The following is a 72089-nucleotide window of genomic DNA, read 5'->3' as shown; positions in this document are numbered from 1 at the left end:
ATTTACCCCATCATGACGCTCCAACCCAATCTTATGAGCAAACTAGTTTAGGCAACCCAGGCTCATTCTGATTACATACACACATATACATATCTGGAGAGAGCAAAATACAGGAGGTATGTTTTTTGCAGTTTGTGTTTCCGCGAATCTGCCAGAGTCCGCTGTGTAAGCTTTTTCAGATTTCAAATTTCTCTAGCGAGTGCCATTCGCACCTTTTGTTCTCACGTAAATTCACCAGAGGCTGCTGTTGACTAACCGACTAACTGACCAACAGACCGACCCCCCCCAACCCCCCTTCTTCCCAAAACCCAACCAATAGTGTTTTAAAAAGCACCAATTGACCCTCCCACCCACCTTCCTTCCCTAAATCCAACTGACAGTGTTTTGAAAAGCAATCCAGAAAGAGATAGTCCCCTGATTTTTACCATGTTTTCAGATTTAACCACATTTCTACCCTGTTATTTTATTGTTTAGTTTTTAGTTTTTTTTGCCTTTTGTTTTTGTCTTACCTGCTTTCTGGAACCGTTCTTCAGCTGACTTGAACCCTGTTGTCATAGTCAACTCTGCTCTGCATCTCCTGTAAGCCGACGTACTGGTCGAGCTACCGTACAAACTGTTAAAAAGGTACGGCATTATACTGCCCCAAAGCGTTTGTTTTAAAGACAAAAATCAGCCATACCTAGCTCTGGGTACATAATTTGCGATCTCCAGAAACATATTCAAAGTAAGCCTATGTTGATGTTCGAAAAGTGGCTTTGTACATATTCATACAATTTCATTCATATGAAACCATACGGTTTTAAAAAAGGAGGTGTTCCCCCATACCTCTCATTGGAGATAAGCAAATTGTACTAAAATTTATACTGTAAATGAGATAATACAAATGAATGCGAATTTGCCACAAAATCAAAATGTTCAGAATTTTCAAAAAAAAAAAATAAAAAAAATAAATGCTGGGTTCCACACAATTAATTTGTGTTGGAAACACATGAAGGTATTAAGTTAAATTCTTAGTTATTTAAGTTTAGGTGAATTAAATAAAACAATTTAGTTGCCCAAAAAAACCCTGAGGAATTGTGTTGCTTCAGCTTATTTTATATAGGTAGTTTGAACAAACAGTAAACTTCATTTTCTTTTTTGAATATTAGTTGCTCGTTTTGAAATTCACAAAGTGTAAATGCCAAAATACATTAAAAAGATTTTTCTTTATTGCCAATACTTAAAAGGAGTGTAAAGTTTCTATTAGCACACTTCTTTAGCCAGCTGTGTTCACTGTTCAAAAAGAAATGCAAAATGTGGTTCTGCACAATTTCTTCATGCTGTTCCAACACAAATCGATTAAGTTAACCTAATTGTTTTCACAAATTTAAGTGGAGTAAACAAAGTAATTAAGTTGTTCCTAGAAAACACAAGAACTATGTTGATTCTGCTCATCTCAAATAAATAATTTTAAAAAGCCGCAAATGAATTTTTCAATGCTATCTCATGGCAATTCATAACTTTTTATATTAGTGGATAATTTGTATGAATTCATACAATTTAGTACAATTTGCTTGTCCCCCAATGACGGTTGGGTTTAGGGGTGGGGTTGGGTGCCACATCTCCTGATTAAAATCCTATATTTTCATATGGCTGAATTCATAAAATTAGCCACTAAACTGATAAAAACATAAAATAGTTAGATTTCTTTGCAAGATCAGGCTGAAATTTTTAGACATTACTCAATGTTTTTTTTCATCTAATACTATATATTCTGAGTGAATCATTGAAATATTTAAACAAATTGGTTAGAAATCCTTGATTCATTGCATGCCGTCTAAGTAGATACTTATTTTGAATAAGTAATTTGCCAGATTTCTCCGAGTAAATACATATGAGGATATTAAATATTCATGATGTTTTGGCTTCAAATCACAGATACATAAACATTTGAAGGCATCCTATTATGCTCTTTTACTTTTTGAATATTAGTCAGCGTATGTTTGTGCATAAAAAAAGATCTAAAAGGTTACAAATCTCAAAGTCCGCTACAAAGGATCATTCATTTTCAATTAATCTCTTTTCAAGAACTACAACAAAATGTTCATTAGGAATACAAGCTTTGTTTTGTAACATTGCCACTTTAATATGTCTTACTTTATCTGTGAGTGCAAAGATTCTTCTGGATCCTCTTGACCAATGTTCTCAACTCAAATTTGATATGAGCCTCAAATATGTGCAAGATCAAGTATTTTGTTGACAGTTTAATAGTGATTGTATTAGTTGATCTAAAATGGCTGATGACCACAAAGATTATATCACTGAAAACATTGGTAAGATTTGATCTAGTAACTTGAAAAGTAATGCACTCGTCTTTTTTGGCTCAGCGCCAGCCTCCTCAGAAACAGACGGAACTGTATTGGGATAGCTAACCAGTCACAACACATTTTGTTTTTTGGAAGACAAGCCTTCATCAAACCTGGAAAAGGCTGTGAAGAAAGGTATCAAAATAATATCAATTATGCGAAAGAAATTGTTCTTCAAATGAAAATATATCGTCTTACCTTTGATTGTTATTTCCTCATGACAGAAGGTTGCTAGTGCTCAGCTTTTTGTTAATAAAAATTAAATATACAACACATAAAAATAATAATAATTTGGACATTAAAAATAAAGATGATGTACAGGGCTGTCTAAGGTAAAACGCGACATCTGTTGACCATTTGCAACCATTAAAAAGTATATTCTATAGTATAAGTATTATATGAATGTCATTGAAAGTAAGCTGAATCATTACACTGGCATTTACAACAGCTCTTCTGTGACCTTATGGGATATTGAATTATTCTTTATACTTATTTCAAAATCTTCACTTGACAGATCATCAGAATATTCAGGATCATTTTGAAAACGTAACTCTATATACATTTCTAGAGACTGCCAAATACGTTCAAGGAGCTACGTTTTTTTGCAGTTTTTGTTTTCGCGAATCCACCAGAGGCTGCTGTGTACACTTTTTTAGATCTCAAATTTCACTTGTGAGTGCCATTCGTGCGTGCTGTTCTTATGTAAATCCACCAGAGGCTGCTGTCAACTGACAGTTTCACTGACTGAATGACTGACTGACCGATGGACTGACCCACTCTCCTCCCTCCCTAAACCCAACCAACAAATTTAAAAATCAATCCAGAAAAATAAAAGCCCTCGCCTGAATTTTACCATGTTCTCACCTTGTTATTTACTTGTTTATTTTATTTTTTGGCTATTGTTTTTGTCTAACTTGCTTTCTGGAACTGTTCTTCACCACACTCGAACCCCATCATTGTGGTCATATCATCCCTGTGTCCAGTGTTGGGCAGTAGCATCGCTACAAGTAGTGACGCTACTAGCTTAACTACATTTTTCAGTAGTGTGGTGGTAGCGTTGTTGCTACTTTCTAAATCAAATAGCTTTTCAGTAGCAAAGCTATTATATTAGTCAAGTAGTGCAGTAGCATCCACACAAACTACATTTACCGATCGTGGATTAATAAGTGACGGCACCGACATTCACTGTGAGGTGAGCTGTGAAGTCGATGTCTAGCCGATGAAAGTAAACCCATATGATGGCGAGAAGGACAATTTTTCTTCTACCTGTTTTATGGTGTTTAAGTTTTTGGTGCATTACTACCACCTCTGGTTGGCGACGTTGCCAACCGAAACTTGCTTGATGGAAAGATGACTGAGAGAGAGGAGTTATTTCTTAAGCAGGATTCCTCGTGATCATACCTCGAGAAGTACATGATAAGATGCAATAACAATTATATAATTAATTGGAATTAATAATTAATAGCAATTTCTGATGCTGTGCTCAAAAAATACTTTAGAATATATATATATATATATATATATATATATATATATATATATATATATATATATATATATATATATATATATATATATATATCCTATAAATTACCATAGTATTTCAAATGTGTAACACCTGATTTTATAGAATATTTTGTTTTAGCTGTTATACACTATATTGGTGTTTCTGTTTAATACAGCATGTTATTTACAGTAAATAACTAAACTGAACTATTATGCTTCATATGTCTCATTGACAGTTTTATTGATCACTAAGATATGATTGACTTGGATTTAAGTTGGTTCGATTTAAAAATAAAAATTGTAACAATAGCTTAGCTGTAGTTTTTAGCGTAGCTTGCTACATTTCCCAGGGGGTAGCTTTTAGTATAGTTAAGCTACATTTTAAGTAGAGTAGCTAATAGCTTAGCTCACTACATTTTTCAAGTAGCTTGCCCAACACTGCCTGTGTCTCAAGTCTACCATCGTCCATGGTGAGCTAACTGGACAAACTAGCAACAGCGGGAAAGCCAACCATACGGAGGTAAGCAGCCAGCTGGTAATGTCACGTTAGCAGGATTGAAACAGGAACAAAACGGGTGTAGGATCCAAGTGCAGATTTAATATTGTATGTGCAGTGAAAAAGACCAAAACACGTAAACAAGAAACTCAAACAGATAAAACTCGAATTAGACTCGGCAACTGACAGGATACTAAACTGGATACAGGAACACATACCAACAAGAACGAACGACAAACTAACAAACAAGGGAGAAATGGCTGAATATAAAGACCAAGAAATCAACAGGGAAAACAGAGACAGCTGTGATGCAATTCAGTGTAAGTGAATTCCGGTGTGTGCACGAGGTATGTATGGATTTGTAGTTCTTTCACCACTGTAGTTAGCAGGGAGTTGCAGGCGAACTATAGTAGCATCTAAATGGACATAAACAGTTATGACAGGTAAGCGCAAGGGAATGGTGTCATATTGCCCTGTAGCATTCGTTTTAAAAACGAAATGCAGACATTTGTACTTCTGGCTACAAAATTTGGGATCTCCAGAAAGGTATATAAGGCTACGTTTTCAGAATGAACCTGTAGTGTCATCAGAGTAGTTTTACTTGCTGTTTTAAGAATCTTTTTTTACATACTGTTCTTATATGCACACTTGAATGCAGCCACTGTGAATCTGCAAATCGTAATTTCATCTTACTGAAAGTTGTTATATTATATTGTTCAATATGTACAATATTTTCAAATGCCTTGTTTAAAACACTGATTCATTCAGAAGAAAAAAATCAGTCTGCTTTGTTTTTTCATATTTTTACTGGCATAATTAATGAAATATTGTTTATAAAATGCCAATTACACAGTGTTAATCTTTCTTGCTTACTAAATTACACAAAGCAATATGCACCCCTGTGCAATTCTGGTTTCATTCTAAAACAATACACATATGTTACATTTGTGTGACATTTTGAGACCTAAATATGCAATTAAAAACCAAGCAAGCACATCTTCCTTTATATAATTACTTGATACATAATGTGACACATAATATGTCCATGGACATTTTTAATCAATAACAATGGTTTCATTTACATCCGTACATAGGCAAAAGCACATGTGAAAATGTTCCCTGCCATTTCCCCCCTCTATTATTTCAGGTTAAATTGTAAAATACATTTTCATAAATAATTCCATGCAGTCTCTCGATTAACACAAGCTCACAGAAGCACCGTGCATAATAATTACAACAGAATAAAAACAAGCTATTATAACAGTTGGAGTGTATAACAATCTCACACCGCAGGATACCATCACCTTTCCTGTAGTGTTTCATGTCAACAACCCATACACATATTTTCCAAGTTTTCTACCATGTCCTTTAACACTTCCGACCTCCAGTGTTAAGCACAAAGGTATTCATATTCACTGTGAGTTCTTCAGCAAAAGCGTTATGAAAAAAACACACATGGCTTGCTGTAGCTTTGCTCGTTGAGCTCTTTGAGGTCCAGTAAATGAGGCTATTAAAGATTCAAAGCAGTTTGTGATACAATGAAGCCGCTGGAGCTTTGAAGGATAAAAGCAGTGACGTCCTCCTCGCTGACACAGACTTCACTGCACTGATATTTGCTCAGAGAGACAATTCTAGGTGTGGGAAGTCTGAAATGCTCCTGTGAGGCCGTCTGTCTGCTCTCAATGTCATTACGAAAAGTCATTTATATATAATACTTTCAAAGGACGGCAAATGAGATTGCAAAATTGGATATTTTTGAAAATAACTTGAAGGTAGTTTTTCCCCCAGTGGATTTGAAGGGAGTAATTGATTTCTGAGGTTTGAAAATCAATTTTTGATCTCAAGTTTTAAAAATTAACAAGGGTTAACAATGTAATAATCTGTTTTCTGGTTGTTTGTTTTGTTTTGTTTTTTTGAGCACTAATAGAAGCTGGTTTCCAACACAGAACCAACAAAAAAGTCAAAACATTTAAATTCAGAATTATTGGATATAAACTCAGAATTCTCCGTTTATTTCACAATGTCAAGTTTTTATCTCACATTCTATAAAAATGTGAGATGTAGACAGCATTTAGAGTGGGCGATAAGTCTAAATTACAGAAACAGCCAGGATTGCAATAAATCTCGTAATTCACAACTGTGAGAAATTAAGTAATGAAGTACTAAGATCCACAGATCCAAATTCTGTGGACAAATGTTAGAATTTCAATTTACTAGTAACGGGTTGGACCTCTTTTACCTTCAGAATTGGCTTAATCCTTTGTGGAATAGATTCAAAAAAGATTTGTCACCTGGACACCCATGATGCGAATCAGAGCAGGGTGGATCCATGCAGGAAGGATGGCAAATTCTGACCCTACCATCTGATTGTCGCAGCAGAAATCGAGAGTCATCAGACCAGGCAATGATTTTTTTCAATCTTCTATTGTCCAATTTTGGTGATCCTATGCAAATTGTAGCCTCAGTTTCCTGTTCTTGGCTGACAGGAGTCCCACCGGATGTGGTCTTCTGCTGCTGTAGCCCATCTGCCTCAAGGTTCAATGTGTTGTGCGTTCAGAGATGCTTTTCTGCATACCTCAGTTATAACGAGTGGCTATTGGAGTTACTGCTGCTTTTCTGTTAGCTCGAACCAGTCTGGCCATTCTCCTCTGACCTTAACAAGACTGTGCCCACAGAACTGCCGCTCACTGGATATTTTCTCTTTTTTGGACCATTCTCTGTAATCCCTAGAGATAATTGTATGTGAAAAGCTCAGTAGATCAGCAGTTTCTGAAATACTCAGACTAGGCCGTCTTGCACCAACAACCATGCCAAGTTCAAAGTCACTTAGTCACTTTCTTCCCCAATCTGATGCTCGGTTTGAACTGCAGCAGATTGTCTTGACCAGGTCTACATGCCTAAATGCATTGAGTTGCTGCCATGTGATTGGCTGATTAGAAATTTGCGTTAACGAGCAGTTGGATGGGTGTACTTAATAAAGTGGTCTGTAAGTGTATGAAGTCAGAATTACAAGTGAAAAATATTATAGAACTGCAAAAATGTCAAACATAATCTTTTTTTTACTGATTGCAAAATTTGTAAAATTAAAAACTTGATGACATGAAATGTTTTTTAATGAATAAATATAAAACTAACAGTACTCATCATTCATGAGTACACCTCTCACAAATCTTTTAAATGAACCTTTTTAATAGGATCTTTTTGTGCTTATAGATTAGTCAGTACTAAAGCCAAATCTGGAGCTAATCTAAAAAAAAACTTATTTTAATGATCCAAAAATTTGTACACCCAAATTTATATGTCAGAGGGAAATATTAAATGAATTATAAAGAGGACAAATCAACAGAAACAAAATATATATATATGTAAACTTTTGTAGAAATTTTGTTGTTTGTAATTTTTTTTGCAATATTTCGCTTGAATTTAAACGCGTTCTATTTCTAAAGATGTTTGGTGACAAAAATATTATATGAATAAATTCATCTGTTTAAAAGTGCAGTAGGTGATTGTAGGTGTGCTGATTGAAAGTCTCTTCACAGTCCAATAGTAATGATTCAAGTAAATGATCTAAATGTATTTATATGTGTTTTTATATTTTAAGTAAGGCATAAAACAAAAAAAATATTCATCCAATTAAACAGAGTCGGACCGACAACTCTCATAATTCCGATAAGTAGGCCAAACCGTTGTCAGCAAATGCAGATTTGAACAACTGCGCAGCCGTTTGTACGCATCTCCATCGACCGATGTTTGTGCCGCGCATTAACGAGAGGGCGCACGCGTGCGATCAATGAAAACCTGCTTAATCAAAACTTTTTAAAAACCTGAATCAATAATGGAATTACCTTTGCACGCTGGAGAAAGGATGAAACAGTGGCTGAAGGATTTCTCTTAGACAGGTAATGTTTTGTTTTAAAACTATTTTAGCTTCACGCAAAGCTGATATAACGTTAGATGTTGTTACAAACAGGTTATATCTTCACAGAAATTTTGTTCAGCCACTAAAATCTTCCGATAAAAGAATGATAACACTATTTTCAGTTTCATAAGGGACCTTTTACAGCATCTATAATGTAGATTTTAATAAGTTTAACAACAAAACACAAGTAAATAGTGCTATTCCGCCTAGTCTATTCCTATATTATTTACCATGCAACTCTAAAATCACTCTGAAATAGCATGTCAGTTTGGCTTGCTCGCCGCCGGACAAGCACTAGTCTCTTTTAACACATGAGAGGGTTATTTTGCTGTGCTCGTATTTGGGGAGGCGTGGCTTTAGACGCCAGAGGAGGGGCTGTGATTCTGAGATTTATGCTAAGCTGTTAGCATTGTGAAAGATCACCTACTGCACCTTTAATAAATCTGTTTAGTTTAAATGCACCAAAATATACAGCATTACCTATTCACTGAGAAATGGATGAAAATAAATATTTTTAAATGGTGTGTACTCAGTTATTATATAATGTATATGATATATTGATAATTCCAAGTTTAATATCTCTTAATATGTGAGTAAAAAAAAATGATTTTTTATACACCTGAACTTTTTTCTTGTGAGATATAAAATCTAATACTAAACTCAAAGGCAGTCCAAATACACAGTTGAAAAAAAGCTTTTTAAAACAAATTTAATTTACCATATTTCCCCTCCATAAGTCACAGCATGAGTTGTTTTCCTGCATGTTAAAGTCCTCTTTTTGACTGTAATTTAAGCTGACATCAGGAGCTTCTTACACAACCCTGCTCTCAATCACAATTATTAATGACCAGCATAGAGTCAGCGAGCTGTCAACATCTGTGCTGCCTGGCAATCTGCATACAGCAATCCATTAAAACAAAAAACCCTCCAAAATCTCTACCCCTTGAGTATTTCCAACACGATTAAACAATACTGAATAATTCAAAGAAAAACAGCTGTGAGCACTGTTTCAAATCTGAAACATGTTTAAGGAAAAAGACACACTAAAAAGCCAAACCAGCTGCAATTTCACCAAGTTGTTTTAAAATACCAGCAGCATTAGAATCAGAAGAGCACGGGCTGTTTTGATAGATGTAAACCCAACATGCGCTCTCACCTTTCATTTTCACCTTCACGTGTCACTTAATTCACAGCCTCCTTTCACACGGTTACACAAACAAGACAGGTATACAGATGAAATCACAAATATATTCAACCCCCAGACCTGCAAGACACTCACCGCTGTGAACAAGCTTTTCTAAAATAAGTTCAACCAAAGCATCAGTAAATGATTATAGAATAATTATTAAAACACACTCGGATGATTTTAGGGATATAAATCAGATTAAATATATATAAAGCTAAACAACAGATCAAGTAGTGTATTTTGTGTCTCTTAGACTTTCTTTCTTTTTATTTTTTTTTAAAATCTTTAATGAATCAGTTTTAACGCAAATTACATCAAGTAATTTTGAAAAAGTATGCAACAGGTTTATTCTGAAAACGTAACCCTATATTCATTTCTGGAAATCGCAAATTATTTAGCCAGAGCTACGTATGGCTGCATTTCGCCATTGAAACGAATGCTACAAGGCATTATGGCGCCATTCCTTTTTGCGCTTAACAGCTGACCACTTACCCCCTTATAGACAGCTTTCCTGCAGTTACCAGTTTGTCCAGTGGCTCGCAGCGTAGACGCAGAGATGCAGAGAGGAGTTGACCGCGAAAATGGGGTTCGAGTCTGTTGAGGAACGGTACAGAAAGCAGATAAAACAAAAACAAAAGCAAAAAAAAATTAAATAAGTAAATAACAGGGTGAGAATGTGGTAAAATCTGAAATTGTGGTGAAAATTTGAGGACCTTTCTTTTTCTGGACTGCTTATCAAAACACTGTCGGTTGGGTTTAAGAAAAGGGTTGGGTGAGGTTATCTGACAGTCAGTCAATCAGTCAGTCAGTCAACAGCGGCCTCTAGTGGATTTAAGTGACAGCAAATGGCACTCGCGAGAGAAATTTGAGATCTCAAAAAGCATACACAGCGGCCTCTGGTAAATTCATGAAAACAAAAACTGCAAAAAAAAAAAACAGCTCCTGGGATGTAGTTTGGTGCTCTTCAATAATGTATATAGGGCTACGTTTTTAGATTGAGCCTGGGTTGCAGCTGTGTATGTGTATTTACGGACATTTTGTCTTAAAAATACTTACTTAGAGACTATACATTTGTTTGATCTCCTTCTCTTAGATCATACATTCAGCTTCAATTACTATTAAATAATCTTTCATGCTTTTTGTGTTTACTAAGTTATATAAACATTAGCATTAAACACCTATTTTCTATATTAATTTTAATTGCATTCAAAAGGCATTTTGTCTGTCCAGATAAGGTCAATTCTGTTACAACAAACACAGGCACATTGTGAATACGTAGCCCCATATATATTTCTGGAGAGAGCAAATTATGTAGCCAGAGTAGCCAGTACATATGGCTGCATTTCATCTTTACAACGAACGCTACAGAGTGGTTTTCTTTTTGCGCTCCCAGCTGATCGCTTACCTCTGTATGGACGGCTTTTCCACCAGTTGCCAGTGTGTACATTGGCAGACTTGAGACATAAAAAGGTGTCGACTGTGACAACAGGGTTCGAGTTCGGCGAAAAACAGTTTCAGAAAGCAGGAAAAACAAAAAACAAAAATAAATAAAATATTAAATATTATTTAAGTAAATAACAGAGTGAGAATGGTAAGACCTGAAAATGTGGTAAAAATCAGGCAGTCGTGAGGGCTATTATTTTTTTCTAGATTACATTTCAGTGTACAACGCTAGGTATTTTTTCTACTGGCCTGGTTGGGCAAGTGGCTTAGACTTTTACTTTTACTTTTTTAGACTTTTTTACCCTGAGATTTTTTCTGGCCAATCGGACAAAAAAATAAGTTAGCCATTTAGTTATTCAGCACAAGTTTTCTTTAAATACAACTGACAATTTAAAAACAATTTAATTTAAATACAATACTGATTAGATTATTAAAAGTGAATTGTTTAATGTGTGGTTTAGTTGAAAACTACAACAATTTTATGTTTTTTGTTTGTTTAAAACCCAGCAAAATGCCTAATTTTAGAAACCGGCTCATTACATCAGTCTATAATACTGTCAATATTTTTATTTTTCACTTATTTGTAAACCTAGATTTAAAAATGCATTTCACTTCTTGTTCTTTCTTGATCCATCAACATAATAATCATATTAACCTACGTTTTGGTCAATTTTCATAACAGGTAAACAGCACTCTGTTATATTTTAGCATGCTTTCACTTTCATACAAGACATGAAATGAACTTTTGCTGGAAGAAATGACATCCTGCCCTACTCATATAGCCGTATATTGGCCATTACACAACCATATTAGACTGATATAGCCTGTTTCGTTGGATCGTTTTGTTTTACTACAATCGATCCGCTCGATCGAGTCAAGACCACCTCATTCTGGCGATTTCAGACTGATTGATTTGGCGCGGACTCGAGCACTATTGCGGGATTCACATATGCCACACGAACTGCATTTACTCAAGCAAACGTCTGGGCATGAAAGTACGCAATTGATAAACATTTATTCATTCATTCATTATCTTGTCGGCTTAGTCCCTTTATTATTCCGGGGTCGCCACAGCGGAATAAACCGCCAACTTATCCAGCAAGTTTTTACACAGCAGATGCCCTTCCAGCCGCAACCCATCTCTGGGAAACAATTGACAAACAGTAGCAGCCAAATTAAACTTTTGTGACAAGGCAGCACTGGCCCCCGGACCAGTAACCATTCTGTATACTGTCCCTAGCATCTTGCACGCTGGCCCTGCGCCAGCAGGCAGTCCTTATTGCTGAGCCCTGCTTTTGAAAACTTTGTTGGTTGGGTTTAAAGCTGGTGGTAGAAGGGATCGTTTAGTCGGTCAGTCAGTCGACAACAACCTCTGGTGGATTTATGCGAGAACAGCAGGCATGAATGACACTCGTGAGAGAAGTTTGAGATCTGAAAAAGCGTACACAGCGACCTCTGGTGAATTCGCAAAAACAAAAACTGCAAAAAACATACCTCCTGGGATGTATTTCATGCTGTCCAGAAATGTATGACGGGATACATATCCATAATGAGCCTGGGTTGGTTGCAACAGTTATTACAAGACATAATAATCTGCAAAGCACTTATAAAGAAAGCATGTGACTGGTTTCAAATGATGTCCTTTGTTCTGAAAATAAAGTCTGGAAGACACTGATTCATGCAATTTATTCATCTCAAAGGAAACACCAATAGATTAATCATTTGTCAACTGATATTTCAGCAACTTTCGAATTCACTTTTTTTAAAAGCAAAATCTTCACCTCTGTTATTGTCACAACTCTGTTAGGGGTTTAAGATATTTAATAAGCTACTAAACTGATACTTTTACGTGGTAAGATACTTTTAATAAGCTACTAAACTGTTACAGATGCAAAGCAAACACTAAACATTTTCCTTATTGCAGTCAGTGGCTACAGCAATCTGTCTGGTTACCAACATCTTTCAAACACTGTATCTTCAATTGTTTTGAACAGAAAGAAGCAACTTGTACATGATTGAATAATCTCATTAAAATAAAAAATATATACTTTGAAGACTTTGAGAACACTTTTTTAAAAGTGCATTATACATCAATAATATCAAATGACAAGTTTTACTTTGGGCGACACAGTGGCTCGGTGGTTAGCACTGTTGTCTCACAACAGGAAGGTCGCTGGTTTAAGTCCCGGCTGGGCCAATTGGCATTTCTGTGTGGAGTTTGCATGTTTTCCCCATGTTCATGTAGGTTTCCTCTGGGTGCCCCGGTTTCCCCCACAGTACAAAGCATGCGCTATAAGTGAATTGAATAAACTAAATTGGCCGTAGTGAATAAGTGCAAATGAGTGTGTATGGGTGTTTGCCAGTACTGGGTTGCAGCTGAAAGGGCATCTGCTGTGTAAAACAGATGCTGGAGTAGTTTGCAGTTCATTCTGCTGTGGCGACCCCTGATAAATAAGGGACTAAGCCTAAATAATGAATGAATGAAAGTTTTAATTTGAGTATATTTCATATGATCGTTTTTCCATCAATGTACACAATTGTAAGAAATACATTTTATACCCCAAAATCAAAATGAGGTCATCAACTGTTCTTTAATAGACAGAGAAGAGCAGCTGGCTATTGAGTACAAGTCTGAATACAGATGAATAAATGATGACAAAAATCTTTTCATTGAACTGTCTCTTTTAACCTGCCAGACTTTATGTTGTGTGCTCTTCTCTGTCCCACTGTGAGTATAATGCTAGTAAGGGTTTGCTTCATAATTTGACCAATAAACACACATTTCGAATAAGATATTGAATTTAAAAAGTGCTGCCCACGCATCAACTCCTGCTTGTTTTCTCTTACAAAAAATAAATAAGTAAAACAAATAAAAAAGAGATCCGCCTGAGCCTGGTGATGTTAGATTGCTGGTCTAAAATAGTTCATTATTTGAATGTTTTATTTCCCACCGAGCCAAACAATTTTCTCTGTCTTGCTCTGCTCACCGACTGCTGGATGTAATAAGATGTTGGCATCTCATGTTGGCATGAGCTCCTCATTTCCTTATTTTACAGTATGCAAACAATGGCATATCGGGTTATACAGCAGTGCTCTCAGTATTAACAATGCCATGCCAACCAGACGAGTGAGAATGTAAAACTCATGCGTCTCACCATTAGGATCATTATGGATGTCAACATCATTTAAATTCAAGCAGGTACACTTACATGTACTGTCCTCGGCTCTAAAACACTAGAGGAGCGCTGGCCTTCCCCAGGGGACTGATGCCAGGCACAGCATGCATAAGTAATGCCCTGCTTTCTGAATCCCCACACAGAACAATTACTCTCTCCAGGAGAGACTTCTGTGTCATTAAAATTGAAATGTGTTTATTTGAAATACATTCAAATTCGTCTTCCCTCTTGCCACTTAAACTGTCAGGTATAATTTTCTGTGTACCGCAGAGCAAACCAGATGGAAAAATATCACCCTTCTTCAAGCTTAAATAGCCACCAAACCTACAATAATTAATATTTACAGTATTCATTAAAAATGTGCTTTTATTCATGTTTTGCATTTGGAATTCACTTTTGTTTTATTTTATTAACTTTTTAAATATGTAATCATTTGGTAACAATTTGGGTGTTCATAAGCCTGTCGTGATATCATTATAATCATGACATAAATATGAATGAGATTTTATAACAACTGCCATTAAGTAATGTCATTTTAAATGCAATGATGACAGTTTTTTGATGTCTTAACATGATGTTATGACAACTTGACATAATCAAATATATCCTAACCTGTCTTTGTTTGCCATTACAACTGGACTTTACGACAACATAGCTTGTCATTAATCTGTCATAAACACGACATTACAATCGAATGATGAATATTTTTCGCATGTCAGTGCAACAAACTTTTTTAACGGTTTTGTCATTAAAAATTCTCAATAAATGTGTACAATAATTTTATAACAGTGTCATTAGTATTTAATGACAATGTAATGACCAATGAAATTTGTACCACTGTAGCTGAGATTAAAAAATATATAAAATACTAATAATTTTAAATATAAAATTCATGAGACAATCGTAACGGCTTCATGGCAATCATGTTCATGACTTTAATGACAATGTCATGACTGTCACAGTCAGTGGAATGGGAAGGACAAGGACTCAAGTGCAGGAACTTAAATGGGTTTATAATAATAAAACTAAAACAAAAAGGGAACAAAAATACCCTGAGGGGGTGGGGGGTGGGGGGGTTAACTAAAACAAACTTGACTGGGCTGGCACAGAAGAGTAGGGCTGGACTGGGCTGGACAGGACTGGACTGGACACTGGAAAGAAAGACGTTGAACTGGCACAGGACAGCAGACAAGAGGGAGTTATAAGCAGAAAGCATTAACAAACAGGTGAACTGAAAAAACTAATAATGGGTTAACTAATAATGGGACTAGATAATAGACCGGACTTATTAACTTATTAACCGCGTGTTCATATGAAACACAACACTAAAACATGCGGCACATGTAAACATGAACCACATGCTAAATACACACCAACAGTCACGCCAACAAGTCTTGACGTAAAACACAAGCTCACGATAAATAAAAACATTTACCATGAACTCACACATGCAATGTGCATGTTCCAATCCCAGCGCCAACCGAACCGAAACTAGACTGAGAGGCTGAGGAAAGTACAGCATGCAGCAGACAAAACAAGACACCAAGACGAGAGCACGGCCAAGACGACACTCGTACAAAGACGAAGGAATGACATGAAATGTCGAGAAAACTCGAGCTAAGCACCACATACTAGACAAGACAGGACTAGTCACCAAAACAAGAATTAACAAGACCGAAGTGGCAGAATCCTGACATTGAAACAATACCTTTGCATTAAAATGACATAACCGAGCTAATGACACCTAATGACAGTTGCTTTAAGCATGCAAGAAGTCTCATTCATTTACATGATTGTCATGATTATAAAGGTACACACTTAAATACACTCCTTTAAGCAAATTATTTCCCTTCCACTACAGTGGAAATAAAATACAACCCTCTTTTGAATGTACCAGAAGTATAAAATTAGATAAAGGTGTCATCAGATCCTGTTTTACTGTATTAGATAACTGTATTTATAAAAAAAAAAAAAAAAAAATCATGCGGGGGTCAGAACTCAAATTGCACATATGATAGATATTATCTTTTTACTCAATGCAATTTTCTGACATGATTTTGCACTAAAAATGTTCAATAAAAATATAATTGAAAAAAAAAGTCACCCTCAACAACACATATTAAACTCAAGCGTCAAAATAATTTCCCCTGCCTTCATATACATTAACAATCTACCAAAATGTTATACTGCACCTAAAAGTACAACATACCAAATCAGACTCACTCAAACACAAACACAACTGTCAAGCTAAATGGCCAATACATCACTAATCCACTATATCAATGCAGGCAAAGAAAATCTAAGCAAACAGAGAAGTACAGTAACAGTAGCATTAATCATTTAATTAGTGTGCAACCAAACAACCTGGTGTATTAAGCATACAAATATCAACTAATAAAACAAACAAGACGGCAATAGAACTTTGGAAACTTGAGCAGTTAATTTAGTTTGGAAAATGAATGTTGACAATACTGCCTTTCAATTAACCACTTCTTTAATTGAAGAGGTAGAAGTGTCAAAATTAGTCAAATAAAGCTGATGGTGTTCCACTCTTGGGCAACCCAATTTTTCTCTGTCTCTTTCTCTCTCTCTCTCTCTCTCTCTCTCTCTCTGTACCTTGTATTCCTTATGTTTTGGGGACCAAATTTTGTAGTAATGCCAGTATGTTAAAAGCATGATATATTTTGTTCCCCATGAGCAAAACAGCACATGAATTACACAAAAGAAAGTATTTTGAAAATGTAAAAATGCTGGTTGTTTAATGTGAGGGTTGGGTTTAGGGCTAGAATTGGTGTTTGGGGGATAATATATAGTTTTGTACAATATAAAAATTATTAAGTTTATACAAAGTCCCCATGAAGATGTCTGTACAAGTGTGTGTGTGTGTGTGTGTGTGTGTGTGTGTGTGTGTGTGTGTGTGTGTGTGTGTGTGTGTGTGTGTAATAATAGTATGTAATAATAATAATAGTATGTGTTCTGCAGAGTGAAAAGGTGAGGAAAAAAATCAGCATTCTTCTTCATGGTTAAATACACACACAACCGCAATAATGAATATTCATTCATTACCAATGCATTTTTCTGAGTTTTACGTTTGGAAAGCGCCAAATTAAATCGGTGAATAGTCTTAATGAGCCTCATGATAAATCATTGAAAACAGTCAGCGGCGACCCTGGTGTGAATTAATAACGGACTGGAACCTGCCGTGAGCCTCTACATGTGTTGGTGTAAACAAACTAATACATAATTTCGCTGCTTTTAGAGTCATAATTCCATGCCCTGCTTCTTCAAACCCCCCCAAAATTTAATAAACTCTTAATATGATAATGACCTACAACTCAGGAGCACACAGGCTCCAGCATAGTCTGCTTTCCCATCTGTCTTTCTCACACATCCAGATAAACACACTCCCGCACTCACTCACACACTCACACTCCTCTGTTCTATTTCCATATCAAACAGGGCTTGTTTTGCTCCAAACTTCCATGTTTACTTGCCTCCACATGCAGGTGGTATGTCAAGTCAGTCAGACGAAAATGAAGAGACGAGCTGTTGTGTTACAGTTTGTGTGTCTGTCTGTGAGTGTGTTGGTGGGGCTTTATCCTAATATTTGTCTAAATCAGACATCCAGGAGAAGTTTTGCAAAGCAAAAACAACATCAGAGTTTAACCTGGTTACAATTAAGGGAACAACAGACTGTTTGTATTATGGTGCATGGTTTAATCAAAATTGAAAGTGAAAAAAGCAAACATAGCTGTGAATGTTTTCTTTTCCATTGAACCATTGAACATTATACAAAAAAAAAAAAAAAAAGTCCATTCAGGACCTCCAAGACAAAAATGTCCCCATGGTAGGTAGCAAAATGGGGGAGAAATTGCCTGTTGAAATCTCAGGGCTACAAATTGTTAACAGACTTTTTAAAAATGCAAAGAATTGCAATATTTTGCCACATTTATTTCAGGTTTGCCCTGTGGAGCAAATAATTGCTTTTTTCCTGTTTTCTGCATTTGAGCACTGCAGGCCAAATGAGCTAAATGAGGTTGTTATAATTATGTGGGTGTGTTAGTATGGATATTAGAGTTTGTTTTGTATATATTCAGAACATGTAAGTGTGTGATTGGTAGTGGTAGTTTTTTTAATACTGCAGAAATAATAATAATAATAATAATAATAATAAATCAATATTAATGTTATTTTGACTTTTCCAAGACTGTAATATTTTATATATATTTATACAACAGTTATGTCTGGTTGCTGAATCTGATTACCGTGTGATATTCTGCAAATAGCAGTGGTCCAGCCTCTTAAGCCTTCACCCTTTTGAATTACTTCACCCACATACAGCGAAAGCGGAGGACGCTCTACAGTTTGACAATTAGTGCTGCTGTTGGACAACATAATGTACTTTTTAATTTTTTTAGTCGAGAATGTAGTTGTTTATAATGCAACTATGCAGTTTATTTATAAGGATAGTTCCTATTTTAAATGTTCATAATTATGCCATCGAACTGTTGTATAAACACAATATCACACTCATAGCATTGCTATGTGGCTGTATATAGTCACTAATGAGGGGTACTAAGGTACGCCTTCACCAGTGTGGATACACAGCCACATCGCACTGCTACTTGTGTGATATTGCTCATATATCAGCTTTTTATACCAAAATATATATATATATATTTTATTATTATTATCATTATATAATCAAACTGGGTTAAAGTCTTTAAAATGAATGAATAGTTGGCCAGTGAAAGTGGGAAAAGACATTAAAATATGATAAAATCTTAATTTAGATGGACATTGTGTCCTTTATGGACAATATTTACTGTGCCGGTAACTTTTTTTTTAAACTGACACAGAGTGTTTAACTAGAGTTCCCCTTCGGTTGGGGAACTTCAGTGCCATAGAGTGGATGAAATCCACGAATGGGAGGATTCGGTTCAGAAGCCGCTTGTCTGAAAGAGTATTGAACGGGCCAATGAATGCAATGAATTGGCAGCGTAAGCTTGCACAGGTGTACTTCATTGCCAATTATCCCAGCATATAAGCACACCTGGAGCGAGCAGACGTCATCCTTTTCGCTTCAGAGACTTTCTGATCGAGTCGATGAGGGTTCCTCCTGCTGTGACCAGCGATTCTGAGCGAACGAGAGCATTCTCCCGGTCCAGAGTGTGTACACGCAGCGGCAGACGGTCGAGCTGGGTTTCTCCCTTGCCTGGCGTTCTTTGGGTCCGGTCCTCCAGAGCGGTGCGTATAAAGTTGCAAACTTCACAGAAAGAGCAACACAGTCGTGCAGCACGTCCTTTTCAGGACGGCGCTACGACTGTGCGTTTCTGGATGCGGTGGTTTCCTGTCCTCGCATGATGGGCACGGGCACTGTGTTGCATGTCTGGGGGGTCCAGCATGTTAATGCGCTGCTCGCGGGCAGTTCATGTCGTCATTGCGATGCCATGACTGTTGCGCAGTAAAGATCGTGGGCAGCCTTTGCAAATGGGCGAACCACCCCAGTTGTCCCCTGCTCTGCAGCGGGCACTCGGACAGATCTGAGGGTTTCAGCGAGAGATAATCCGTCGCCCACGGGCCCGCGGACCTCCCGCTCCTCTAAGCGCTCCATCCAAGCTTCGGGCAGGGGAAGCGATCCGTCTAACAGATGGTAGCCCTTACGCCCGATGACACCGGAGACCAGACGTCCACCGCGGCATCGGAGGGTGGGCTTTCATTGTCCGATGATGATCCAGACCCGCTCGCCCCCTTCGGGCTGGTGAGCGCTGTCACTATGAATCCTGAAACGGACATGTTAGCCGTGCTTTCCCGGGCTGCTTCGGCCGTGGGTTGGAGATGGTTTATCCCCCAGCTCCGCGGCCGGACCGACTAGAGGGGCGTTCCCTTCTTCCCGGAGGTGCACAGTAGGCTCACGCGGTCTTGAAAAGCACTTTTTTTCTGCTCGTGCTGCGTGTCCCTCCACCCTCACCACTCTTGACGGTGGAACAGCCAGGGGGTATGTGGCGATTCCTCAGGTTGAGTGCGCGATGGCGGTCAATCCGCGCGGCGCCTCTTTTTGGCGGGGTCCGCCTCGTCTCCTATCCAAAGCCTGTAAGTTATCTACCTCCCTCGGAGCTAGAGCTTACATAGCTGCGGGCCAGGTTGCTTCCGCCTTGCATGCGATAGCCACCTACCAGCGCTACCTAGCGCAGGCGCTGGCCGAGTTGCACGAGGGTGGGTCCAACCCAGGCTTACGAGCTTCGCACCGCCGCCGACTTAGCTCTTCGGACTACTGAGTCCGCTGCGTGTGCGTTGGGGAGGACGATGTCCACATTAGTGATCCAGGAGCGCCACCCCTGGCTGATATGCGCGAAGTCGACAAAGTCCGCTTTCTTGACTTTCCCCATATCCCAAGCCATGTTCGGCGACACCCTCTGTGAATTCACCCAGGAATTCAAGGCGGTGAGAGAGCAGTTGATGGGTGATGTCTTATCGGCGGTCCGTAGCCCACTCCGCCCGCCGTGCCATTCATACCTGCTCCTCGCCGAAGGCGCCCGCCTACGAGAGCTGCTCCGCCCCCGCACACGCCTCTGGCGAAGCGAGCGCGTCGGGCACCTCGGAAGCAGGCAGCCCCCCTGCCCAGAACGCCGCTAAGTCTGGCAACGGACCGCGAAGCGTCCCTGGGACAGGCCATCTGGAGAAGAGGGAACTTGCTCTTTCCCCGCTGGAGGGCGGGGCCCCATTTCCAACGGCACTTTTTACTGCCATGAAAACATTATGAAAGGGCACTTTTCACTTCCCCGGATGTGACAGCCCGAAATCTGCCAGTCTGGGATGCTATGCTTTCTAGCTTGCAGATTCGGTGCGTTTCGCCAGTGGCTCACGAGCGCTGGGAGGACGGTCTCCTTTCTCCCACCCCTCGAGCCTCCCCTCCGGAGCTCGGGTGCGGAGTGAGAGCAAATATCTCACCTCCAGCTTTTCCGTGGGACCCGCGCGCTTCCCGGATCAGCACACCCACTCCGCGCTGCCCCACTGCTGGTACGTCAGCGATTGCCCTCTCTCGGAGCAATTGATTATGCACAGAGACAAAGTGCTCTGGCACTTCCACCTGTGGGGGTTTCAGGTCAACCGAGAAAAGAGCAAACTCGCCCCCGTGCAGAGGATCTCTTCTCTCGAGCTGGACTCGGTCACCATGGCAGCGCGCCTCTCCGGAGAGCGTGCTCAGCTGATGCTGTACTGTCTGAGAGAGCTCGACAGTAAAATAGTGGTCCCACTGAAACTATTTCAGAGGCTCCTGGGGCATATAGCATCCGCAGCCGCTTCATGCCGCTCGGATTATTCTATATGAGACCACTTCAGCACTGGCTTCACGATCGAGTCCCTAGACGCGCATGGCACGCGCGCGCACACCGAGTCTCTGTTACTGCGCTGTGTCGCCGCGCCCTCAGCCCTTGGAGCGACCCCTCGTTCCTACAGGCCTGGGTGTCTCTAGAACAGGCGTCCAGTCTTGTTGTCGTTTCAGCAGACGCTTCCAACACGGGCTGGGGGGCTGTACGTTGCGGGCATGCGGCTGCGGACCTGTGGAAAGGTACCCAGTTGCATTGGCATATCGCCTGGAGCTGTTGGCAGTGTTCCTCGCTCTCCACCGTTTTTTCTGGTGCTGGAGCGGCAACACGTGCTGGTCAGGACGGACAGTACGGCGGCGGTGGCGTATATCAGCCGTATGGGGGGTATGCGCTCTCGCCGCATGTCTCAGCTCGCCCGCCGTCTGCTCCTCTCGAGTCATCCGCGGCTGAAATCGCTGCACGCCATTCATATTCAGGCAAGCTCAACCGTGCAGCCGATGCGCTCTCACGGCAGCCTTACGTCCTGGAGAATGGAGACTCCACCCCGAGTCTATTCAGCTGATATGGGCGCGATTCGGGGAAGCCCAGATCGATCTGTTGCTTCCCCCGAGATCGCTCATTGCCAGTTGTTCTTTCCCTGACCGAGCGCTCTTGGCACGGATGCACTGGCTTACAGCTGGCCTCGGGGCATGCGCAAATACGCGTTTCCCCCAGTGAGCCTGTTCGCGCAGTTACTGTGCAAGGTCAGGGAGGACGAGGAACAGGTTGCTGGTTGCGCCCCTCTGGCTCAACCGGACCTGGATGTCAGAGCTCTCCCTCGCGATAGCCCTCCCCTGGCAGTCCCTTCGAGAGAGCACCTACTCTCTCAGGGACAGGGCACCATCTGGCACCCTCGCCTATCTTTGGAGGTCATTAGACGCGAGGAAGACTTAGGTAACCTCCGATTGCGGTGGCTAATACCGTAACTCGGGCTAGAGCCCCCTCCCCGAGCGCGCCTATGCCCTGAAGTGGAGTCTATTCACTGAATGGTGTGTCTCTCGCAGAGAAGACCCCCGTAATTTGCCAGATCAGCGTTGTGCTTTCTTTACGCCGAGAGAAGCTGGAGAGTAGGCTGTCGCCCTCCACACTCAAGGTTACGTGGCTGCCATCTCCGCTCTCATAACGCGGTGGCTGGCAGCACCGTGGGAACGCATAACCTCATCATCCGGTTCCTCAGGGGCGCTAAGCGAATTAATCCACCCCGCCCCCTCTCATGCCCTCTTAGGATCTCGCCCTCGCTACACAAGCCGCGTCAGATCCCTTCGATCCTCGACTCAGTATCTTTCTGTCCCTGAAGACAGCTCTGCTGGTCGCGTTGATATCGATTAGAGGGTCGGGGACCCGGAGGCATTTTTCGGTCAGTGACTCGTGCCTGTAATTGGGCTGGCTTTCTCTCACGTCCTGAGACCCCGCCCGCGATATGTGCCCAAGGTTCCTACCACTCCGTTTTAATACGAGGTAGTGAGCCTGCAAGCGCTGCCCTCGGAGGAGGCAGACCCAGCCCTTCTTTATTGTCCAGTTCGCGTTTTGCGTATTATCCGGACCGCACTCAGAGTTTAGATCATCTGAGCAGCTCTTCGTCTGTTATAGCGGTCGGCAGCAGGGAAGTGCCGTACCGAAATAAGTTCCCACTAGATTGTGGATGCCTTTCTTTCACTATCAGAGCTGAGGTGAGCCACGTCCCCCGAGAGCGCGTGCGCACTCCACTCGGAGCTTCGCATCCACTCGAGCGCGCGCGCGCGCAGCGCCCCTCTAACAGACATCTGTAGAGCTGCGGGCTGGGTGACACCCAACACATTTGCAGTGTTTTACAATCTGCGAGTGGAGCCGGTTTCCTCAAGGGTATTAGGTAACCCTTGGTGATTGAGGAAACAATTCGGTAGGGTGTTGAAACACGCTTGCTGCGCCATTCTCCCTAACACGGAGGTACGTGCGCCTTTTTATCTGTCAGTAAAGTTCCCCGTCAGGTGAGCCCTGCAGATTCCTCTGTGGCCCCCAGCACTGACTCAGCGGAGGAGTCACTTGCTGGCCCACTACATTGTAGGTCTGCCCGCTGGTCAGCCCGCGTTTTGGGTAAAGGTGCCTGCTATGCGTGATCCCCACTAGGCGATCCCATATGCTTATTCCGCCACGGTTAAGTCCCCCCCCCCCCCCCCCCCCCCTTGGCCGGACCCGTGTCTTCCCTCTCTGCTAACCATTTTTTTGCTATGCGTACTCCCCCTTTTTAGGGCTAGTCCATATGTAAATTCTGCCATCTATCCCCCCTTGGGTAACGGATGGCCTCCGCAGCGTCCTCCCTATCGGGATTGCACGCTTTCCAACGTACTGTCGTATTTTCCTATAATTATCTAGATGCTCACGACTTCCCAAAAATATATCTCAATCCTTAAAACTTCTGTTGAAGTAGGATAAATTAGGGCCAGGGACACGTTGGAGGACCGCGCCTCCCATGATGTGGGTGCGTCACGCTTGCTTGACAATCCCCTCATCGGGGGCGTTGGTAAGGTGCAGTCATTATGGCGCTTTCCACACTTCTCCCATTCGTGGATTTCATCGACTCTATGGCACTGAAGTTCCCCAACCGAAGGTGAACGTTCGAGGTTACAGAAGTAACCCTTGTGAAGTGCCATACTCCGTCGCCATAATGACTGTCCCTTAGCTGTTTGAAAGTCTCTTCAGCTTAAAAGGATGGCGTCTGCTCGCTCCAGGTGTGCTTATATGCTGGGATAATTGGCAATGAAGTACACCTGTGCAAGCTTACGCTGCCAATTCATTGCATTCATTGGCCCGTTCAATACTCTTTCAGACAAGCGGCTTCTGAACCGAATCCTCCCATTCGTGGATTTCATCCACTCTATGGCACTTCCGTTCCCCTCCTCGGGGAACGAAGGGTTGCCTCTGTAACCTCGAACGTTCACCTACATCTAAAAAATATTTTTTCTCCCTCATGTCATTCAAAGCCATAAGCAATGCGATCTTTATTTTCTCTTAAAGGCCTCGTGGAATGCATTTTCAATTTTTTTTATGTCTCAAGGTCATTAAACTGTTACATTTTAGCACTAAAAAGACCAGTATATCAGATCATTTTAGATCCACATTTTCTCTGTTGAATGGGTATTTCGTCTGGCAGAAACAGAAGTTTACACTCACTACTGTGACTGGCTAACTGCACTGAACCATATCTGCACCCTGTTTACACCATGTTTTTGCTGTAATACTCAATACAACAGGCACTTTGGAAAAGCTGCATATGTTTGAGAATAAGTGAGATTCTGGGGCAGATGAAACTGAAGCCATTGCAACCACTTGTCTTCAATGTCTTCAACAACCTGTTTCACAGTGGCAATTCCATTCACTTAGTTAAATTTAGGTATGTTCTTTTTAAAGTATTAGCAGCTCCATTTACACATAGCCTATAAACTTTCCCAGATTATTCATTCCTCATTCATTAATTTTCTTTTCAGCTTAGTCCCTTTGTTAACCTGGGGTCGCCACAGCGGAAGGAACCGCCAGCATATGTTTTGCGCAGTGGATGCCCTTCCAGCCACAACCCATCATCACTGGGAAACCCGTATACACTCTCATTCACACACATACACTATGGACAATTTAGCTTACCTAATTTTCTTGTACCGCATGTCTTTGGATTTGTGGAGGAAACCAGAGCACTCAGAGGAAACCCATGCGAACACGGAGGGAGCATGCAAACTCCACACAAGAAATGCCAACTGACCCAGCCGAGGCTCGAACCAGCGACTTTCTTGCTGTGAGGCAACAGCATTTACTGCAATGAGAAGTTCCAGGAATACAGTAAACTGTAAAAAGTGCTGAGTTCCAAAAAATGCATTTGAGTTAAGGCAAAATGAAGCAATTAAGTTAACTTATTAGCTTTTATAATTGTAAGTGGATTGAACTTACCAATTAAGTTAAAACAAATCTTGAGAATTATGTTTCAGCTCATTTTAAATAAGTGATTTAAACTAACAACAAATGTCATATTTTAAGTGTAGTTATACAAAAAATTCTTGTAATTCTGCCATGTGTTAACAACACATTTATTTAATTTACCCGTACATTAGTTGTAGTGATTTTACAGTAATTCATTGGGAATACTGTGTGAAAAAGACTATTATTCTGTCGATGGGTCTGCCTGTGGGTCCTACAATGTTAGAACATCCAACCTCCCATTCAAAAAATAGGCAGCACATCTCAATAACAAATTATGCAACCCAATCAGACAGTGTGATAGTGTAGAGCAGTGTAATCCGAGGCTGGAATATCACTCAGACCTAGCCCAAACCCTAACCCCAACCTCAAAACCATTCAAATATAGTGTTGGAGGCACAACCAGACAGGTAAGATATAATATTGGAACACCATTTTACAAAAGACACTACAGTGTTTTTCATTAAATTCCCAATGTTGAAACATTTACTTTTTACAGCTGTTTTTTGTTGTAACCCCACAAAATGTGGAAGTGAGCATAATCACCAATCATTAATGGCATCGCTCACTCGACATTGCAGCCCATTCTTCATTATTTCTTTGCAGAGTAACTTTTTACATGTGTAAATATCAAGAACAGTTTGATTTTTCATTTTCATAGCCCCTTTAAATGTAGACTACACTTCAAGTGGGTTAGAGACTCTTCTATTATGCTTGTAGGATCTAAAAGTCTTGTTGTCTTTGAACTTAGTGCAGTGGTTAAATCCTGCTTTTTTTTTTTTTAGCTTCGACTCTTAAAGTTAAATTTATTTTATCTAGAAAAAATTGTGTAAAAGATAATCCTCAGCTTTTATTACACTAGATTAGTCTATTGTCACTCGCTATACTTTCAGATTAGTTAGACAACCTTATCCCGTTTACAGTTAGTTCAATATGCTGCTGCAAGGCTTTAAACCGGTACTAAAAAACATGACCACATTACACCAATTTTACGCTCTTTGCACTGGTTGCCTTTGTACTATCGAGCCACTTTTAAAATTCTTCTCTTGGTTTTTAAATCTCTAAATGGCCTGGCACATTCTTATCTGTCAGACATGTTGATTGAGCATCAGCTTGATTTTCCGAAAACCATCGTAAGCCAACAATAGTTGCAAGTTCCGCCGTTACAAACATAGTTCGTTGATTTGCCGTTTCCCAAAATCCAACGTTCCAACCAACATTCGCAAACTGCGTCGCAAATTGTATGCTTGCAACTACACCTCTGGAGCTGTAATTAGAAACATAGTTACTGGCTGTGTTCTATTCCCAGTTATCCCCTATGCCCAATTAATTTAGAACATTCTAACACTTAAACTTAGAATGATTTTAAAAAAGCATTAAAGTCATCCCTCTTAGGTGTAATTAGCATTCAAAGTATTTTTACAGTTCAGTTTTAGAGATCTTTATATTGACAAATGCATTCCCTTCGTAGTGCACTTTGAAAACATTGATCTCATTTACTTTAACCAAACTATTACAGTGTTGCCAGTATTGTACTGTAAAAAAGCCTGGTGAGGTCTAACAGTTCATCTAACCAGTGATCTGTTTCATCTCTGTCTGTTTTTAAATTTAGGTTGAAAACTTACCTCTTTGGTTTTGCATTTTATCAATGTAAATTGTCTGTTTTAGCTATGACTTTATATTTTTCTTTGTTGTGATGTGTACTGTGCAGCACATTGGTCAACCTCTGGTTGTGTTTAATAGTGCTACATAAATAAAACTGACATTGACAAAAGGTCTGTTAGATTTTTTTAAAGTCACTTTTGCTCAATAATACAGTTGAAGAATGGTACAATTGAGAAAAATCATAACAGCTTACAATAATGACTTTCTATACAATCATATTTTATATTGTAATTTATTCCTTTGATGGTAAAGCTGGATTTTTTTGCATCATTATTCAAGTGTCAGTATGATACTTTGAAAATTATTGATATATGCTGAATTGATTCTCAAAAAACATTTATTGTTGTTTTTTTATTATTAATATATTATTGTAAAAAATAAAATAATTAGTTTTAGCATTAAGTGAAGTTTATTTATAAACAAATTTCGAGAGGTTCACGTGCTTATGATTGTTCACAGCTGTTCCAACTTGAGCTAATGACTGATTATCCTATCAGACGATCCTTAACTCACTATAAATAACCAGACTTTTCTCATCTCAATATCTTCGTCTTGAAGAAACCCCCCCACCCAACCCTACTTTCCCTCCTTTCAAATGAGCGTCACGGTTGCCAGTGATTAGCGCTGTTGCCTCACAGCAAGAATGCCCCTGGTTTAATTCCTTTCCAAACCAGACGGCATTTCTGTGCGGAGTTTGCTTGTTCTCCCCGTGGTCGCGTGGGTTTTCCCTGGGTCCTCCGGTTTCCTCCGGTTTCCTCCCACAGTTCAAAAACAAGCACTCTAAACAATTAATCCAAAAACTTTAGCTAAACTCTGAGTACACCATTCAGCATCCATATCTGACACTTAGCTACAACAAGCAAGAGGGGGAGTCATCGAGATCTACCTGAGCTCAAACTCTCCTCTCACCTTGCAACGTGAGGGAGTCCAGGGCTCGAGGATCTTATAAACTCAGGGCTCTCTCCCGGGACAGCACCCCAAACTAGCTTTATTATCAATCATCAGCTAAGTGTGAACTCTTGAATAGACAAACAAAATTCCCCAACGCTTTCAAAACTTCTCGCCATCTAAGTTTACATCTTTTTTTGAACCTGCATATTTGTTGACATTTGCTGGTCTGACTTTAAAATATGCTCCTGTGAAATTATGAGTTGTCATCGCATGTCCACAGAAGTGTTGCTTTACCGTGTGACCTAAAAGAGAAAGAAGGGCCAAGATGCAATTTAGATGATAGTCTATATGACAGGTAAAATAAGCAATGAATAGCAAAAACTACCATTTACAGTCCAAACAAGCATTGCTGTTTGGACATTCAGCACAAAACATCTGGCATATGGGCCCTGACATACACGTGTGGTCTCTGTCAAGCTGCTGCTGATCTAGCAGTGAATTGTCTCCATGGGCCAGGCCTTACTGCTCACCTTGGTAGTTTTGATTTTGTTCCCAGAGCTGCAGGACCAGCCGGTGAGGTCAGGCAATACTTTACAGTCTTCATCATCCAAACATGGCTTCATATGACACCACCACTTCATCCGCACCATAGATGCTGGGAGGCAATGAAAGAAAACTGAAGTCAAAGACAGGAACAACATAAACAACCATCAAAAACATTTAAAAAAATATATATATTTTTCAAACTTGTATGATTCTTTCCTTTGGGGTTTAATGTTTTAATGTTAGGGCTGCATCTCACAATTAAAAAAAAAAAACATCATTTTATTATTAGCTTTATTACAAATACACTGGATTGCAATTTTAATTAACTAAATTATAGTTAATAATCTTAAGTAACTATCCAAAATACATAAAAATAAAATAATAAATATATTTTACTCTAAAATACAGGTTAAAATGTAATTTATTCTTATGATTCCGAGCAGTCTTCAGTGTCACATAATCATTATAATATATGCTGCTCAAACATTTCTCTCAATTATATTTGAAAAAGTGGTGCTTCTTAATATTGTGGAAAAAGCATGATCCACTTTTTTCCAGAATTCTCAGAAAAATGTCCATTAAAATATTAACATCTTAAGTTTATGTTTAAAGCTTTATTAATCCCCTTGCAAGGCAATTCATTCTCACATGGTGGTGCTTCACGTATAACAAGAATGACACACTTAACACAATAAACACCAACACTCAACATCAAGTACACAAACAAAAACTACGAAAAAAAATAATGATAATAATAATAATAATAATGGGTGACGCAGTGGCGCAGTAGGTAGTGCTGTCGCCTCACAGCAAGAAGGTCGCTGGTTCAAGCCTCGGTTGGGTCAGTTGGCGTTTCTGTGTGGAGTTTGCATGTTCTCCCTGTGTTCACGTGGGTTTCCTCTGGGTCCTTCGGTTTCCCCCACAGTCTAAAGACATGCGGCACAGGTGAATCGGGTAGGCTAAATTGTCTGTAGTGTATGTGTGTGTGAATGAGTGTGTACTGTATGTGTTTCCCAGTGATGGGTTGCAGCTGGAAGGGCATCCGCTGCTTAAAACATATGCTGGATAAGTTGGCAATTCATTCCGACCCCAGAGTGGCGACTCCAGATTAATAAAGGGACTAAGCTGAAAAGAAAATGAATGAATAATAATAATAATATTAATATTAATAATAATGTAACAGAGGCCAGCTAGTGTAGGGCTAGCTCAGAACGGAATAGCTGCAAAAGGATCTGTGGGCTACAATAATAATGATAATAATTTATAAATAATAATAATCCATCAATTAACTACATTTACATTAACTCTCACATGGTCACCCACTAAAGTTAAGTAGAGCTGGTCAGTGTCTGGATGGGAGACCACAAAACTAGGTTGCAGCCAGAAGTGGTGTTAGTGAGACCAGCAGGGGGCTGGAACTCAACCTGCAGTCGGTGTGGGTCCTAATACCCCAGTATATTGATGGGGACTCTATACTGCTCAGTGAGCAGTGTTTCGGATAAGAAGTTAAGCTTCAAAGCATCCTGGCCATCTTGCACTCTGTGGGTGATTATTGTAACCCACAGATCCTCTTAACCATCCCCATATCATATAATAATTGGCTTCATCACTCTATCTCCTCTCCACCAATCAGCTGGTTTGAGGTGCAATATGGCTGCCGTCATGTTAGGTGGATGCTGCACACGGGTGGTGGAGAGGGTATTTCCCCCCAAAATGTGTAAAGCACTTTGAGTGTCTAGAAAAGCGCTATATAATATTGCTTAATCAAATCTTAGACTGACTTTACTGTCAATTTTGATCAAATCCATTAAAGAAATGCTTAATAATATGAATTAATAATATTTAAATTATGTTTGCTAAGAATTGTCACAAAATTAACCCTGACACAAACGCTAAAGGTTAAGACAACTTTTTTTGTATTTTCATTAAAATCAAACACCGTCAAATAAATACCTTTGGCTAGAATGCATTTAAAAATATACAAATCATTAAATATTTAAATAACCTAAATATAGAAAAATAGAAAAGATTTGCGTCAACACCACAACTATAACAATAACAGCACAGACAAACAATATAACGGGAATAACTTTCAGAATTTCTTTTCAGATCCAATCAGAATCCATCCTGCTTTAAAGTATGCATTAAAAAAGTTTGATGACAAAACCGCGACATGCTTATAATAACAAAAATACATTCACTTTACTAAAGATTAAAATCCTCAAATGTGTTACTCAAACTGCAATATTGTGAAATGTTACTGTAAATTTTTTAGAAAAAAAAAATTCTATTTGATGTTTTAAATATAATTTAATGGAACAATATTGTGTGTTGATGTAGACACTGACATAAAAAACACAGTTAACACTGATAGAGTATAAAGGAATATTTCAAGTTAGAAACGCCAGTATATGTCAATGTGCATAAAAATAAATAATAGATTTCCTTTAAAATATACGTTAACGTTTATCATTAAAGCTTCCTGAATTTATTAAATTGCTTACTAAATGGCTTCTTGACCAAGTACATAAATACAACAAGGTCATGAGATACAGATTTAAGTTGAACTTGGGTGAAAAACTATATATAAATCTAGCACCTTTTGTGCCAGAGAAATGTTATTTTCCAGCAAAAACCAATCAGAATGGATCATTCCAGAGATCAGTATACTAATGATGTATACAATCACAAATAACCGAATTGCATTCAAAACAAACTGAAATATTGAGGCTTGTTAAATCTTCTCAGAAACAAACACAAAAATGACCACGATATCACACCCACATGAACTCACTGCCCACCTCTCAGATGCACATAAACCCACACAGAAAGAAGAACCTGTTAGAAAGACACGCTGATTAATGCTCCACGCTGACAAAATTGCTGAGGGGAAGAAAAAAAAAACCAACAACAGGACAACATATGCTGTGTTTTGGCCTCTGTCACGGCATGGGTCGCTAATGTGCTGGCTTGTTAACCATCTTAACCTGCGAGACTTGCATCGGTCAACCAGCTTCATCAGAAAGACAGAGCTGCGATGGGAATTCATGCTGTTTTTGTGCAGCTGGATATTCGTGGAAAGATCCACATGCAGTCAGCAGCTTCTTTTGAACAAGTCAAATGGTAATATCCCGTGTAACACTACGTGTGCACCCCAGGCTTCCAGATACAGTAATGTTATTGCAGATAAGAGGAAAATGTATTAAAATGAATGGGGTATTATATCTGGATTTTTTTCTTTTGAGGGTACTTTCTTGACATTTTATCAAGGAATGAATTATGAAGATTTGAATTCTGCATTAGTATTTAGATTCAAAGGGGTTTTTCATCGATTTAAGAATCAACACAGCTGACTATAGGCTCAAGTGGCCTGTGTGGGGAAAAAAACATGGGTAAATCACTGTAGAATATTATTAATAATAAGTTTCAATTAGTTTATTCATTAAAAAGCAAATATGCACAGTACATGTATTATTGCTTATCCAACTTTGGACTTACAGTTGATATTAGAATTAATAGCCCCCCTAAATTAGATGTGACTTTCAACACATTTCTAAACATAATAGTTTTAATAATTAATTTTTAATAACTGATTTATTTTATCTTTGCCATGATGACAGTAGATAATATTTTACTAGATATTTTCAAGACACTTCTATACAGCTTAAAGTGACATTTAAAGGCTTAACTAGGTTAATTAAGTTAACTAGGCAGGTTAGGGTAATTAGGCAAGTTATTGTAGAATGATGGTTTGTTCTGTAGAATATCAAAAGAAAAAAAATTGCTTAAAGGGGCTAATAATTTCACCTTAAAATGTTTTTTTTAAATTAAAAAAAAAATGCTTTTATTTTAGCTAAAATAAAACAAATAAGATTTTCTCCAGAAGAAAAAATATTATCAGACATACTGTGAAAATGTCCTTGCTCTGTTAAACATCATTTGGGAAATATTTAAAAAAGGGGAAAAAATAAAACAAAGGGGGGTAATAATTCTGACTTCAACTGTATATGAATACAAATATATTTAAAGTGATAGTTCTCTTAAAAATTTACGTTTTCATGTACTTAACATCATGTCCAAATTTGTCAAATCACTTTCTCTGTGGATTAAGTTTAGGTGCAAACTGACTTCCATTTTGTGATCAAAAATACATTTTAAGGCAGTGAGAGCCAAAACTGGTCGAGAACATTCTTCAAAATTTCTTCTTTATGTGTCCATCAGAAGAAATGCATAGAATGACATGATGGTGAGTAAATGCATTATTTGTTTGGGTAAACTATGGAGTTATTTGTATCTGCTTATCATCTAATGCCCATTGGATTATTTATAATGAATAATACTGAATAAATGAATAAAGATTAATATTATTATGAATTAAACATGAAGAATACTGTAAAATGTAATCTTCAGCAAAAACCTGACAAAATATTGTTGGAAAAAAAGGAATTTATTTTTATTTTATTATTACTTTTGTGTTTTTAATTTTATTAGAAAAATGTTTAGACCAACAACAGATTAATTAATCTTTTTCTATTGTATGAGATCACATCTTGACCAAACACACTTCCTCTTTTTTACTGTGCTGATACTGTTTAGAAGGAACATGCTGACAAGAGGGAAATAGCACAATATGAATAAATTTAGGGTGGGGGCCTTTGTTCCAGACTGCAGTCTAGACATGTCACAAGTTGTCATGATGCTTGTAGAAGTTGTGAAATATATTAAAGATGCACATAATTGTTCAGTTCTGGTATACAGAGAAGGGATGCAGAAAGAGGAAGTATGTTTGGGGTACAAGAGCCAAAAGACTGCAGAATGACTGATAAGTGATGTTAAACCAAAACTCCACCTGTTAATATCAGTTGTGTATATATGCTGGAGTCAGGAAATGTATGTTAGTTGCAAACCTCTTGAATGTAATTCTTGTATTGCATTGGGGTAATGAAACCCAGAGCTCTGTCATCAAATTATTCATTTGTATCTAATAAATTACTAATATTTTTGGCATTGAAGAAAACCCTCTTTAAACCTTTTCTTTATATCTAGCCAACGGAATTGGCTAGATATTCCAACAATTTCTTTTTTTAACATGTGTATCTTATGCTGCATGGGTATATTGTTGGCAATAATCAAATATACATTGTATGGGTCCAAACTAATTATAGATTTTATTTTAGGCCAAAAATTATTTCAACATTAAATAAAAGATCATGTTTCATGAAAGCATTTTGTAAATTTTCTATTGTAAATAAATTAAACTCAATTGTTTATTACTACTATGCATTTCTAAAACTTAATTTGGACAATTTTAAAGGTAACTTCCTTAAAATTTTAGTTGTTTGGTTATTTTTTAACCCTCAGAGTCCAGATTTTAAAATAGTTGTAACTTAACCAAATATTGTTCACAGTCCCAGTTTATATTAGGTGGCCTTAACTAATATGCAGCAATATGCTGAAATAAATAATTCATTACAACTTACTTGTTGTGCATTGTACTTATGCTTCATTAATTAAATGCATGTAATTACATTTTAAATTCTGTAATTACATTTATAATTACACTGTTGGTCCACTCCTTACACCTTAACCTTAACCCTACACCTCAAGAGCACCAGAAGTGTTCTGTAATACATTATGAACACATTAAATACATTCGTATTTATTTTTTGAAGTAAGTACTCATTAGTTAAGGATACTTAATATAAAGTAGGACCTTGTTCACTCTTAACACACCATATGTCAGTGGAAAAAACACAATTTAAAAAAAAATGATGCTTATGAATGGTTTTGTGGTCCATAATATTGTGATGCCTTAGCATTGAAAAACAAGCATTTAGGTAGTAGTTTTTAATGTTTTAAGAACTCTAACACTATAGGATTTTAAAATCTGTCATTTATGTTTTGTTGATTAATTTACAGTTTTTTATATAAGCAAGAATGTAATATCAGTGCATCCCTCAAAAATGTTTTCAAATGTTTTGGCAGCAAAAAATCATCAAACCAAAATTCCTCCAGCATAATACATGGCAGTAAATCCTCACCCTCCAACCAAAAAGGGCAGAGCGGGATTAGATTTACACCTTCAAGCCGAGACTAAATTTAAAGAGACTGACAGCTTGAGAAAGCCACTGTTCTGTGCTGCAGGAGTTTTAAATCAAAAGGAGCCCTGAGGTCCAACCTGTTTCTGAAACTAAAACAAATCCGGCAAACCATCAACTGCAGCTTATCGTCAACTGTCACAAAAATCATTTCACTAAATCATTTATTTTCTAGTGATCGTAGACTGTATGGACACAAATCAAAATAAATGCAGAATCAATAATGATATATGCTGTATATGACGCAGTTTCCTTAGATTAATTTACTCATAACCCTGAAATGTAAAAGTAGATTAGATTCATTTGTCAAAAGACTCATGTTGAGTGAAGATGGTGGACATACCATCGACACATGAAGGCTTTGTGCGGGTGGTCCCAGCAACCTGTCCAGGCAGACAGGAGCACTTGACCGTCTGAGACCTCTCTTCTATCTTATTCTTATTGCAACAGCGATGAGCCTCCACTACCTCACAGGTGCCCGGCTTCACTTCAGGTCGACCTTACATTGATACAGACAGAAATGACAAGGCTTCAATCAGAGCTGACTGTTTGTCATATACTCATATCTCGAAATATAATATTGTGAAAACAGAGAAATTATTTCTAACATTCTGGCGCCCTCACATGGTCAAACATGACACTAAAACTACTTTGAGTAGGTGACTTTCTAAATGCAGGAAATAAACATTTCTAAAAAAACATATTTAAAGGCAGCTTCCTGTATGATACATTCAATGCATTTAAACATCATGCCATGAGCCCCAACACATAGTAGAATGGTTAAAGATGTGATGCATTTTATTCAGCTCCAGAGGTTATTATTTTAGAAACATGGTCTCCCTTCTTACATATGTTGACAATGAACATTTCTAAGCGCTGGAAGATATTTAATCCCATACAATCTCAAAAGATGTGATCTAAAAATGTTTGTTACATTACTTTATTGGAGCTGTGTATGCACCGTGTATGTACACTTCCTATGCATTTGCTTGAGGACTTTGATGTTTGCTTTTAGCTATGGGTCTCTTCTGTCAAAGCCACAAAAGGGAAATTAGTGTTGGGGATGTTTGTATATTTGTTGTGTTTTTTAAAAAGTTTTTTGTTGACTGTTTGTTTTTCTGTTGTGTGTTGGCAGTTGGGCCCCCTAAGAGAAACTCTGGGGGCCCCAAAAGTGCGTGGGTCCTTAGAATCGTACTAACTCATTTTAAATCCTCTAGGTCTAAATAAACATTTACTTTATTATTATTTTGCTATAAATATATATATATATATATATATATATATATATAATTGCTATTTAAACTTTTACAAATGAGAATTATCTAAAACTGTGTAGCTTTTCTTTGGCATATAATATATATAGCATACATGTAAAATAACTCTATGTATACTAACTATGTATAAGAGGTGGTGCAGTGGGTAGCATTTTCGCCTCACAGCTGGTTCAAGTCTCCGCTGGGTCAGTTGGCATTTCTGTGTGGAGTTTGCATGTTCTCACCCTGTTCGCGTGGGTTTCCCCCACAAGTACAAAGACATGCGCTATAGGTGAATTGGGTAAGCCAAAATTATCAGTGGTGTATGTTTGTGAATGAGTGTGTATGCGGGTTTCCCAGTAATGTGTTGCGGCTGCAAGGGCATCCGCTGCGTAAAAACATATGCTGGATAAATTGGTGGTTCATTCCGCTGTGGCGACTCTAGATTGATAAAGGGACTAAGCCAAAAAAAATTTATAAATGAATATGTAAAAAAAATCACAATATTTTATTTATATTAAAATTAGTAGTTTTGGGCTACACCGTGATCATACCTTTAATTGAGACTTTAATTATGTAATCAAAATAACTTGTAACCCCTTTTCATCTTTGAACCATAATTCATAATTATGTTTTTGAGTAAAATCTGATCTCTGTTGTACTATTCTATAAGCTGCATATGACATTACTTCAAAATAATATATGTGAAGTTTATTCATAAACTAGTTTCGAGAGGATCACATGCTTATGATTGCTAGCGGCTGGATCCGCATTATCCAATTCTCAATGCACTAATCAGATGACTCCTAAGCTACTACAAATACCCTGGGTTACGTACCACTGCTATCTTCTTTTCGAAGAATACCCTCATCCACCCCTACTCCTCCTTCTTCCTAGATGGGTGACACGGTGGCCCAGTGCTTAGCACTGTTGCCTCACAGCAAGAATGTCTCTGGTTCCAGGCTTTACCAAGCCAGCAGAGGTTACTGTGGGAAGTTTGCACTTTCTCCCCGTGCTCAAGTGGGTTTCCCCCAGGTTTCTCGGTTTTCTCCCACCATCCAAAAAACATGCAACTTAAGTTAATTGGCTTATCCAAATCGGCACTATAGACATGCTCGTAGTAAGTTATCTCTTGAGAGCAATCACTATCTGTTCAGTAGTTACTGTACTACAGCAGGGGCGTTCTAGAGATCTACCTGAGCTCAAACTCACCTCTCGCCTTGCAAAGGGAGGGAACCCCGGGCTCAAGGATCTTATGAGCTCAGGGCTCTCTCCCGGGACAGCATGCCAAAGTAGCTAATAATTAATCATCAGCCAAGTGTGAACTCTTTAAATATATATAAATTAGCCATAGTGCATTAGTGTGTGTGTATATGCGAGAGTGTATGGGTGTTGCAGCTGGAAGAGCATCAGTTGCATAACAGAAATGCTGGAATAGTTGGCAGTTCATTCTGCTGTGGTGACCCCTGATAAATAAGGGAATAGGCTAAAGGAAAACAAATGACTGAATATAATATTTGGTGGATTATTTTTAATCTCAACAAATGAAAACATAATTTTCAGAATGAAATGCTGAAACAATTAGAAATTGGGAAGAAATGTTATAAGACTATTACAAAATGAAACCTATATTAACATTTTACTCAAACCAACAAATCAAGTGAGATTATTCAAGTGTTTTGTCCATTGCTGTAATGTTTGACTTTCTAAAAATAAGAATGCAAATAAACTTTTAAATTTTAAATCAACTAGGCACCTCAGGAGTTCATTGTGTCAAATCACTGAATGAGTTATAGTTGGTGCCAAATGATTCTTTAGCTGTCATTAGCAGTGGTCTGACTGTGCTCCCAGAGGGGCCGTTTAACTGTGTGTCCAGTGTGTGTAATGAGACCTAAGGGAAAAGGAGAAGAGAGAGTGAGTGAGAGAGAGAGAGAGAGAGAGAGAGATGAATTAGATGGCTTTGCTCACCGCTTTGGCCTCGAGAGCTTTGGTTGCTGCTGGACACTGATTGTAAGAACAGGAGCCACACAAGGAGAAAAGCACCTGGTTTATGCTTTACTTTATTCCTGCAGACAAGCCTCACACATATTTCTCTTTTCCAGCACATGCTTGCATGTTTCTGTGATTTAAAAAAGCATGTATTTTTCATTTATCATTATTCAAATACATGTATGTTTGTGTACATTCTGCCTGTTTACTTTTAATTGTCTATGTCTACTTCATATTTAAAACAGAATGAGAAAACAAACAGCATATCGTCACACTATACATTAAATACAAATTAACTGTCAAAATAAAGAAACAGATAGAAAAAAAAGAAAGAAAGAAAGAAAGAAAGAAAGAAAGAAAGAAAGAAAGAAAGAAAGAGCATACCTGAATTTATGATCCTTTACTTAATCTTCTGTCAAAGAAGCCTGAGGTTCAATAGCATCACCATCATAAAGAAGACCTACTGTAATAAAGAAATGAAAAGTGTAAGAAAACTAAACCCCTCTTCACAACTAGTGTCAATATTACTTCTGTAGATAATCTGATCTTTAATGACTGCTGTGCTCACATCTCTTCTGACTGATATTGACAAGCACTGGTACCTGAATATGAAAAGCTGCTCCCTGGTGCTTTTCCATGTCTCTCTGGGCAGATCACAGCTGAACAATAATGTAGCCTGGATAACATTCAATGTATTCAGGATTCAAATATCAACATGGTGAAAATATATGCATTTTTAACAAGCTCATCAAGACCATGCAGTTCACATATTGTGAAATTTAGAACTAGCTATAATAACAAAACATGATGTTAGAGAATGAAGGACAGATGGCTTGTGTTAAAACATTTTCTTTCTGTTTTAAAAGTAGCCTTTCAGCTTTAAATAGTCGTTTTGTACAGTAAAAGGTAAAAAATAATATGCTTTAGCATACAGGTTAAAATAGATTGTAATGAAACAATGTAAGTTGGTAGTATTATTTTTTTTTTTCATTTAGACAGGAGACTTACATTTAGATTATTTAGAAGAGATAATAGATTATTTATTTGAATTTTCTCGTCTCCGCGTTTGACACCAAGTGTGGTAAAAATGTATATCTTAATCAACTGTGCGCAGTTTACGTTTGACAGCTAAGCTATATTACAAAAACATCGCAATTTTACAACCGTTCAAAACCGCATTTGAGATCATTCGACTAGCTTAATTCCGACTTAAGTTGCCTCACCTGTGTTTTCTGAGGAAAACGAGTGTCCCTCCTCTTCATGTGAATTCAGCTCTGGATTGGGAAATGTCCTCAACAAGACGCTTTGTCAGAACCAAACATAATCAAGTGACCATCTGTTCACATTCAGATCTTCTCTATTACTACTCGAAAGGCGATTACTAGTGTTTGTAACGCGGAAGCAGCGTTTAATAACTTTCTAAGCCCATGACAGTTTCTGTACAGGCTGTAATATTTTCACATATTAATGTTAATTGATAACACCAACGGAAAATAAGTACTTCAAGTAAAATGTGGGTTAGTTAAATGTACACTTAATGGACTTAAAGTTAACTTTTTTTATTTATTCAAGCATTTTTGTGAGGATCAAATATAGCCTATTTTAATGTACTTAATGTATTATCATCAACGTGCTACCTGAACTATTTCAATAATTGGGACCAAACTGGCCTACTTTTAGTGAATAAAATTAGCCTTTATTTTTTAACATGTAAGAATGATTCTTTTTACAAATTCACATACTCCAAACAGAATAATCTAGAAACAGTCTCACTCAAGTTTAATACCTTGCACTTATCTTATAAGTCTTATACCTTGGGAAAATTGTCAATGAATGGTAATGAATAATAAACATAGAAAATCTAAGAAATTGTTGAAATGTTGTAGTTTGCATTTTTTTCTATTCCAAAAGGTGTTAGGTGATGTTTATGTTATTCTTGGCTAGCTTTTGGCTTTTGTTAAGTATACATTCTTATTTTTAGTTTAAAAGTTTAATAAGCACACTTTAAGGAGGGTCACTCCTGTTTTCTTGAGAATATGGCCAGCCCAAATGCCAGTGACCCTCAGTGCCAGTGTCTTATATTGACATTCATCAGCCCATAATTTGCCTGGTGACCTCCACTGCCCATTGTCTTTTAGGTCATCCTCACAGACATCAGTGCCTTGGTCTCTGTCCCAAAATCCTTATGATTGTCTTTTTCCGATGCTACAGTCATGCTTTTTTAGAAGCCACTGAACACTAATATACAGACACATCACAATGTGGATTTGCCAAGCACTCTACATTATATTAATGACAATAAACCCATAATTTCTGAATGTGTACCATTCTGTGAATATGTGCTATTTAATGATTTTAATCAACTAGAATAAAGTTTAAATTGCTGCCATGATTCATCCTAAGAATAAAAAAAAGTTCACCTGATCCACAAAGGAGCAGGTTTTTGTGCCATCTAGTGGTTAAGAGAAAATCTAACAATAAAGGGATACTTCACCCAAAGATGAAAAACGTGTTCACTATTATACAACTCAACCTTAAGAATTTCCAAACCTTCATGAGCTTCTTTATTAATTTGAACACAAAATAATATATTTTTGAAGAAATTTCTTGATACATAAGAAATAATGTTCATGTGACTTACAGATCACAGGTTGGCGTGTTGGACTAAGCAGGAGACCAAGTTTAATGCACAATATCTAAAATATTATTTCAGTAAGCATGTCATGGGAACAAACACTTAAGACACCTACTTTTGAATGTGACATCATCTGTAATTGCATTTGTTTGTAAATGCTGCATTTTCCTTTTAGCAATGCAATTTTGACATTTTGCAATCTAAAGTCATTCATTCATTCATTTTCTTGTCGGCTTAGTCCCTTTATTAATCTGGGGTTGCCACAGCGGAATGAACCGCCAACTTATCCAGCAAGTTTTTACATAGCGGATGCCCTTCCAGCCGCAACCCATCTCTGGGAAACATCCACATTCACACACACATTCACACACACTTATACACTCAAAAAAAAAAAAAAAAAAATATATATATATATATATATATATATATATATATATATATATATATATATATATATATATATATATATATATTTTTTTTTTTTTTTTTTTTTTTTTTTTTACAAATTAAATGAACAAACAGTTTTACATAAAAAGCTAGAAAGTATTTCCCCTCACCTCCTCATTATGTTCAGTCTGGCAATGTGAAGGAACCAAAACTTTCTACACACTTCAGCAGGTGACTTTAGCATCCATAACAGCCACCAACACTAAACCTTCCAGCTGTCATGCTAGAAAAGTGGAAAAATAAAATATATTTAATATACAGTACACATGATGACCTCTATAGTCACTAAATAACCTAAATTGATAATTTATAATAATAAACAATAAAATATTACCCATTTAACCACAAAATTATAATGCTCTTTACAATACACAAGCTCTTTAAGGAAAATGAAAATTTTTACTATATAAAATGTTTACAATATGTAACAATGTTTTATGAGGTAACTACTAATTAAAACCTTTAAAATCTGCCGTTTTTATGACAGCAGAGATGTGTCCTTCACTGTCTTTGATATTTTCTGTGGTTCTGTTTCTGAGAGTTGAGCTAAAAAAGAAAAGAAAAAAATTAGAGTGTAAATATACTTCTTTGTCCTTTTTCCACTTTTAATTATATTTCGACCGAGAAGTTAATACTGTCGTAAGTCAATGTTCCCTTTACTATCACTAAAGCTCTTTTTATTTTGTTGATTTTACTTTTTATTTCAGTTTGATTAAATCGTTATGCTGTCTTAGATGTCTGAAATCAGTTTTGTGAGGTGCCTTTGTGACTGCTTTCAGACACAGCCATTGTAATACTGCCGGTACTGTGCATTTTTTATTTCAGTTTTCCATCTTGTTAAGATTAAAGGGTTAGTTCATTCCAAAAAGAAAATTAAACCATGATTACTCATCATTAAGGCAGGTGTATATGAATTTCTTCTTTCAGTAAAATCCATTGTGAATTATTTTGAAAATGGCTCTTTCAAGCTCTAAAAATGCAATGGACAGGGTCTTGAGAATAAACTATGGCCTAAGTATGACTTTTTGGGTCAACTAACTCCTTAATAAAGTATTTTGTTTGTTTTCAAGCAAGCAAAAAGACCCCAAATTAAAAAGTAAAACTGGATATTGAAACAAACATAGTTAAAAATAAAATATAAATTACAAGTTTAATTGAGTTATTGTAAAGAAAAAATAATTTGTCAAGCTATGAAACAAACTCAATGTTACATAAAAATACACAATCTACCCTAAATATGCAGTTAATTATTCTGTCAATAAAAATAATTTAGACTTTATTTTGAACTGGATGACAATGCAAAGTTTATTTACAGTTATTTCCTTTTCTTCCAGAATTGTAAAAAGGTATAAATTTAAAAATAAATAAATGGTCAATCCGATTATTTATCAGGATTGAGATATCTCTCATAACTTCAGTTTGCGCTAATGTGAGTATTTCTAATCAAATGAAGCATATTTTGAGACAACCCTCACTCTTTTATTTACTCTTCAAAATTTACTTAAATTATAATGTCACAAAATTTTCCAATTTGAAGTTAATATATTAAAGATTTCATACAGGAGTTGCAATGGAATTTTAAATTGGTTTACATCTTCAAGAATCTTATTACATTTTAATAACATTCTCAAAGAATACATTTAATCATAAAAGTATTTATATTTTATTTAAAATACCTGCAGCATTTTAACATTAACCCTAATTATTCTGCATATTACAACCCCAAATCAAATAACAACCCCAAAAAATATAAAGTAAACGTTTAAAAAGTATAACCAGGTCTTTTAACAGACAATCTGCATTGCCTAACATAGTAATGCCCTGTAAATTTTCCTAAAATAATCATCCTTTTGACATATTCAACAAAAGATGCCCATGCAACATATGCTAAAACCTAAACCAACTTGACATTGTCTTGCATTGTTAACCTAGCGTTTTCTTAATCTCGGGATATGTTTTTGTAGGCCTACCCTGATTCCACTGAAAATAACTTCTTGCACTAATGTATTTCCTGTGCAACATAGTGCTATTACTGAGCTTATAAACACGAAAACTTAAAAAAAATAAAAAAAAAAAAGAAAGAAAGCTACAGATTATATGTAATGCTAAACATACTGTTTGCATGTTTTAATAAACTATAGGGGATGAGAAGAAAATTAGTGTCTTTAAATTAAAATATTGCACACCTGTTGCCTCCTACAATCTGAGCACAACATAATGATCTTTGATTACCTTTAAATAATCGTTTAATTACTTTAAAAACCAAATGAATACATATGAATGTCTTTACTTGTTCTGGATTTTGGAGAGGCCCTAAAAATGTAATGTTTATTACACTGATTGAATGAGCCTATCTTCACCATCTCAAGGTAATAACATTATCGGGCTAAAACGGATTTGGAAATGGTTAAAATAAAATAATCCAATCAACTGATTAGCCACCTTTCTGTGTGAATGAGTAGGTAAACGGCTGTTGCTGAGTGTGGTCATCCAATCCTGGTTTGCGGGCATCTTGCGTTTTTCAGACTCCCATCCCACTTTTACTCATAAAAGAATCCTGGCTTGCAGGCCAGGCAGTAGCTAATTAGTTAGCTACTATTCTACAGGAGGCTTGACCAGGGCAATTCGGCCTGTGGATACTTGAACATTTATCCATTTTCGACCCACACAGACCAAGGCTGCGTGCGAGCAGATGCTCTAGATCGCACTCATTTGCGCGTGTTTAGTGCAGTTTGCATTGCATAGGTAGTTTCGCACAGCTCTGTGCTACAGAAACAGCTTCCCAGCAGCGGGAGACACCTGGATTTCAGCTGCAAAAGTCCAGTTTTACCAATAAAATTGTAGTTTGCAAAAGCAAAAGGCTTTCAGTCTGTCTGCAGAATGGCGAGACCTTCGAGGTAAGTGCGTTTTGTTTGTCTGCTGTTTTACAGCAATCGCAGGTCCGCACATGATGCGATCTGTTACGCGGGTCTCTCCATGTTTGCTAAATGCTAACAAGCTAACCAGCATATTTTTCTGCGCGTGTTTACATAGCTGCACAAAATCAACCGTAAACGCGTAGATTTTCATTTCTTTTAACAGTTATAGAGATATTTAGCTTGGAAACGCAACAAAATCGCGTTTAACATCCACAGATATGTCTATGCTAACCGCAAGTGCCGACATCAAATAAAAAAGCGGGATAGTAGTTCGCGCTGTGGCTAATTCATGTACAAAACAACCTGCAAGCCATTACGGCGAACAGAATAGACATTCAATGCGTGATTGTTTCCTCATTTGTTTAAGCTCTAGTTTGCTGATAAAGCACGGTGGTGTAAGTTTCACGTGTTTTCCACAGTTAGCCCCGTGAGCATTAGTGTTAGTTTAGCGGCAGCAGCGCAGCGTGAAACTCCTCCAGCGCAATGCGCGCCATTACCACACACACACACACACACACACACACACATCTGAACATTTCTCCTGCCAACTTGTGTTTGCAATTAACACATTGTAGGTTTGGGTCTGGCTTAAATCTGAAATCAAATGGGTTGTCAACAAATGTGTTAATACATATTGAAATGCGTCCATGTTTTCCTAACGCTGAGACCAAGTGACGCGAACACGGGCAACATGTTGTTTATGTTTTGACAAACTATAAAGCGCCTTTTTCTCTAACGGAACTGGCGGTAATCTGACGGTAAACATTGCTGTCGGGGCTGATGTCCGTCCTGCGGGCAGTGAGTATAACGTGACCCACAGGGCCTGTAGTTCAATGGCCCTGTCTGATCGCTGAGCCCTGCCCACTCTGCTGCTGTTGGCATGGCAATTCACCTACTCCAACATGGCACCTCTGTCTCCTCTTCAGTCAAGACGCGCGGCTTTAAATAAGAGGAGTGACACCTCTGTTGCTATATGGAGGATCATATTTTACATATGGTTAAATAAGTTAGCAATATAATAATCAATTTTGCACTACATGGAACGTAAACAAGTATTATTTAATATTAAATAGTTTAAATTATTTTTTGCTGGTTTCAAGCCAGATTTATTTTCTATTATTATTATTATTATTATTATTAATAATAATAATATTATCATTATTGAGCAATTCCAGCGTTATGGATGTGACATCTGCAGTAAAAACTTAAAACATAAATTCACAGATAAAGTATATGTTAAAATTATATGGAAACATCTGTTTATATTTTTCAAAACAACTAGCCACAAAGTTATGGGATCAGAAAAATATCAATCTGGAAACATTTTTTATATTTTAAATGAGGAAAATAAACATGTGTTATGGATGTGATGAAAAAGTATGCAAGTTTACATCATACAACATACTTTTTTGTAATTCTGTGAATTAAACTGCACAACCAAAAAGAAACAATGCTAATCAAAGGGATAAGAGTTGGCTCTCTTTAGAACATAAATGATTTTTATTTTATTCTACTTTTTTGTTTTGATAAATTTTATGAATTGTTTTCATAAATTCTACATTTATGAGGAAAAAGCTACATTATGGATGTGACATCTCTTTGTTATGGATGTGAAAGATGTGAAATTTCTACTTGTGTGACTTTGGTAAATTAAATATAATAGTTTGAAAACATTGACTGAGACATTTTTAATTATCTTTAAAGTACTGTAAAATACTTGCTTACACAAAAAATGTAGAAACGGTTTCGCTGAAATGTAATTGCTCTATTATTATTATTTAGTTATTTGTTTTTCAAATGGGAGTCCGCTCATGGTGGTATGGTGGCCTGATAGACTTCTGTATAAAGATCAAATGTGATTTAGGCTTTGAATTTAACTTAAGTTAAAGTTCAGCTTTACTAAAGTTAGACTGTTTCCCCTATATTAGAAGTTTACATTGTATTCATTTTGTAAAGGTTCTACATCAGTGAAGATTATTCAATTAAAATTAATTAAAATTTAGTTTATTTAATTAAAAAATTAAATAAACAGTGCTAAATAAAAAAATAAAAAACTTTGGACTAGTTGCCTAAAATTTCTAATTTTCACTTAAATTTAACAGTTGTACTAAATCAGCTATACATATTGACAATTTTACTACAATTTCTAAAACCTAAAAAGCACAAAAGGTATGCTAAACTAAAGCTTTGTGTAATAATGATTTTTTAAATTTGAGAAAAAAAACAAAGATTTTGAAAATTTTAATTAAAGAAGAACAATAAAAAACAAATCCATACAGCTAACAAAAACTACAATAGTAACTCTCAGTGATACTAAACAAAAGTTCTAATCAAAGCAAACAGTCTAAATGCAGTAATTTTATATACAGTACAACCTGCTAATATATAAATTATCCCTACATGCAGCAATGGTTTGTGGACAAAAACCTGACCAATGTCTTGAAATACAACATGTGAACAGTGTAATTAGTAGGGCTGTGCGGTATATTGGGTTCTGGGGATCTATCGATATGATTCCCCAACGCAATGCGGTATTATCCAATATCGTTCATATCGATATGGTTTTAGGCATTCTGCGCGAAACAGACCACTCCAAGGTAGCACCCGAGCTCCACTTGCACAAATGTGCGAAACAACAAGTTTAGTCAAAAAAAAAAAGAAAAAGTGTAGGATTTTTTATATGGAGTGAAAGACTTCTCTTTAGATATCTTTAGCATGTGCACTGTTTAATAATTGTGCACAATACATGCATGTAAATGTGTAACTAAAAACATATACAGCTGATTTAATTGTTTTTTTTTAATGAATCTCAACTAATGTATACAGGATTATTTATAACAACACTGTAACTGTGATACAAAATACTGTGCGTTTCATATTTACATTTATTGTCATTGTTTTCTATCATACAATACTTTTTGTTGTGTTACCATTTAAGTGTGTTTCTTTTTTTGCTCTGACAATGTAGCTATGTTTTCTATGGTTTTGTTTACTTTGTTATTGGCACAACAGCACTACTAACAGCATTATTTATCAAAGAGGTTGTTTATAATTTGAAATGTTGTGCAACAGTTTAAGCAGGAGAAAAACCTGTACTGTGTTTAATTTATCAAAGATGGTGTGCAGCTGTTACTTTTTTGTGTAGCTGTTTATTTACAAACAGGGAGGGAAACCACTGTTTGAATTAAATTTTGCTCAAAAATGTTTAACAAAGTTTTAATAAAGGCTTTAACTGTCAAATAACCTTTTTTTGGGAAAATACCGGCTATATATCGTATACCTTCATTTCTCCTAAAAATACCTGGATATGATATTTTGCCCATATCGCCCAGCCCTAGTATTTAGTTCTGGTTACCATAGTATAAGCAAAATTACAGACTCAGGACAGTATAAATATTAGAAAATAAACCCACCTGAAGTGTAAAGGCCACTTTACAAATCACCACCTTTTCTAATAATTCAACAGTCACTCGTCGATTATTACTTACTTAGAGGAGAACAATATCAGTATAAAAAGACAGTTGCATAGGTTATTGTTGACAGATATAATTTATAATTTTAAAGTGTTTAGTGCATTTAAGATGTGCATAATAAAGGTGCAATAAAAGTATAATTATCAAATGCTTTTCCATAAACTAATTTTTGGGTCATTCATGGATGGTAAATGGTTATTTATTTTTAAAATAATAGCATGTATTTATTCTTTTGCAGCCCATTTATTTTTTTATTTTTATTTTTTTTGTGCACAGGAATAAAAGGGTTGTTGACTACGCACAATTCCAAGAGTCTGATGATGCAGGTAAGCTCCCCTAATGCAAATCAAATGTTTTCACAGAAGGGATTTAAGTATCTCTTTTAATTGCCTGCCAGCTGTTAATACTGCAGACAGATTTTTTTTTTTTTTGTTAAAATTTGTAAACTGCAAAGTTTGGTGGATGTTAAGTGTAGAAAACATCATTTATAGTATCTTTTGCAATTAGGCATGGGATGATAATCCGTTTCAAGGTTTACCGCGGTTTGAAAAAATCAAGGTATTAAAATCACAAAAGAATTATGATATGCCGTTCCTGAGGTGTATCTACAGTTTTTTAAAGTAATTTTTGTCAATTATTGAAAATAAATCTTTGAAACTAAAGAAGATAGCAGAAGTCAAATATTTATTTTAATTATTTAGCCTGACATGTTTACTTTTCCAAAATATTATAAATGTTTCCTAAAATTAAATATATTGTGTTCAAAGGGGAAAAAGTTGTTGTTTTTTACTAAGAAAAGCACTAATTTTAAAGCAGTAATCACAATATCGTGATACCTTGATACCATGATATTTTAATACAAGGCTATCACAATGTCAGAACCTTATACCGACCCATGCTTAATTGCAATTAAAATCTAAAGACAAATTAGTAATGTGTGTCAAAAGAAACACCAAGATGTGTATTTTGGATGTTTTCTTTACATAAGACTGTAAAAACTGTTTATGAAATGTCTGAAAGTTGACCGGTGCATGGAAAAGTTTTGGAAATTTTAAAAACAAATAGAAAGGAAATCTAATAAAACAAACTGACTAATGTTAACAGGGTTTAGCAAGGTTAATGGCCTTTCTGGAATATCATGGAAATCTAAATCATTGTTCAAATTATTAATTATCAGGTATTTTGGTATGACTAAAATTTGCATTGTAACTACATGCCAATTAATTCTCATTTGAGTATTAGTAGGCTGTCTGCTTAATATCTGCTCATACTGCTCCTTCAACAGATATTTAACTGACTATAAGAAACTTTGCATGTACATATCAATTTTACCCTAATCCCAACCTAACAGTCTACTTATAATCTAATCGCAATTAGTTGTCATGTAGATGCAGTGTTACCTAAATTCAACAAAATGTGTTAAAGGAACCATCAAAATAAAGTGATACCTTATTTTTTATTTCTATTTATCAAAATGTAATTCAAATAGTGGCTTTTTATTGAAAACCATTTTAATATGTTATTATTTTGACATTATTTTAAAATTATGTTACTAAAATATATGCAACATTACAGCAGCCCTTTTCTGTTTATTAGATGCCATGTAAATTCAGGATTTTAGTCAGTGAAAGGAATTTGGTATTTGGCTTAGAGAGGGAACCCTGTGTTAAATAATAATCACATCAGAAGCAGTCTTGTGTGTGCTGTGAAGTTGTCTTTTGTTTTTTTACTGATTGGACTCAATGACTTACAGATGAGGAATATGGAAAAGATTCGGAACGACCTGAGAAGCCGCCTGTAAAGCGCAGGTTAGTTACTCTGAATACTGATAATCTTGTTAAATATTTATTGTCTAAGATGGCAATGAAAGCAAACATGATAAATTGTGGTTGTAAAAGTGTGATATTTCAATTTAAGCACCACTTTAATGTTTGCAAATACTTATTTTATCCCTCCCCCATTTGCAATAATATTTATGAGCTGCATGCATATTCATTACAAAGTTAGACTTTTAAATTCACCGGAATTGTATTTTTTTATGTGAATATTTTTGACATCTATTAAAAAAAAAAAAAGTAAATAATTCTGTATCTTTTGTGTAGTGATGATTCTCGTGTCAAGGACAACAAGAGTAAGTTAAATTTAATAGCACTAATTTCTTTGTCCTTATTTTGTATTATTATATCTGGTATTGTATTTAGTTATTTAACAGTCTGATGAAATGTTATTATGCCAGAGGATCACAGCGATGATGACAATGACAATGACTACGGCGAGGACGAGGAAGAGGAGGATGACGGTGGAGATAGTGATTTTGATGCAGAAGAGGCCAGCAGGGGGAGACAGGCTACAGCTAAACGGAAAAGGCCTCGAGGTATTAGAAACACCGAGCTTCACACAGTACATTCCAGCATCTGTCTCTGCATGTTTGGCATTTGGAATTTAAAATATATTCATATTTAACCTTTTCTTATTTAATACATACTAATTATAAGATTATATTTGATATGTTGAAGAATGAGATGCATTTTACAATTTATTTTTAAAGATGGATGTAATTGGAAATTTATATTGAATTAAACTTGGTTTGATGTTATAGGTTTCGCAAAGTGCTTTGAAATGTGCATTTTTGCTAGAAATATGACGTAATCTCGGCTAAAATACAAAGAGAGGGCGGGAAATAGAGTAGCTCCTCCCCTTTATAAAAAGCCTATAGCATTTTGTTTTATCGCAGCTCTGCTAGTAGAGCAAATTTTATCACTGTTTAGGAACACAGTAGCTTATAAATTTCCTTAAAGCTAACATACTGATACTAACATCTAAAACTTCACGGTACCTTTGAGTAAGATGTTCCATCTCACTGATTTTAATTTGTAAGTAGCTATATAGAAAGTGTTCTATATGGAAATGAATGTCTTTTGTGTAAATAATTAATAGTTTCAGTTCCCTGCATTCATTTTTTTTATTTCTTAGTTTCTCTGAATTTTTTTATCCTTTGTTCTGACTTGAAAATATTTCTTTTAAATTTAAAATAAAGAAACTTTTTTTGGCATAAAATAACAAAAAAGTGCAATACATTTTTAGTTAACACAGTAGCACACATTGGTTTTTTTCAGGAGAGTTAAGAAAGTAGCAACAAATTGTTGTAATTACTCTGATTGTTCAGTTAATACGAATGTATTATTATTAAAACAAAACAGCCACATATTATATTAACATTCATAATAAATAATATTTATTATTAGCATCAACCCAGCAGACACACAGCATCATAAAACGTTATTATTAGGTTAGATTTAGCTTGTCAGCAACCTGAAATATCGATGACGTTGATTTTGTGTTGGAAAATAACTAAAATGCAACGTCGGTCCGACGTAGGCCATTGATGTCAACCTGACATTGGATTCTGACATTAACCCAATTTTCATTTCCAAACAAAATGCAATGTCCCTTGTCGTTGGGTTACAACGTCAATCTGATGTCATGATGATGTCCTGATGTCTATTTTGTGCCTGCTGAGAAGTCTTAATAAATTTATCACCAAAAACAAACTTACATTTTCAGAAAGCACAGTAACCATGTACCTTCTTTTTTGGCGCCTAGATGACAGTGATGATGATGGTAAGGTTGTGAAGAAGAAGGGCCGGCAGGTGCGTCAGGCGGCCACAAAAGCTGCGTCCAAACAGAGGGAGATTCTGCTCGGAGATGGAGGAAGTGAGGATGAGGAAGGACAGGGTGAAGAGGAGGAGGATGACAGTGACGTTTACACCGGGGGTATGAAGAGAATTATGTTAGAGCTGAAATGTTTCGAGAAAACATGGACATTTGCAAGCTGATGTTTATGTTTCCTTTTGTCTTCTATCAGAAGACTCGGGCAGTGATGAAGATTTCATGGTGGAGGATGATGATGATGACAGTGATTATGGCCGACCCAAACGGAGGAACTCAAAAGTGAGCAGAAGAAGCAAAGACAAGAAATCCCCCAAACCCAAGATAAGGGCTTCAGGTAAAACCACCTGTAATGTGTTAATGTTCAAACGAAGAGCAGTAAGTTCAATATTTCAACTACTATATATCGTTCTTTAATTTTAAACAATAGTAAAGGCTACACCACAACCAAAACAACGATAGCGCAAAATAATAAAAACACCAAATCAGCCAATAAGGGTACATCCTGTTTTATTAAGTTTGAGCATTTAAAGTGCTAGTCACCAAAACTGAACTTGAAGCTTGAAAAACAGATTTATAGTGAGATACTCATTATAATAGTTAGTCAATACAGTAGTATTGTTGTCAATGTAAACATGGCTGAAAACTAGGGCTGCTCGATTTTGGAAAAAATCATAATCACGATTATTTTGGTCATAATTGTAATCACAATTATTCAAAACGATTATCAGTTTAAGTCAAAATGATTAGCGCTCCTGAGATTTTTTTTTTAAATAAATGTTTCCCCTAATGATGTTTAACAGAGCAAGGAATTTTAACAGTATTTCATCTAATATTTTTCCCTCTGGATAAAGTCTGATTTGTTTTATTTTGGCTAGAATAAAAGCAGGTTTAAATATTTTGAAACCTATTTTAAGGTCAATATTATTAGCCCCCTTAAGCAAAATATTTTAGATTTTCTGCAGAAGAATTTATACAATGACTTGCCTAATTACCCTAACTAAGCCTTTGAATTGCAGTTTGAATCTGAATGCTTGTAGTTTGAAAAATATTTAGTAAAATATTATGCACTGTCATCATAGCAAAGATAAAAGATAAAAAAAAAGAGAAATTACTTTTTAAAACTATTATGTTCAGAAATAAGTTGGAAAAAAATCTTTCCATTAAACAGAAATTTGGGAGGAAAAGGGCTGCTAATATTCAGGAGGGCTAATAATTCTGACTTTAACTGCGTATATACAGTTATTTTCCACTCTGCAAAGAAAAGAAAAATAAATACAATAGAATAAAAATATGAAACAAACTATGCTTTAAGCATCTTCACTGTAAGAAAAACACTTTAGCTACAAAAGTTCTTCAGTCAAGAGCAGAAAGGGATTTTCTTCTTTTGTTGTTTGATTAATGATAAAAACCGGCGGCAGCTATTGTGCGCTGTCACTTTAATGGTTTCTCTTTCACATGTCTTTTGATCCTTAACTCGTTTGTTTATTACACAAATGAGGGTTAACATGAATAATTACTAAACACCGCGCTCTGACACCTATTGGACCATTAAAGCGCTCACGTTAAGATGATTTTAGATGTCTGCGCTCTGCTCGCCTCAGTGTGCGAATGAGACCGAAGTGTTTTACATGTAGGGGGTCATCCAGGATGGGAATGAGGTTTGGGGGGGTGGGTGTAACGTAGGCCAGCTAGCGAAGTGCTATGCAGGTAAACCTTACTCCTCTGACCTTCTAGCATCTGTCCTTAGAGCACCTTTAGTGAGGTTTACCTGCATAGCACTTCACTAGCTGGCCTCCGTTACATGCATATAAAAGAATAGATTGGAGTGTTGGTTTTAGAGTAGGTCTTATTTGCTTTTGTAAAATAGAGAGCGATATATATATATATATATATATATATATATATATATATATATATATATATATATATATATATATATATATATATATATATATATATATATATATATATATATTACACATATATAAATAAGGATTATTTTAGGTTTCATACAATTCAATACACATAAGAACTAGCAAAACATATTATTTATAGTTTGAAATATACACTCTGCTGTTCATGGAGATGCCAATAATAATTATTTTTAAACATAATTTAATCATGTGCTTTAAGCTGTGGTCACATTAGAGTTTGATCACGAAGTTCTGTCATGCGAAACGGAACAGGATAAAGCAGCATGATTAGACATTATAATATGGAACAATCACTCGCTTTATCAAATTTCTGTACCGAGAGGTCATGTTTGATCATCTATTTGTCATGTGATGCAATTTTCGCAGGTCAGAGTTCACCAAACTGGAACTTTGAAACCCAGCGACAAGAGAAACTTGTTGCATGAGCTTGTGTTTTCAGTCTGTTGTATTTGCACGTAAATGAATGGAAGTCTATGGGGCGAAATGTGCAGTGTGACCGTAGCTTTAGCCAGATCAGATATTCACTGTTTAGGTTACTAGAACGTTTACTCTATTCTACTTGCAGTAACCAGCCAATTTTATGTATTCTGGGAGAAGTTGATAACATGTTGTAAATCCACCAGCTCTAACCTTCACTGCAGGGCAGACTAACATGGTTGCGCCATAGAAACTTAAAAGCAGCACATTTTAAATAATGATCTCATTAAAGTAAACTCGAGCAGGGGGTTCAGCGGGAGCATTTAAAACTTGTGTGTAAAAGGTTTAAGCCAAAGCTACCTCTAGATACCTTTAACCATCACTTTAACAGTAAATTATGTCAACTGTCTTTTCCCAGCGACCCGAGGGGCCAAGAAAAGGAGAGGGAAGCGTCAGACGAGGGTGAAGAGAGTGGTGAAGAAGGCCTCACCAAAATCTGAAGATGAAGAGAGCAACAAGGAGGAGAAGGAAGAAGAAGAGGTGCAGGAGGAAGAAAAGAAGGAGTCGCCCGCCGCCAAGAAGAAGAAGGATGAAGAAAGCGGCGCAGAAGGAGAGGAAAACAACGACAACGGAGAAAAAGAGGAGGAGAAGGAGAATGAGAATGAGACGGAGGAAAAAGACGATGTTTCTGAGGAGGAAGCTCCGTCAGGTGAAGACTGAGCTCTTTGACCTGCCACTGAACGTGTCTGTTATCTGTTGTTCTTTATGAGGAGCTGTAGAATTGATTTCCCACAATGCTCAAAGAGTATTTTGGATGTTTGTTATGTCACTCGGCTTGTAAATACCATATCTCCACCACACAAAATCTGTAAAGTATCATCAGACCTGTCCTAAAAACTCTACGGTTTGGCTTAATACTGAAACGCGATCTTTCATATGAATATTTATCAGTCTTTCAATTTGTCTAGCAATCTATCTGTTTTGTTACAGTCGACCTTCAGTGTATAAATAAAGAAGGACGAAGACGACTTGCCCTGAAAATACAGATTACACTGTAGGTTCTGTATCTCACTTTACGGGCAATGTACAAATTTTGGAAATCTGTTTGAAAAGATCGCTTGTTTGCTCCAAAATGAATCAATTTTTGTGACTTTTAATGTACACAATTTCATCCCAGCGGCGTCAACTGCTGAAAACACAAGCTTCTAATGAACATATATGCTTGTCGTCATGAACTGCACTGGATTTTGTGGCTGCAGTTCAGTCACTCGGTATCCTCGCTACATCAACTGTACGTTACATAGTTCTAGTGCGCTACTTTCACCCACTTTCCGTGCAGTTATTTCTTGATTCAGTCTAGTAAATCAGCTTTCTTTCCCTGTCTGAGCATTTGAACTAAGATGACTTTTTTTTTCTATGGTCGTATTGAACCTCTTTCATGGTCGGCATGCTTTCATGTACGTGCTTGGCGAAGGGAGTCTGGTGTAAACCTTCAGGATGAGTGACGTCAGAAGTGAGTGAGCTAGTGAAAACCTTATTATTGACCTCTGTGATGCTTCATGTGTGAAATTTTTTAAGACTATTTTGATGCTTCTAGATGCCTTTTTAAAAGAGCAGTCCGTCGAGCCATTAGAATGGCAAACACGAGCTGAATTCAGTGCACACCATCCATAGCTTTCTCAGCTTCATATGACTATTTTTATTGCTTGTATCGCCATCTTAATCTGTAGCCTTTCATTCTATATCATAATTTATCCAAAATAAATGTTCGATTTAATTACGCTATTCTGATTTTTGTAAAATTTGTTTTACAAGGAAAAATAAAATGTATCTTTAAAGAAATGGAGTCATCTATGAGCTTTTTTGACTTTTGTTTGATTGTGTTTTAGATTAAATGCTGACATACTGACATTTTCGAATCCTGTAGCTATCACACATGAATTTTTAAAAAAGCTTGAGGAATTTATATGTCTTTTACTCTAAGACTGGAGAAAGCTTTTTCTATCATGCGTTCTGGTCATCATAACCACATTACACAATACACAGTAAAAATATCTGTTAATTAACAGTTTCTGTATTTTATGTTTTCCGTTTATTTACAGTTGTGAATTACGTTATAAGACCTCCATCTCTGCTCTGAAATTCAACTCTACAGATTAACAAAGTGACTTTCATTGACATTTTTGTAGTTTGAAATAATATAAGGTATAAGAAATAATATAGAGAGAAATAACCCAGCAAGCATTTTTTGATTTCCAGAGTTCATCAAGTATCTTTGGATTTATCTTCAATGCCTCCTTCTTCATCTTACTCCGGACATGCTCAATAATGTTCATGTCTGGTGACTGGGCTGTCCAATCCTAGAGCACCTTGACCTTCTTTGCTTTCAGGAACTTTAATGTGGAGGCTGAAGTATGAGAAGGAGCGCTATCCTGCTGAAGAATTTGCCCTCTCCAATGGTTTGTAATGTAATGGGCAACACAAATGTTTTGATATTCAGGCTGTTGATGTTGCCATCCACTATCTCTTGCATGCCCCCATACTGAATGTAACCCCAAACCATGATTTTTCCTTCACCAAACTTGACAGATTTCTATGAGAGTCATGGTTCCATGCAAGTTCCAATAGGTCTTCTGCAGTATTTGTGATTATTGGGATGCAGTTCATAAGATGATTCATTAAAAAAAATTACCTTCTGCCACTTTTCCAAATGATCAACTTGAAGTCAAGTTATTATTTGTTGCTTTTACAACTCATAGACAGAACTTTTGTCAGGTAGTGTATTAAACATCATCATAAAAGAAACTTTTTACAACTTTTTAAGGTTAGGTTGTTGGAACAATGATCAATATCCCAAAATGCAATTCAAAAGCATGAATAAACGGAAAAAATTGAAAACACAAATCACAAAATATTGAAAACTGCAAATTTATAGATGTTTTTTGGAGTGTAGGTGTTAACTGACTTTCTGCCAGCGTTGTGCAACAGTTCGTCACTGTTTGCAAGATTATAGAAATCAGTGAGAGGGTCCTGCCTGTCCAAATAACCTAATAAAACTAAATATTTTCAGAAATTGATAAAAATCCAATATGCTGCAGATAGCTAAAATTAGCATGTTACCCTTATCCTTTTTACCCTTATTTACATTTCCCTTTACTACAATAAATACCAGCTTGCCTTCCTCTGGCATTGATTGAACTCATCAGCTCAGAGGCTCAGCTGCCAAAGCCTGTGGTAGCCCAGCTAACAACCTTTAGCCATAAAAGCTAATGGTCTGGCTATTCTGGTACACAGGTAAACATACAAGAGGCTATTTTTGATTATTAGACAAGTCACTGACAATTTTGCAACCAGCACAGCTAATTTATTTCTACAAGTATTCACAAACCGTGACTGACTGTCACAGTAAGTTTATGGGTGTCAAGGTTATATGTGAAGGCTGTTACACTTTTTATTTCAACAGCAGAACCACAGACTCCTCCATTCCCAGAGACATAAAACTAATTTTACAGTAAATGAAAGAGGTCACATGAAAATTATGACACTTCATTAAATATTATTGGTATTAATATTTTGAATTATACACAAAGTAACATGTATTTACAGATTTGAATATCTCAGCACTCAAAACACATTAGAACAGTGAAAATCTCACTCACCATCAGTGTGCAGCCTCTACCTGAATGATGTGCCAAAACACACACCGCACACTAACTAATTGGTGCAGATGAAGTCAAACGGGAGATATAAGGATAGCCAGAGGGTCAATCAATAACAGAAAGTCACTGTGATGTTTGAAAAAAATATATATGTTTAAATGTTGATCAAATATAAATGAATGTTATTAACTTTTCATCACTACACTATTGACAATAGACAGTGAAACCTTTTTTTTTGCCTTTAAAGAGCCCCTATTGGGATCTTGAAAATGACCCTCCATGTAGAGTGTAACACAGCTCAAAGTGAAGTGAGATATCCAGCTAGTGCTTAAATCTGAAAGTGCACCGTGTTTAAATTGTTTTGATTCCTTTATTAAAGAGTCGACTCAGAGTGATTCAAACGAATTAATGCAGAACGTGCAGACCCGGGACAACTAAAACCCCTGGTCCCGCCCACAAACACTGTAGAAAGAAAAAGAGGAAGACAAACACTGTAGCAGATCCCGGTTGAACCATGTTGCAAAGACGCTATTCTCTGATGTGTGAGGTAAAGTTAGAGTTATTTTCCCTACCCAAACATGAAGTTTACTTTTGCAAAAATACTCAGCATTTATCCCCAGCCTCGTGCTGTGTTCTCGTTATTTTTTCTGAAGTGTGCATTAGCAATCTACTTGCTTACAATGGGGGATTTGTCGTTTGTTAAAGGAAGGATCAGAAAAGACTATTGATGTATGGGACTTTGTCAGAGCTTGACAGGAACTTTACAGTACACAGTTTATGGATCAGTTTCTTTATCCATTTCACAAGTGTAAGTAACGTAAGTGTGATTAAAATGGTTGCCTCCTTGTTTCTCTAGCTTGCAAATGATGTATTAAAATGTGTTTTGTTACTTAACCGCTCCGTGTCTAAAACCATGTTGAAAACACGATGTGTGCAGCCTTGTTGACAGATTTAAATGTGTTCGTGCTCGCAATCCACTACCATTTGTCATTGCTATGGCCACCGTTAGCTGTTCCTACACACGTGCGGCGGTCAAGTTTCAAAATAGTTTAACTTTTGGTTAGAATAATACTGAATGTGTGTCCTGTTAAGAATATGCTGATGTTTAACTGCATTGCTTTATTACTTTCCTGCATTGGGCTCACACATACACTCTGCACTCTGACTACTTCAAAATAGTTGATAAGCCATGCTGGGCATTTCTCTCTGTCTCAAGCTGAACAAAGTCGACCAATGGCAACAGACTGGGTCATCGGACCAATCAATGCAAATTAGCATTGTGCTAAGGAGGAGTTGGGGAACAAATGAATCGCTGAACAAATCATATGGGAGTTGTTGGGATAATTATGTAAAAATGAATGCATATTAAAAGACAATGAAAGTTTTTTTGACCTTGCATGCATATCAGCCTGTTGACCCCCAAAACCAAATTATGACCTTTTTAAATGCAATAGTGGCTTTTTAAAGGTGCATTTACCACTCCTGCAATGAGCTGTTGAGTGAAAACATTTCAAAAGAATCTGCTTTTCTGGGTCAGATTTCTAATAAGCTTAAAGATAGTTTGGATTCACTACAATGTCCAACAGGAAGCTACTTATTTTAAGAGATACTTCTGTGCTTCATATTTCATTTTATTATGATCCCACTCCCCACTAGCAGAGATGAACCTTTTGCATTAGTCATTGTGACTTTTCCAAAAGCTGCTGAAGTTGGTTTTATGTGAATACAGAACAACACTCTGGAATTTCTAGTAATTTCTTCTTCAGGTGGGTGAATTATTAATGTAATCTGTCATTTAATTTGATGTAAATGATTTTCAGTCTTGGGTAAAGTACAAAACTTTATTTATAATATGTAGCCATTGAATGTTATAAATTACATCATTCCACTTTTGTAATTGTTAAACATTTGCTAGTTCAGTAAATGTTTAGAATTGAACAGTCAGGGTTTTTTTTGCTAGAAACAATTACAAAACACAACTTAATACCAAACTTTGCAGAAATACATAAAAATATATTGCATCACTGTGTATGTTTTTTTTAAACCTTTTGTTAGTTTACACAAATATAATAAAAACACATTCACCGTTTACAGTTTAGTCATACTGTTAAGTATTTTCAGCAGGTTTTGACCCATTATGGTCTAATCCAAAGTCACATTTAATGCATTCGGGCTGTATTACAGCAGTTTTGTGTTCTGGTGCTGTTTTCTCTGGAGCAGGAGCTGCTGGACCATCAGTAATTTCTGCTTTTTTAGATGCTCCTGCGAGGTAATGAGATTGAAACACAGCCATATAATGTTATTGTTCATTTAATCAGTATTTTATGGTGTAATGAATGGGAGTACATTGTTGTTGTTTTTGTACCTGTGATTTTTCTGTGGAAGTGGTTGCTCAGGATCACACTCAGGAGGAAGATGAAACCGAGACATCCAATGACCAAACCACACACCAAAAAACTGTAACTGCCTTTTTTCTGAATAAGCTGAAAGAAGTTTGCTCTGGGTTATTTATCAGCGCAGAAAATCTTTCCCAAATGCTGAAACTTGAGAGTGAGAACTTACTGTTCCAGCCAGCACCTGCAGCGTCATCTCACCCATCCCTGACAATGTCACTAAGACCGTTGTTGCACATCCTGATGAAAAGAAAAAATGTGTGTGACAACGTCATATGTGTGGACTAGTTGCCCATAACGAAGCCACATGAAGAATCTGAAATCTAATAGTGATTATATTTAATTTAATGTGCAAATGTGTAAGTATAAATAACAGAATGCAAAACTGTTGTTTTTAAAAATAAATAATATAAAATAAATAATATAATAATATCTAATAAAATTATTCAATATTCTATTTTTAAATATTTAATTTAAACACAAATAATGTTTTTCCAATTATGAATTTCCTCAGATGCTATTAAAAAGATCTTTTGATATATTTGACATTCCTAAAATAATGCACAATAATACATTTACATAAAAGTAATAATAAAAAAAAACATATAACTGCATTTAATGCTTATAGTGTTATAGATTTGAGTATTTATAACTCTTAAAATCATTATAATGTGTTGTCAAAACAATTATACTATATAATATTATCATATACAAATGTAATGTTTACTGATTTTTTAAAATATTATTTAGTATGTATAATAATAAAAATTAACATTTGCACTGACATATATTTTAGTGGCGGATGCTCTTCCAGCCACACATTATCATTACTAAATAACATTATTATTATTACTACTATTATTATTATTTTTAATAATAATAAACATAAGTACAACAGAAGTTGAATGCCCCCACTGTATGTACTATAATGCATGATGTATTTTGTGTGCCATTTACCACGGTATTCCAGAATGTCCTCAGTGTAGGCCACTAAGCAGGGGAAAACACTGCTAATGAAAAGCCCCAGAAAGGTTGTTCCAACAAACAGAAACACTCTGTTTGTGTAGAGGATCATTAACAGCAGCAATGTCACAATCACACCAGCCTTAATGAGAGAGAAATAGCAGAGAAAAATCCCAAGCCTATGACTCATTACAGACTCAACAGAGTAGTGTAAAGGTAAAAAAGTCATTTGGGTGGGTGCATATTAAAATTAAATCAGCTCTATCTACACCAAGTGTATCCGAAATTGCCCCTATACGCTTAAATAGTACATTAATTGAGGGAGCAGCTGTTTGTAGCGTTGTCCGAAACCACACGTTCTGAAGTGCACTCAATCAATCCCACAAAGCACTGCAATAACAAGTGCACAGATGATGTACACTCAATGGCTAGTGAATTCCCAAAATGCCAACCCAGGCTCATTATGGATACGTACCCCTGTATACATTTCTGAAGAGTGCAAAATATGTCCCAGAAGCCACGTTTTTGTTTTTGTTTTTTTCAGGCTGCTGTGTGCGCTTTTTAAGATCTCAAATTTCTCTCACGAGTGCCATTTGCACTCCACCAGAGGCCGCTGTCGACTGACTGAACGACTGACTGACTGACAGACCAATATTCCCAATATTTATTTTATTTTTTGTTTGACCTGCCCTGGAACCCTTCTTAGCTGAACTCAAATCCAGTTGTCATGGTCAACTCCTCTCTGCGTCTCAACTCCATTGACGTATGTGGCAATCTACTGGGCAAACTGGTAACCACGGAAAAGCTGTCCATACGGAAGGCAAGTAGTCAGCTGGTAGCATGACAAAAAACATAGGCCATTGGCGCCATCATACCACCCCGTGGTTTAATTTTAAAGACGAAATGCTGCCATACATACCTTTGGCTACATAATTCGCTCTCTCCAGAAATATACAGGCTACGTATTCACAATGAGTTTGTGTTGCAACCTGCACTGTGCCGAATGAATTTCCGCATCTGACCACAAGATGGCATCGTCAGTGGAATCATATCATGTGTTTTTAAATAAATGACAATTTAATTGTTAAATTATCATCTATACACAAGACAAAAATCAAAATACTCTGTTTCTTTACTAATATATTGTTAAGTAACTATCACAGGGTCTCACCAAAAAGTTGGAAATCGAATCTGTCTGAGAGATTTAGAAACCAGCTAAGCACAAATAAAATGGCATCCCTTCTGATGCCCTCAGTGCTCCAATTCACTCACTGGTTTTCATTCACTCCTTTACGAGAAATATATTAGCAGACTCAAGAACGGAATAACGAATGAGGGTATAGGAGCAACTTTGGATACAACCATAAGGGGGTCGCACATTAAGTGGATGCGCACATCTGCTTAAGCTCACTTTAACATTTTCAAGATGGGTAAGTTAACCTAATTGATTAACTGAGTGTTGAACATTACTCAGTGAAAATAATCTGCAAGTTTGAAACCAACATAATGCTACTTAATATGAAAATATGGAACTCTGTGGTGCAGGGGACTTGTGTCATCCGTGTGCCTACCCTGATACAAATCTATGTTTACAATTCTAAAATGCATGACACTTCATGGTGCATTGTGGTGTGGTGCGGCACATCTGGTGTGCGACCCCCTTTAAATCCCTTTAGCAGACATCTTGATGTCAAAATATAAAAAAAACACATAAAAACATATCAATATGTCAAATGTTACTGTCAAAACAACATTACATTAACATCTTACATTGGCATCAAAAGTAGATTACAGTATAGTGCTGCAATAGATTTTTGACATGACGCCAATGTTAGATGTCTATTTAGATGGCATTTTGACATCAAGCTAGTTTACATGCATTGTTGAGATACAAATGTGTCAAATTGGAATCTGGAATTGAAGATTTTAAAATAATAAAACATTTCTTATATTATAATACTTTGTATTGTTATTTTGCTGGTCAAATAAGCATTAATGGGTGAATGTTAAGTGAACGTCAAGGTTTTAACATCAAATTGATTCACATTTTTGACATGTTTTTTGATTGTCAATTTTTTTTTTATGTCAGTTGAATGTTGTTTTTATATATATATATATATATATATATATATATATATATATATATATATATATATATCATACAAGTGAACAAAAATACATTAACACATGCTATTGTTAACTAACACTTAATCGAAAAATTTCTGAGATGTTTATGCAAACAAATTGTACAAACTATGTAATTCTATATACAGTGCTCAGCAAATATAAGTATACCCCTCACAAATGTATCTTTTAAATTCATATTTTTAATAGGAAGCTATATTATATTTGTGCATAAACATTAGATTAGTCAGTACTGAAGCCAAATCTGGAGCTTATCTAACAAAATCACTTATGACAACGGTCCAAAAACTAGTACATCCAAATTTATACGTTAAAGAAAATAACAAATACAAATTAAAAAAAAAGAGGAAAAACAAAAAGAAGCAAAAAAAAAAAGGAAAAATTTAGTTGAAATTTTCCAGGTTGTAATTTATTTATTATTATTATTATTTTTTGCAATATTTGCTTACATTTATTTGTATTATATTACTATCTCTGAATATGTTTGGTGACTAAAATATTATTTTAATAAATATATCTGTTTAATAAATCTGTTTTGTTTAAATGCACCAAAATATATACTATATTCTTTGAGAAATAGATAAAAGAATTATTTTTCAATCACAAAAATGGGCTGTACTCAATTATGCTGAGCACTGTATATGAGTGTAAATAAGAGACACCTGTGTGTCATTACAAACAAACTGAGGTACAAAATAATAATAAGCTTTAGCAACTTAAAAATGAGCCTACTCAAATGACTGAGGCAATATGTTTTCAGAGATATTTTGAGAGATTTTAGTGTATGGCAATAACAGTGTTTTGTAATGGATTACCAGGTTAGTGAGGAGCAGATGTACTGTTTTAAAGCGGTATGATAGCGGGATTGACACCAGTCGTCCGGCAGTGATGGCTGCCCAGAAGATACAGTTCAGGTTTCCTGCCATTTTAGATTGCAGAGACATGGGAGGTGAAACAGCGTACGTGTAAACAAAGCCTGCATAGACCCCCTAAAAGTCAAGGTTCAAGAGTTAGGAGTAAACATTTGCTAGAATCTCTCAAATTCATACAAATTCATAGTAGCCATATTCAGATCACTCACCATAATGCCCTCTGTCATAAACAGCACCATACCACCAAAAATGTGGATGAGAAAGAAGGTGACGGGTAACCCACGCAGAGCACCATCCGTACAGCAGCTGAAGATGTTTCCATGTCCAGAGTGAAGAAAAACTTTGGGGACCAAATGATAGAGAGAGACATCATGTTAGGAGCCACTTGAATTGTATATGTTAGCTGCAAGCTTATAAAGGAATTTTAAACATCAAATTTGTTTAAATGCCATTTTAAATGGTAATAATATTCACAATATTAATACTTCTATTGCAATTTTTATTGTTTATAAATGCCCCAAGAAACAAAGAAATGTAATGACTTGACATAAATTGAATAGTCCAAAGAAATTAATTTAGAGTTTGCTTTAATGAGTTTGAAAAAGCTTGCCAAAGAGAACCTTCTGGAAAAATACCTTTCCCCAAATAGTAAACACCTTTTAACCACCATTATTCTGATTTCTAGAAGAGCCAGGCTGCAGAGTGTTTAATTATGAGGTTAGTGCTGGTCTACATGCGCCTTCTACTGGATGAGAGTGAATTTGCATTTTTATTCAGGTAATCAAATGTTTTTTTGCGAATATGTTTTATAGCATATTTTCACAAAGTGAAAAATGAATGTTTTCAATTCATATTTTGAAATCATACAATCTAATTTAAATCAATTATTGCTTAATTTAGCTAATATAGATAGCTTTTTGTGTGGATCGTAATTATTGTCCAGTGCTTACCTTACATTTTATTGGGAATACATTTTTAGCCTTAGCAAATAAAAACTTACAGTTCATCTTGTTATATTTTCTTTTTCTTTCTTAATAAAGAAACTAATGTAGTATCAGAACTAGATGAAGATTATTATTCATTCATTCATTTTCTTTTCAGCTCACTCCCTTTATTTATCAAGGGTCGCCACAGCGTAATAAACCGACAACTTATCCAGCATGTTTTACGCAGCAAATGCCCTTCCAGCCGCAACACAACACTGTGAAACACCTATACACTTCTGCATTCACACACATACACAACTGCTAATTTAGCTTTTTCAATTCACCTACAGCGCATGTCTTTGGACTGAGGGGAAACTGGAGTACCTGGAGGAAACCCAAACAGGGAGAACATGCAAACTCTACACAGAAACGCCAACTCACCCAGCCAGGGCTCGAACTAGTGACCTTGTTGCTGTGAGACAATTAGGCTATTTACTGCACCACCGTGGCAAATGAGTGTTGGACACATAAATGTCAGCTCTCACTACATTAAATTAATTACTGTATTTCCAGACACTAGTTATTATACACTTTTGTTATGAGTAGGCACTGAGATCCACATTTCAAAATTTCTGGCTTAAACCCTGCTGTGAGCAGTACGATATATTGCCATTAGAGTCAGTAGAGTGACACATAAGTGTTGTACTGCCCTAAATAAATATGTGACACTGAGCTGATTTGGAAGACATATTGTATTTACTCATATAGTATAGTATTTATAGTTCTTGGAATTTTTTTAAATAGGTCTTATGAGCAGTGTTGTGTTTGTATTCATGATTAATTTATGTAGCACCGTTGTCCAGCGAAACATGACATTTCGTTCCTCTGTATGGCTACACATGTAGCGAAATGACAATAAAGCTTGACAATAAAGCTCAACTTGACTTGATTACAGTTGAACCACATGAAATGTTTTGACTATAGCCCCTTTCACACAGTGATACGGTAAAAAATCCGGAAAATTTCCGGAACGACTTTACCGGTAAATTCAAAAAGCGCTGTGCACAGGCGAGGATGTTACTGAATTTTCCTGGAAAAGACCAGTCACACATCCATTCCAAAATACTGGTAAATTCTGACATCATTAACCAGAAATGAGCTTTAAACGGCTGCACTTGTATTTGTAAACATTTGACTACAATACAAATTCTATGGATGGATAAGAATTGTGAACAACCTTGATGAAAACATATGTAAGAATACTTTTGCATGTCGAGATGTTCATGATATGTGTGTGTGCTGGCGCTCACGGCTGTTTCATGTGCAGACGCGACGAGTCAAGCAACTGAAGGAAGCAGAGCTTGAAGGTAAACAAACAACGGCTTATCACAAGCATCTTATCGTTAATTATTTACACATTTGGCATTAAGAAGAACATATAAACGTTATCTGACTAACATCCAGCAGCTAAATGTGTCTGAAAAAATATTTAAAGGCTTTTATTTTCATGAACCGCGCGGACGTGAATGCACCTGACTGTTCTGATTGGCTAAAGTAGACGTCTCACGTCACAGTAGATGTCTCACATCTAGACGTGCACGCGCTCTTTCTGGCAATCTTCCTTCTGTGTTCACACAGCACAGCATTTCGGCAAATTACCGGTAATGTTACAACTCTTTCCGAAAAACAGCCAGAACAAATTTACTTGTAATTTCAAAAAGGACCTGTATGGGTGTGAATGGCAGTGTGTGGATGTTTCCTAGTGTTGGGTTGCAGGTGGGAGGGCATCCACTGCATAAAACATGTGCCTGATAAGTTGGTGGTTCATTCTGCTGTGGTGACCTCAGACTAAGCCGAAAAGAAAATGAATGAATGAATGATCTACATATAAAAACTACAGCTCTATAATACCTTCGTCATCTAATTCAGCCATTTCTGTGTTGTCTGGTGCTTTGGTCTCCATGGCCAGCTCATCTTTGTCTAGCAGTCGTGGGCTGCTGTTTGGGCAAAAGGGCAGCAGCTTCTCTTGATACATCAACACAAAAACTGCAATCGGCACCGGCAGCTAACAGAGAAATAGACTCAGAGAGATCTGACAGCAACACAACAGCTAATGCACACAGAGCTACTGTACTTCAGCTTACATTAATGAGAGCCATGATCCAGAAGGCGTAGGACACGTTCCTCTCCTCCACCGGGCCTGAGAGCGGCGAACTCTCGGGCAGATTTACAGGTGACCTGAAGCTGGATCTGAAGTGGTGAATTATCTCGGTGGCGTTTTCTGTGCTATTACTGCGCAGGCAGTGGCCGGATATGAAAGGCTCTGCAATCAGAGGACTCAATAGAGCACCGAGACCAATGAAGAAGTGCAGAGCCTGGACCAACAGAAAGGACACAATTAAGACGAGAAACACCATTTGGAGCTGTTGATATAGTGTGGTGAGTGCAATGAATTGGGAAATAAATAAATAAAGGCATTTATTAAGCTTCCATCTAAAGCACACTTAGCAGCCAGCACACAGGATGAAAACTGTTACTGGAACAAATGTGACAATAAGAGGACGTTTTAGCACTTTAAGATCGTCACATAATCTTTAAAGAATTTTAGCACTGAAAAAAATGTATAAAATGTGCTATTTATGCTTTTTAAATTGGTTATTAATTCATATTTTGTGTAAATGTATGGTTACAATCTAACATATTATCAACAAAATCAATGCATTCAAAAGTGAACAATTGTGAAAAAACAATAGTGCCAAAGAAAAAATGACAATTTAATTATTTTATTCATTGCTAAATCAGTAATTAACATATTAGCAGGAGAGACCTTTGGTAATGACAAACAATTCTATTTATCAAAATATTTTATTTATTTATTTATTTATTTATTTATTTATTTATTTATTTATTTATTTATTTATTTATTTGTTTGTTTATTCATTCATCCATTTATTTATTTAGTTATTCATTTATTTTATTAATTATTTATTTATTTATTTATTTATTTATTTATTTATTTATTTATTTATTTATTTATTTATTTATTTATTTGTTTGTTTGTTTGTTTGTTTGTTTGTTTATTCATTCATTTAGTTATTCATTTATTTATTTAGTAATTCATTTATTTTATTAATAATTCATTTATTTATTTATTTATTTGTTTGTTTGTTTGTTTGTTTGTTTATTTATTTGTTTATTAATTTATTTATTTATTCATTTACTTATTTGTTTATTATTATTATTTTTTTTCGGCTTAGTCCCTTTTTTAATCAGGGGTCACCACGATGGAATGAACCGCTAACTTATCCAGCAAACGTTTTGCACAGTGGATGCCCTTCCAGCTGCAACCCATCACTGGGAAACATCCATACACACTCATTCACACACTTACACTACAGACAATTTAGCCTACCCAATTCACCTGTGACGCATGTTTTTGGGCTTGTGGGGGAAACCGAAGCACCTGGAAGAAACCCGTGCAAACATGGGGAGAGCATGCAAACTCAAGCTAAGGCTCGAACCAGCAACATTCTTACTGTGAGGCGATTGTGCTACCCACTGCACCACTATGATGCCCATTCAGTCATTCATTCATTCATTTATTTATTTATTTAGTTATTTATTTATTTATTTATTCATTTCTTTATTTATTTGTTAATTCATTCATTCATTCATTCATTTATTTCAATTTTAGGCTAGTGTGTAGCCAGTGGCACCTCTTTGTGAATTTTAGGAAACCTTTTTTTTTTTTGACACAACACATGATTAGCAAGAATGGAGCATTACCTTATTTATAATAACAATACGTGCTACTATGTCATATGTGTTCATAAATGGGCGAGATCAAGTGTTGACTGCTTTATTAATACCACTAAATTAGTCTACATATCGTTCCATCTTGAATCCCCATAACAGCTCTGTATAAGAAACTAAGAAAGGGATAGTTCACCCAAAAATGAAAATTTCCACTAGCAGCCATGGACATACAATGTAGCAACCAAAAAATTCCCATGGAAGTCAGTTTAGGAAACACCAAATTGGTGCACCTAACTGTCAGCTTCAATATAAACGGCCCTGGGAGTAAGTAAGTATGGAAGTCAATGTCTGCTTCTTTCCAATATCCTTTAAAAATTTTTTTTTTAGCAGAAGACATTCATAACAGTTTAGTCGCACTTAAGTTTGAATATATGATTACAGAGGTTACATTTTTTCAGAAGAACATAATGTGTGAGATGTATGATGATATATGTGTTCGCTCACCTGCAGAAAGATAGGAGAGTCCTTTTTATAAATGGACACCAGTTGGATGTTTGCGATGGTGTCGATGATGCCCATGGCCAGACCTGACACTGCCATCGCTATCGCCAGCAGCAGCACATTATAGCAAAGTGGGATGATGGAAAAAACCACAGAGATGATGAGGGACGAGAGGAAGAGAGCGAGCAGAGCGCTGAACAACCTGAGGAACAAAACAGAACAATCACTTGCTATTTGCTCATTTCCCATCTGTTTATCACATTTTTACACTAGTTTTCTGCATTTCACAGATAGTCTTGAACAATGTTTTTTTTTTTTTTGACTGCTTTTATTCATTTTCTTTTTACTCAAATAAAAGTCTGATGTAATATCTGAATATCTGTAAATTTACAATACAATTGTAGTAGTGATAATTTGTAGTATTTAGTAGATTTAGTAAGTAATAATAATAATAATAATAATAACTAAAACAACAACAGCAACATCAATAATAATACTCATAATTATTATTACTATAGGCGTACTGGTATGTAATAAAAAATTATGAAGCCAAAAAACTTATTGTTTTTTATTTATTTTTACATTTATTTTATTAGTATTTTTTTCCTGCAAGAGTTTTTTCAGTGTTTCTGCATTGACAGTAAATACTGACCCACACAAACACCATACCTTTTTCTGTTCTGTTTAAATTGTTTTAAAATGTTTTTCAGACTGAAATATACACATACTTTTAACTGAGATTATTTATCAACCTTTTCCTGCTTTTTCCATCAAAAAGTCTGGTGGTTTAACGTTTTAAAATGTAGGTATTGATAAATTTATGAATATTAGAGTTCTAATTTTATTGTGGTGATGAAAAATAAAATTCTAATTTTCAAATATTAAAGGTTTCTCAATGTCACACTGAAAAATCACAAAAGTGTTTTTATCTAGTCAGTCTGAGATATAGAAGCATTAATAATAATAACTATTATTTATTATTGTTGTTGTCATTTTATCGGCACATTAACATTTAATTATTATTCAATTTAGCAGTTTTTTTTGTGTTCTTAATTCACTTTTAAAAAAAAGTTAACTCAATTTCATGACATTTTTGAGTTGACTCAACTTTCAACCCAATTTCTGCACTTGACTCAATTTAAGTTGAATAAACTCAAAAAATGTCCTGAAGTTTGTTGCCTTAAAATTTTAAATTGAGTCAACTTTTTTTTTTTACGGTATTACATGCAAGGTGTCTATAAAACTCATACATTTGTATTGAAAATAAAATCTTTAACATTTTTACTTAAATGTAATATATTTATTTATTTAATTGTAAAAAGAGAGAAATAAAGAGTTTTACACCTTATATACGTGATGTTTGTCACAATTTTATTAGAAATTCATCAGATTTGTTTTTGCTGTTGTATTTTAATAAATTAATTGCTAAGAAATATTGTTATAGACCTTATCTTATGAGAAATGACAGCTCTGGGTGACAAATTGCTGTTTGTGTTTACAATAAAAGCATATTTTATTATGCTTGAGGATTGATGAAATGTGATGAAATGTGGCAATAAATCTATAGAAAAAAAAAAGGTTAACAAAAATTTACGTCTTGCAATCTTGCAAAAAAAATGAAGAAATTCACCAAAAACACTTGAAGACTGACTGACAGAATATATCTGATACGCAGTGCATATCTAAACTGAAACTAAACACCACAGCATGTTTGGCCAACAATAGAGAGCTGACATTTCACAAGGAGTCCATGTTTATCTGTCGAGACTCACGTTTTGGTGAAAGCTCCTCCACTGGAGCTGCCGATAAGTAGACAGAGCTGTTGGGCAAAGAAAACCCAGGTGATCTCTTGCAGCGTGGAGCCGGTCCGGCATTTCAGATCCAGGATGGTAGGCCCCAGAAAAGCAATGCTCAGTCCAAAGCTGAAGAACACGCTCCAGTATGTCAGCGTATGTTGACAGTTCCTTTTGAAAAGTGTTAGTAAGCGCTCCTCTATTAACATAGCGTGAAAATCTCCGATCTCTTCCACTCACTGCTGTAATTGTTGACGTTTGGATGATCCTTTCAGAGCATTTGCTTTAGTGACAGGCCACAGAATAGATGACCATTTCTCCCATTTATATTGCTTCACTCCTCCCATTTCGTAAACCTTTGAGCGATGATTCTGGAGTTAATGTCTAAAAATCACCTCTCAAGAGAACTCCTCGAAACGGTCAATGATTTTCAGTTGGACTGTCAATGATTTTGATTGTTAATGAGAGACGTGGATCGGAATGTGATCTTGTGTGTTTCTTGTGTTATGGGGATGTTTAGTCTAATTAATTCTTAAGAAAACAAAGTGGCTCATTTCTAAAGGTTGGTTGTTTCTATATTGGTGTGTTATTTTTGCTGGCTTTCAACTCTGAATCAATGCAATGCCAAGAGGCTGCATCATTGATTCACTTTTATTCTGCAGAATATTGCAGAAAGCCAGCAGGACAATCATTAGCTTTTGTACATTCACAGTGTTACTTATATAGTCCTTGTTAAAGGATTGCATGAGGTTTTGTATCAAAGTCAGAAGCTCTGATTTTTAAAGTTCTGGTGAAAGTCTGCATCGTTACATATGTCTCTTCAAAGCAATATAGTTTTAGGAATTAATAAAGGAATTCTGTCATATTTAACTATAAGGTAACACTTTATTTTGATGGTCTACTTGAGTATTAGTAAACTGTCTGCTTAATATCTGTTGATACTGCTCCTTCAACAGACATTTAACTAACTATACGTTGCTTTGCAAGTACATGTCAACTTATACTAACTCTAAGCCTTACCTAACAGTCTACTTATAATTTAATGAGTATTAGTTGGCAGGTAGATGCAATGTAACTTAAATTCAACAAACGGACCATCAAAATAAAGTGTGACCAATTATTATTGAGCCATTACAAAGCTAACTTTTAGATGGCTCTTGTGTTTTGGTGTTAATCATGTACCGGATGGTAATTTCCTTTGTTATCTGACAATGATCATTTCACTGGCAGCTTAGCTTTTCACTATTTGCATAGAAAGCATTTCAGGTGACTGAAATGATCAGATGAGGACCAAAGGGAAGCCCATTCAGCCACAGCGAGACATACTGGTCCTTCCACATGTGCAATTTCATGAATATTGCATCTTTAGACTCATGATGAACTCATTTTAGTTAATCAAAAAGGCTGGTTGCTCACAAAAAAAAAAAAAAAAAAAATGCACAAGATGCAAAATACTTTAGTGAATCGTAATAGACAGTTGGTTTAATGATTTCCTGTGAGAATAAACACCCTACAGTTTTAGGGTATAAAAACACTCACATTAAGTTATAAAGACAAACATTTTTGAGGTTTCTAGAACATTTGAATTATCTAGTTTATTAAACATCGTTTTGACATTCATATTTGGTTATAAAATGTTATTCTTGTCTCAAGTTGTATTTAAGCTCTCAGAATGTTATCTACAGTAAAACAATATTAAAATTTTTAATTCACATTACATTATTGTTCTAAGAATGTTTCCCTTTATTGTCCCATTAAGT

The 72089-nt window shown here is 36.3% G+C and overlaps 3 protein-coding genes across 8 annotated transcripts; 1 reads left to right on the top strand and 2 right to left on the bottom strand.

Annotated features, from left to right (window-relative positions):
• Nucleotides 1-28053: 28053 nt before the first annotated feature.
• LOC103909673 (chemokine-like protein TAFA-4) lies at nt 28054-44744 on the bottom strand. Of its 5 annotated transcripts, XM_087306809.1 has the most exons (10): nt 43350-44744; nt 41368-41453; nt 41018-41130; nt 39049-39128; nt 38428-38501; nt 38210-38288; nt 37805-37955; nt 34927-35082; nt 28470-28594; nt 28054-28241 (listed from the first exon to the last, which is right to left on the bottom strand). In XM_087306809.1, exons 7-10 carry the CDS (start codon nt 37941-37943, stop codon nt 28230-28232), a joined length of 432 nt encoding a protein of 143 aa, XP_087162935.1. In that variant the 5' UTR covers nt 37944-37955; nt 38210-38288; nt 38428-38501; nt 39049-39128; nt 41018-41130; nt 41368-41453; nt 43350-44744; the 3' UTR covers nt 28054-28229. The 5 variants fall into 5 exon arrangements, with proteins under 5 accessions (XP_087162935.1, XP_087162936.1, XP_087162938.1 ...); XM_087306810.1 differs by lacking the exon at nt 39049-39128; XM_087306812.1 differs by lacking the exon at nt 41368-41453.
• Nucleotides 43454-55163, top strand: nucks1b (nuclear casein kinase and cyclin-dependent kinase substrate 1b). Of its 2 annotated transcripts, none has more exons than XM_087305728.1 (8): nt 43454-43804; nt 47575-47624; nt 49052-49106; nt 49401-49429; nt 49535-49672; nt 50902-51072; nt 51167-51304; nt 53740-55163. In XM_087305728.1, exons 1-8 carry the CDS (start codon nt 43788-43790, stop codon nt 54039-54041), a joined length of 900 nt encoding a protein of 299 aa, XP_087161854.1. In that variant the 5' UTR covers nt 43454-43787; the 3' UTR covers nt 54042-55163.
• A 3644-nt stretch (nt 55164-58807) lies between these two features.
• On the bottom strand, nt 58808-70590 carry slc60a1b (solute carrier family 60 member 1b). The gene is given in 10 exon segments (NM_001114416.1): nt 58808-59242; nt 59346-59463; nt 59543-59613; nt 60331-60478; nt 63297-63470; nt 63563-63693; nt 66191-66344; nt 66424-66654; nt 68540-68738; nt 70309-70590. Coding segments are annotated over 10 exon segments (1611 nt in total). The 5' UTR covers nt 70539-70590; the 3' UTR covers nt 58808-59087.
• Between the last annotated feature and the right edge of the window lie 1499 nt (nt 70591-72089).

This window comes from Danio rerio, chromosome 23 (assembly GCF_052040795.2).
Source record: "Danio rerio strain M-AB ecotype USA chromosome 23, GRCz13ab, whole genome shotgun sequence".
Lineage (NCBI taxonomy): Eukaryota > Metazoa > Chordata > Actinopteri > Cypriniformes > Danionidae > Danio > Danio rerio.
This window is presented reverse-complemented; position numbering and strand designations above follow the sequence as displayed.

Coding starts and splice junctions, on each gene's coding strand:
- nucks1b (XM_087305728.1), top strand. Junction 47,625..49,051: donor CCAAGAGTCTGATGATGCAG/GTAAGCTCCCCT, acceptor AATGACTTACAG/ATGAGGAATATGGAAAAGAT. Junction 49,673..50,901: donor TAAACGGAAAAGGCCTCGAG/GTATTAGAAACA, acceptor TTTGGCGCCTAG/ATGACAGTGATGATGATGGT.
- LOC103909673 (XM_087306809.1), bottom strand. CDS start 37,943: ATGTGCTGGAAAAGAGAAATATGTGTGAGGCTTGTCTGCAGGAATAAA. Junction 35,083..37,804: donor AAGCTCTCGAGGCCAAAGCG/GTGAGCAAAGCC, acceptor TATCAATGTAAG/GTCGACCTGAAGTGAAGCCG. Junction 28,595..34,926: donor AAAGCCTTCATGTGTCGATG/GTATGTCCACCA, acceptor ATTGCCTCCCAG/CATCTATGGTGCGGATGAAG.